At 31.9% G+C, this 72,089-nt stretch overlaps 2 protein-coding genes and 2 long non-coding RNA genes across 4 annotated transcripts; 2 read left to right on the forward strand and 2 right to left on the reverse strand.

Moving 5' to 3' along the window:
- Positions 1–7,850: 7,850 nt before the first annotated feature.
- LOC111718176 (uncharacterized) lies at positions 7,851–8,217 on the reverse strand. Its single transcript, XR_002769000.1, has 2 exons — positions 8,065–8,217; positions 7,851–7,934 (listed from the first exon to the last, which is right to left on the reverse strand). It is a non-coding gene; the product is annotated as an uncharacterized LOC111718176 (long non-coding RNA).
- Positions 8,218–10,560: 2,343 nt separating this feature from the next.
- Positions 10,561–15,943, reverse strand: LOC111718164 (glycine dehydrogenase (decarboxylating), mitochondrial). Its single transcript, XM_023493681.1, has 10 exons — positions 15,863–15,943; positions 15,172–15,286; positions 14,382–14,476; positions 14,254–14,315; positions 13,798–13,923; positions 13,525–13,667; positions 13,179–13,376; positions 12,982–13,124; positions 12,713–12,924; positions 10,561–12,652 (listed from the first exon to the last, which is right to left on the reverse strand). The coding sequence occupies exons 1-10, from the start codon at positions 15,939–15,941 to the stop codon at positions 10,745–10,747; spliced, it is 3,081 nt and encodes a 1,026-aa protein (XP_023349449.1). The 5' UTR covers positions 15,942–15,943; the 3' UTR covers positions 10,561–10,744.
- Positions 15,944–46,169: 30,226 nt separating this feature from the next.
- LOC111718173 (uncharacterized) lies at positions 46,170–46,714 on the forward strand. The gene is made up of 3 exons (XR_002768999.1): positions 46,170–46,189; positions 46,243–46,426; positions 46,504–46,714. It is a non-coding gene; the product is annotated as an uncharacterized LOC111718173 (long non-coding RNA).
- A 1,018-nt stretch (positions 46,715–47,732) lies between these two features.
- Positions 47,733–68,408, forward strand: LOC111718170 (enteropeptidase). Its single transcript, XM_023493692.1, has 22 exons — positions 47,733–47,822; positions 48,890–48,945; positions 50,749–50,811; positions 51,368–51,430; positions 51,713–51,772; positions 52,845–52,955; positions 54,032–54,094; positions 54,915–54,974; positions 55,314–55,379; positions 57,736–57,867; positions 58,428–58,496; positions 59,059–59,093; positions 59,878–59,949; positions 60,498–60,588; positions 60,966–61,071; positions 62,148–62,248; positions 63,860–63,976; positions 64,894–64,999; positions 66,198–66,246; positions 66,790–66,828; positions 67,211–67,242; positions 68,176–68,408. The coding sequence occupies exons 1-22, from the start codon at positions 47,769–47,771 to the stop codon at positions 68,239–68,241; spliced, it is 1,611 nt and encodes a 536-aa protein (XP_023349460.1). The 5' UTR covers positions 47,733–47,768; the 3' UTR covers positions 68,242–68,408.
- The last annotated feature ends 3,681 nt before the right edge of the window (positions 68,409–72,089 follow it).

The raw sequence follows: 72,089 nt of genomic DNA on the forward strand, positions 1-72,089 counted from the left end.
CAAAGCTAGATAAAAACGTAAAAACAAATATCAAACCAAACTTATTCATATGGAGTCAAAGGGAATAAAAAATAAAAAGACGAACCGCGTTTTATGATGTTTTTACGTATTGTTGTGATACATTTCATTCTTCATTAAACTTTTTATTTATTTACTTAATCCACCATTTTTTATAATCCTTACAAAAATGTATTTCAAGTTGTACGTTGTTCCCGTGTTAATATCAATGTAAATATAAAATTTTAAGAGTTTCTTGAAATTATATTTAAGCTTTTTCTGCCATTTTGTGACAGACTTTAACATTTTAATTCTTATCTAAAAGAGCGACTGCCGATATTCCGACATCGGTATGAAAATCGTCATGATAAATTCTATAAATTTTCTTCGATAATTTGCAATATTTCGAAGAGTTAAAAATTAACTATTTTAGCGATTTTTTTCCCCCTCAAAAACACCCACTGCCCCTTCTTTCTGACTCCATTGCCCCCCTTTGCCTTAATCTATTTAATTATAGGTAGTAGAAGTAGCTTATATTCTCACTAGTGTATAATTGAATACCTCAAATATGAAAATTTCCATTCACAGTTTTGCATTGTTTTACAAGTTTATGAAGTGTACACTCGACTAAATAAAATACTTTCGTAATCTTGGAAGGTTTTTCTTTTGGGATAATTGAAAATTTAACACAAGGTTGATAAATATCCAGAGAGATATAGTTAGTCAGTTAAACGACTTGTCTATCTATCTATCTTTGCTTGCTCCTAATACAATAATTTGACCTTTTATAAAAATTACTCTACATTTATACTGGTGTTTCACTGGAAAATTGTATTATCTAAAACAGGGAAATGTTGAATATTAAAATAGTATCACAGGTTTTTCTAGTCTTTCATTCTAAAATGCGATTAAAAATAATATCGTAATGTGTCTATTCTTCTTTTTATCTTCCTCTATTCTTAAATATTATATATATATACATCCATGGTATCCATCTATATATCTATCTATCTAAAAAAATCCACATATCTTTACACATATTTGTGGCAAGCAGGCCATTACTCAGTCAGGCAGTTTCCAAGCAGTATTCAAGCAGTATCCAAGCATAATAACTATAATTAAATTCCCCCATGTTTTCACTCCACCAAGATTATGAATGATACTTAACTTTTTATAGATCTCAGTATTGTTTAGGAGAGAAATATAACCTTCATTTTTCCATGGAAAGGTATGAATGATTTACCTGAAATGTCATTTATGCTTCGATCACGTAAACCTTTTAATCTTTGTGACAGAAACAAAGAATCTCAAGAACTGACGAGGGTCAACCCAGACCGAAATATATTTTCAATAAATGTAGAACTATCATCTACTTTATTTACTCTACAGAGGTTTGGTCCATCACCATCACCGAATTTAAAATAAAACAACAACGTACATCCAGTCTGAATCCACATATTTTCTGTCATATCATATAATTCAAAATCCGACAAAAAAGACTGAAGAAACTTTGATCTTTAAAATACAAAGACCTACTAAAAAGTATAATTAGCAAAGACAAAATATCTTCAAATGGGTTCTAAAGATAAGGCTTGCTGACTTTCAACCAGGGCCTCTGATTTACCGTGGGAGAAAACAATAAAATAAACGGAATAAATATTTTCTTAAATATTTATTCAAATATTAAAAATATAAGGGATATCCGAATAGCAATGAGGAAGATATTTTTTGTCGCATTTCTATCCAATAACTTTTATAGAAAAACCAGAACTGAAAATAATCAATTTTAAGAAGGGTCGTTTGAAATTAAATCAACAGTCTTAATAAGCCAAAAAGGTATGATGGGTTGGGGGGTTCTTCTATCTTCCTACCTTTCAGCTGTTCATGGAGGTACAGGCTTTTCACTTTACACTGTACACTGCAAAGTACAGCAAACCCATTGATAATAATTTGATTTTTAAAATATTTGTTTAATATATTTAAGAATTGGATTTTTTTAAATTTTCGAAATATGTGTCTCTGTGTGATGTACATTGTACATTATACATACAATGTACAATTATTTTATATTTTATACCACCTACTTCAATTGTAACCCAGGAATTCTGGTTATTATAGAATACACTACAATATAGAATTATAAACATTAAAAAAGCTTTCAGTTTGGTTAATATTTGTAAAAACTATTTTGTTGGCTTTACTTCCGGAGTAATAGCTTTCATTTCCTTCCTATTCCTGCCCTCTAGCCTGTCCTAGCCTGCTCAAAACAATTTATTAAAAAGTCCGACTTTTTCTTAATTAATCATAAAGCACTCTAGTAATGTAATACTTTTACACAACATACAACAAAACACAAGGGGGGGGCAGGGTGTTGAAAGCGAAGGAAGGGACTAAAAGAAAGAGGGGGGGGGGTTGAAAAGGGACTTACGGTTTTTTTCAGATGAATTGCACATTTTTAACTTGAGAAAATCATATGATATTGTTCTACTCTTAATTTGCTTTGATTGCTTTTTTTACCAATTTTATTATTGAAATAAAAAATGAATCTAGTTTATGGAAATATCGCAAAAGCACTCCATATGTCCCAAAAGCACTCCATATGTCCCAAAAGCACTCCATATGTCCATTATCCAAATTATAATGGTCCAAATATTTATTGGCATTATTGCAGCCTTGATTTTTTTAGTATGCGTTGGTTTTTTTCCTACTTTTATAGGGCTACCCACAAAAAAAATGAGATTTTAAACTGCACTGTACGGAATTTGTTTAGTATTTTTTCTTAAATTCAGGGTTCCCTTGCAGTTTAAAACTAGCTCTTTTCTGTACATTTAGTAAACCATTAAGATACTAAATTGAAGGTGAAAACCAAAAATCAAGCTTCAAATCCTCATATTTTGATAGTTTTGGTAAAATCCTTTAATACTCGGCGAAGTGGGAATATGCTGGGTAGTAATTCAATGTGAGGATGGTTTTGGTAAAATCCTTTAATACTCGGATATAGTTCTCTAATTGGCACAATTTACAGGAGTAAGTATTATATACCTCTAACTGCCCTCTAACTATGTATATTATAATATATAACACTTGCACTGTTAACAGTTGAAAAATACAAAATGAAGTTTTTGTAAAAAATATTTGTTTTTACCACTGAATGCAATTTAATTTCGTATTATTTCTTTCTACCCTTACTTATTTTTCGTTTTTGTTCATTTTCACTTTAAAAAATAAAATTAGGTTATTTGATATTGGGCAATTTTTCTTCTCTTTCTCTTTTTATACTAATTTTCATGTAGATTCTATTTTTCTTCTCCTTTCTACATCTCATTAAATTCTTTTTTTTTAGCTTTTTTTTCTCTAAAATTCCTTTCTCCCCTGTCTTTAGCTGTAACCATTGTATGCCTCAGGATACGTTTTCCCAGACAGTTTGGTGCCATTGCACAGTTGAGATGGAAATATACCCTCATTTCAGATAGTAGTCACGCACTCATAGATAGACATACTGGCAGACATAGATAGATAGTTGGATAGTAGATAGATAGATAGATAGATAGATAGATAGATAGATAGATAGATAGATAGATAGATTGATAGATAGATAGATAGATAGATAAATAGATACATAGATACATAGATACATAGATACATAGATACATAGATAGATAGTTGGATAGATAGATAGATAGATAGATAGATAGATAGATAGATAGATAGATAGATAGATAGATAGATAGAGAGATAGATAGATAGATAGATAGATAGATAGATAGATAGATAGAGAGATAGATACATAGATAGATACATAGATACATAGATACATAGATATATAGATACATAGATAGATATAAAGATAGATAGATCAGAGAAGTATATGGGGGGCATGATGTATCCCCCCCCCACCCTGGAATGTAAACAAATGTAAAGGTTAAAATATCTGTATATGCCCCTGATAAGGCTATATCACAGGTAGTAAATATGTTGCCCTGATTGAATACCTGAATCCTGTAATTAGAATTTCCTTGTAGACTTATAGGCAGACATATACACCATAGAATACATAGATCTTGACTACTATGAAAAGTTGAATCAATTTTTAAGTCTGGAAGACTTTGAAGTGTCGCAGCGCCTTTGACATTGATTTTACATTTCGGTGATGGTAATGGACCAAACCTCTGTAGAGTAAAAAAGTAGATATTAGTTCCACATTTATTGAAAATATATTTCGGTCTGGGTTGACCCTAGTCAGTTCTTGAGATTGTTTCTGTCACGAAGATTAAAAACTCGCTTTATATTTTTTGTCGTCCTAGACATGTACTTTGAAACAAAAAGAACTTTTTTAACTGAAGTTTTTAATTATTTGGCAAAATTTTCATAGATTTCTAATTGAGAGCTTGCAATCTTTGAATTATTAAGGGGGGGGGGCAGCTAATTTAACACAGCAAAACAGGACAGCCAGAAAACAAGAACATTGGAAAAATGATTATATGCATTAAATACATGTATCAATAAATTTGTTTTATAAAAAATCGGGAAATTTTTTTTAAATTGTTAAAAAATTGTCAAAAACTAAATTGTATTTTAAAAAGAAAGTTGAAAACAATAAAAGTTGCACTATGAAGAATGCACGGTTGATGTTCTGCACAGTGCAGTGTGCACGTATTTTACATTAATATAAGCACGAACGTATTTACGTTTCCAAGCAAATAAAACACGATTGTCACGTAAACACAGAACAGTTATAACAGATTTAATTACTACATACCTTCCTTAGAACTAAAGTGTGTAGAGAAAAATCTCATTCAAGGAAAGCTACGAAAGAAGTTGATTTCTTGTAAAATATTATTTTCTTCTTCTTCTATTTTCAACTAGCTTGGGAACCCAGCCTTGTCTGGAAAGAAACAGAGATTACTGCTTTATAGTTTTTAAAGGGAGGTTTGATAATAATAGTGATATGGTATATTCAATTCGTAATCACCGTTAATAAGAATATATAAAAACCAGGCTTTAAAAGCGCTCGAAGCCCATCGCTTCTATGTTTTTCAACCTTATTATAAAACCAAGGTTGTTTACTCTCGATGCTCTCCATTGTACGGAAAGTGCTATCTCCTAAGAAAGAAAGATAAAAAACCTAATATGACGTCACTCTAGCCTCTAACACCGACCTTATTATACAACCTTGGTTGAAAACATAGAAGATGGACTTGGAGCTCTTTCAACTTTTAATTGCGGCTCTATCTGTGAACATCTTCTCTTAGAACAATATAAAACAAAAACAAAAAATTCGCGGATTTAGAGATATTTTTTCGGGCATTTTTAAATTGTACAAAAGTCCAATTTTGGACACAAATGGACAGAGACAAGCAAAGTATGTATATAGAAGAGAAATTGACCATGACTGAGAAAAATGATGGCATCCATCAGCAAAAGGATGACAGCAATGATTACGAAAAAGAATCCCAGATCTTTTAGAAAAATTATAAAACCAAATTTACAACATACTTCATATTATCAAAAATTCAAAAGTGCTTCTCTCCTGATGAAAAAAAGGCTGTTATCAAATCGTATCTATTCTTTTCGGAATAAGGTTCTTTCTTTAACACCCTTTATCAGTAATCCAGGGAGTCTAGTTGGTCCAGGCGCGTAGTGGAGGTTTAGCCAAGGGGGGTGCATTTTTTTGTGCACTATCCTAACGGTTGATGTACCCTAAAAAAACCGTTATTTAGAAAAAAAATAAAGTTTAAAATCTATATTAATCTACTTGAATATTGTAAATAAGATTAAGGTTACAAGATAAGAACTTGAGAAATAATCATAAAATGGACAAATTGTGACGTTGTCGATTAATAAAAAAGTAAAATTTTTCAGTATATATGTGTAAGTTTACTGTTTAATAAATTAGAGTCTGCCTCTGGCTCTAGGGGGGGGGCGACTAGGGGGTGCATGTCTAGGGGGCACAAGGGTACTAGCCCCCCCCCAACTACCCGCCTGCTTTGGTCACTTAGCTTTTCCCTCTGTATGTTGTCAGATTCAAGCGTTTTTATTATTGGACATTGTGCATAGTTTGTTTTATTGATTATATTACTATTTGTTTGGAAAATTGCAAAACCAGAAGGTATGGAGGGGAAGGAAGGGAAGGGGGCCGGAAGGAGATTGGAGGGGGTGGATGAAAGGAAAATGGGAGGGGGGAAGAGTCTAACCAATAGGAACAATGAAAATTTCTCTTTATTTCCTGCTACTGTCAAATCATTTGATTGAAGGACTGTATTATACTCATTAGTGGTTTCAGGCTTATATATCCAGCTCTTCTTATATGCTTGGATATATACAGGGTGGTTTCAGGCTCATATATCCAGCTCTTCTTATATATTTGGATATATACAGGGTGGTTTCAGGCTCATATATCCAGCTCTTCTTATATACTTGGATATATACAGGGTGGTTTCAGGCTCATATATCCAGCTCTTCTTATATACTTGGATATATACAGGGTGGTTTCAGGCTCATATATCCAGCTCTTCTTATATACNTACAGTTTGGACTACCTACTGTACAGTTTGGACTACCTACTGTACAGTTTGGACTACCTACTGTACAGTCGACCCAGCACGTTTTATGCAACCAGTGTAGCCTGGTAAAATCACAATGCCGGTTGAATGGGTTAATACCACAATATAGTAAATATAAATCTATTCTCTTTGGCTAATACAGTGATTTGGGTTTAACAAGTCATCATAATCTAATTAACGATCTAATTCTAGTTAAGTTTAACGAATTCTGAACTTCGGCATCAGTGGGTTACTTCCCTCTCTTTACCCTTTCAAATCTTTTTAATTAGATTTAGTTTATAGATAGAGGGATGAAGTACTAGATACATAGATCGGAAGATACAAGGATAGATAGATAGATAGACAGATAGAAAGTTAGATAGATGGATTGAAAGTCGGAAAAGGAAATTTAAAAGTTTATTAATCTTTCAAAGGTTCTGAAATAGAGTTATCTGATACTTTTACTCTTCTATCTTCCTACCTTTCAGCTATTCATGGAGGTACAGGCTTATACTCTTCTATCTTCCTACCTTTCAGCTGTTCATGGAGGTACAGGCTCATACTCTTCTATCTTCCTACCTTTCAGCTGTTCATGGAGGTACAGGCTTATACTCTTCTATCTTCAATTGATAGCTAAGATCATGCCCATTGGTTTGGCATTGATCGATTAAGAGCTTGTTTCCTTGTTGACATTATTAGCTGAGCTTGCGTCCGTGTTGACATTGATAGCTTACGTGTTGTACCTGGATTGATACAGATCTGGAAGCAGTTTTACGAGTATGGTATTTACTACAGGTTGACTTTTAGATGGAAAAATTAGGCAAAGCTGGGTTTCCAAACTAGTATATTGCACACTGTGGATTCATGTTTTGAGGTCATTAGTTAAGATGCTTAATGTAAATTTCAAGAAATGAAAGGTAGACAGTTTTTAGGAACAAAAAAAATGTTAGAGGCCAAATACGTTTGTTTATACCTTTTTGAAGATCAGTGGAGGTTCTCACAATTCCGAGGATAGGGAGGTCTATAGAGGATAACGGAGGTTAGAAGAAATAAGCCTGCAGGAAGGGAGGAGGGGGAGGATTTGTTTAATTTTGTTAATTACTAAATATTGGAAACCCTGTAAGCTTAGATAATAAATATCCCTGATCCCTCTTCTATCTTCCAACCTTTCANTTTTTTCATGATAAAAATATTTTATTGCAATAGTGGAAAAAAAATTTCAAAAATTTCTCATTGTTTAAAATATTTATACCTTTTTCTTTTGTTTACTCTATAGCAAAGTCCCAATGCTTCAGCAGCTGCTGTTCCTTCATCAAGTAGAGAAGCATTTGCAACATCCAAACCTGTGAGGTCTGTTATGATTGTCTGGTAGTTCAACAAAGATTCAAGACGTCCCTGTAAACAAAGCACAAATATACACTTTGTATAAGGAAAAATGTTTGGTGGATATAAACAAAATTCTTAACTTCTTTATATAATTTCTTAAAAATGTTAAGGATAAAACTGATTCTATTAAAAGTCTGACCTGTGCAATCTCTGGCTGATATGGTGTATACTGGGTCGTCCACCCTGGATTTTCGAACATATTCCTCAGGATGGTGTGGGGGATAGCAGTGTTGTAATATCCCATACCAATATAAGATCTCCAGATCTAAACAGATAATTTTCCTTTTTCCTGAAAAATGATGATCTTAAAGAGAAATATATTCACTGCACAACAGTACCCTTAGAAGCATCTAAGGGAGGTATGGAGGGAGTGCTTATGAATGTACTATGAAAGGGGTTAAAGGTTAAAATTCTATTTATTTTAGTAGAATAACCAGCCTACTTAATACTTAAACAAACCTCGCCTCTTTAGACCATCATTTTTTTACTTTAAATTTCCCACGCACTCCTATGTGGATTTCACCCTTCTCTTCAACTGTTTCAAAGTTACGACATGGATCAAAATTGAAACTTAAAATTGTTGCTAGAAAATCATCAAAAATATATAAGTTTTCTTTACACTTATTCTAAGTTATTTAGATTTTTTGCTGTGAATTCTTTTTACATTGCAATTTATTTGATGCTATCTATTTAAGTTTTCATTCTCTCTCCTCTTTTAAATACAAATATTAAAATTTAAATCTTTACATTTTGTTTTAAAAACATTTAGAAAGTTAAGTATAGGATTATTCAAATATCCAATAAATCAATTTATCTATAATCTGCTCTAGTTCCTCTCAAGGGATTGGGCATAGAATTTAATAAGGGTCATCATTAATAATGGCCGATATAACTAAATCTAGGGGGGGGGATATCTGAAAGGATTAAGTGGTTCTGTTGTGAATCACTTATGAGGCCCAAATTTAACGAATTTAAGCCGCGGCTCAAATATGAGATGTGGTTCAAACGTGGTTGGTTCCACCCGAAATTGTATCAAATGTTTCGAGACTTAGGCCGGCGCTTAATTGGAACTGGAATGTTGGCGGATCAGCGACGTGGTTTAAATTATTTAAATTCGGCCTCTGGTCTCTTAAAATCACTCTAAAAAGTCCTTAAAAATTAATATTGACGAGTAAACTTGAAATAAATCAATTCATAAATCAATAGAATAAAATAAATACTTAATAATGCTAATCTAGTATGATATCATGATTATCCAATTCAGATTTAAACATTCATTCCAGAAAATGTTTAATTGAAAGAAAACAAATCAAGGATTTTCTACAGTGGAATAGATGGATAGGATGAAAAGATAGATAGGATGAATAGATAGATAGGATGAATTATTGGATAAAATGAATAAATGGATAGCATGAAGAGATGGATAGGATGAATATATGAATAGGATGAATAGATTAATAGGATGAATAGATGAATAGGATGAATAGGATGAATCAGTAGATAGGATGAATAGATAGATAGGATGAATTATTGGATAAAATGAATAAATGGATAGCATGAAGAGATGGATAGCATGAATAGATGAATAGGATGAATAGATTAATAGGATGAATAGATGAATAGGATGAATAGGATGAATCAGTAGATAGGATGAATAAATGGATAGCATGAATAGATGAATAGGATGAATAGATGAATAGGATAAATAGATGAATAGGATGAATAGATGAATAGGATGAATAGATGAATAGGATGAATAGATGAATAGGATGAATAGATGAATAGGATGAATAGATGAATAGGATGAATAGGATGAATATATGAATAGGATGAGTATATGAATAGGTCAAATAGATAGATATATTAACTAAACATGTTACTATTTTCTTTTTATCAAAATTTTATAACCAAGAATGAATACTCCCCAAAAATACTAATTTTCTACCACCCTTTAATAATCTTCAGCCTGTCATCGCTGACCTTTATCATTTCTAAATTCTGCCAAAATAAACAGCCTGAGATAAAGTATGGTAGGTTTACATCAGCCTATTAAAAATATATAGGAATTGTCCAATAAGAGTTTGTAGTTAGTGTTTAGTTACATTTTTTACAATTAGTTCGGTTAAATTATTTGCCTCCACTTAACTAAATTTAACTAGGGGCTTTCAAAGTAAAGAAAATGAAAAGAATATATATCTAGATTGTAGACTGTAGGTGTATGTGTATATTGTGTAGTATAGTGGAAAAGAATATACATCTAAATTGTAGACTGTAGGTGTATGTGTATACTGTATATTGTGTAGTATAGTGGAAAATAATATATATCTAGATTGTAGACTGTAGGTGTATGTGTATATTGTGTAGTATAGTGGAAAAGAATATATATCTAGATTGTAGACTATAGGTGTATGTGTATATTATGTAGTATAGTGGAAAAGAATATATATCTAGATTACCTGTAAGCTTTGTTTGATCTCAATACCTTATAACTTTTCCAGAGGGAAACTTTGGAATCCAGTTCTCATGTAGGGAGCAAAATTAGAAATATTTCATAAACTTCTTCAGAAAATTGAATTATTCTCTTTAGATAATTTCAAATGACAACATATTTTTTAAATAGAAAAAAATAAACAAAAAGATTTACAAAATATATTTCATAATCCAAACAATTTACATCTTTTTGTCCTTTTTTTGAAATTTCTCAAAAAGTGATTTATATTAATGATTATTGTTTTCATAACAAACCTTTCACCTTGAATAGATAAAACTGTTTTAAATGTTTTTACATGCAATAGAATCCACAATGACATACAATGAAGTTACCACATTTCAGCAGAATCCTTCTCATCCTGAGGAGTTCCATCGTTTACAATGTAAGGAGACTCATAGGACTCCATAGGTGGGCAGGTGCACACTAAGTTCTTATCTCCATAGCTGTCATCAATTCGTCCAACGCTGGGCCATAGTTTACGGTCAGATGTAACGAAAGGTGCTGGGAAAGCTGCTATTTCTCTAGTGTAAGGCCTATCCCAGTCTGAGGAAAATATTTGCTTGAGAGTATGTGGAGATTTCTTCACAGGGTTGTTGAGGCGGTCAATCTTCCCCTCTTCTATATCAGCAATTTCTCTCCTGATGTAGATCAGGGCATCACAGAATCTATCAAGCTCCTTCTTATCCTCAGATTCTGTAGGCTCAATCATAAGGGTACCGGTCACTGGCCAAGACATGGTTGGTGCATGGTAACCGTAGTCCATCAAACGTTTGGCAATGTCAATGGCCTCGATTCCTGCAGTCTTCTTGAAATCTCTAACATCTATGATAAATTCATGAGCAACAAGTCCATTCTGACCCTTGTGCAAGGTTTTGTAGTGCTTGTTAAGACGATTGGACATGTAGTTAGCATTGAGAATTGCTACTTGAGTAGCTCTCTTTAACCCTCTTCCACCCATCATCTTGATGTATGCCCAGGAAATTGGAAGGATTGCTGCAGAACCATAAGGAGCAGCACTAACAACACCAAATGGTTTCGCCAATTTACCCATGTAAGTAGCAGATCCTGTAGCTATAACAGGATGAGAAGGTAAGAAGGGAGCAAGATGAGCTTTAACTCCAATAGGTCCCATTCCTGGCCCACCTCCTCCATGAGGAATGCAGAAAGTTTTGTGCAGGTTAAGATGACTTACATCTGATCCATAATCTCCAGGACGGCAAAGACCAACTTGAGCATTCATATTAGCACCATCAAGGTATACCTGTCCCCCAGCTTCATGGACAAGATCACAAATCTCAGCAACTGTTGCTTCAAACACACCATTGGTTGAAGGGTAAGTTATCATGAGACATGCAAGATTGTCTTTATGAGCAGCAATTTTACTCTTGACATCATCCATATCAATTGTACCATCTGTTTTTGTCTTGATTGGCACAACATTCATGCCAGCCATCTGAGCAGATGCTGGGTTAGTTCCATGAGCAGACAGGGGGATGAGGCAGACATTCCTGTTAATTTGATCTTTTGACTCAAGATATGACATAATTGCTCTAAGCCCAGCATATTCACCTTGAGCTCCACTGTTAGGTTGGAAGGAAATATGATCATAACCAGTTATCTCACACAGGTCTCTCTCAAGCTCTTCAAACAGTTGCCTATACCCAAAAGCTTGGTCAGGAGGGGCAAATGGATGAATATTTGTAAACCCTGGGAAACTGCAAGGCATCATTTCAGTAGTTGAGTTCAGTTTCATGGTACAGGATCCCAAGGGTATCATGGAGTGGACAAGAGACACATCTTTGTTCTCCAGTCTCTTCATATACCTAACTATGTCTGTCTCTGATTGATGAGAGTTGAAGACTGGGTGAGTCAGAAACTGTGAAGTTCTCTGGAAGACTTCTGAAGAAAGGATTGATCCCTCGGGATACATTGGAGATACTACACCTTCAGCTACCTGATAAATGGTCTTAGGACACTGGAACACCCATAGAAGGTCTGTTATATCCTTTTGATTCACAGTTTCATCCAGTGATACTCCAACAGATCCATCAGCAAAGTATCGCAAGTTGATCTTCTGTTCTGCTGCCCTTGTCTTAATTTCTGATATGTCTAGTCTGGTGTTTACTTTAATGGTATCAAAGAACAATTCATTTTCAATGATATTTCCAGACTCTCTCAGACCTTTAGCAAGAAGCAGAGCTGCATTATGTACTCTTCGTGCAATGACTTCAAGTCCCTAAAATTATGAACAGTTTGACTTGTTGAATAAACTTAAATGCTTCCTAAATAATCTTACCTCTGGTCCATGGTATACAGCATACATTGCTGATATGTTTGCCAAAAGAGCTTGTGCTGTGCAAATATTGGAAGTCGCCTTATCTCTTCGAATATGCTGTTCTCTTGTCTGCAGTGCCAATCTGAAGCACTCATTTCCATCTGCATCTCTGGTCACTCCAATCATTCTGCCAGGCATATGCCTAACATACTGGTTCTTGGTAGCAAAGAATCCTTAAAAATAGAACATTGATTCTCATTAAGGTAAACTGGCATAATTAAAAAAATTACCAGCATGGGGTCCTCCATATCCCATGGGGACTCCAAACCTCTGACTAGTTCCTAGAGCAACATCAACCCCAAATTCTCCAGGAGGTTTCAGAATAGTCAAAGCTAGAAGGTCAGTAGCACAAATAGTAAGGGTTCCATTTTTCCTAAAAAATATTTTTACAGATTTGTCCAAATATTAGCTGAAATATTTATCTTACTTGGCTTCAGCAACAATATCTGAGAAGTTGTGGATTGATCCCTCAGTGTCAGGATATTGGAAGATGATGCCTCCGATATCTTTTCCAGAGAAGTCTACAGTGTTGATGTCTACAACCTCTATCTTGATACCAAAAGGTCCTGCTCGGGTCTCAACACAACTAATGGTCTGGGGATGAAGCTTGTTGGACAACAGAAATCTAAACAGATTGCCATTCTTTTTCGCAACAATCAGAATTATAGAATCAGAGATAATTTTTATGTTTTCTTTTTTTCATGATAAAAATATTTTATTGCAATAGTGGAAAAAAAATTTCAAAAATTTCTCATTGTTTAAAATATTTATACCTTTTTCTTTTGTTTACTCTATAGCAAAGTCCCAATGCTTCAGCAGCTGCTGTTCCTTCATCAAGTAGAGAAGCATTTGCAACATCCAAACCTGTGAGGTCTGTTATGATTGTCTGGTAGTTCAACAAAGATTCAAGACGTCCCTGTAAACAAAGCACAAATATACACTTTGTATAAGGAAAAATGTTTGGTGGATATAAACAAAATTCTTAACTTCTTTATATAATTTCTTAAAAATGTTAAGGATAAAACTGATTCTATTAAAAGTCTGACCTGTGCAATCTCTGGCTGATATGGTGTATACTGGGTCGTCCACCCTGGATTTTCGAACATATTCCTCAGGATGGTGTGGGGGATAGCAGTGTTGTAATATCCCATACCAATATAAGATCTCCAGATCTAAACAGATAATTTTCCTTTTTCCTGAAAAATGATGATCTTAAAGAGAAATATATTCACTGCACAACAGTACCCTTAGAAGCATCTAAGCAGATGTCACTGTATTACTATCTGGAATAGTGTTAAATTATTTCAATTTCCTTCTTTGACCCCTGCTGCATAAGTCCACATATCACTTTTATAGAGGAACTACAATTGGAAATAGTATTTTTCAGATGTTTTACTTAAACTAAGATTTAAAGGGTACAACTAGAATCAGGCATGCACCTCTTCAACTCTCTGAGGGTCATGCTAAATTACGTCACCATCTGTTTAAAAATTGAATTTTACCTGATTTCTTGCAGCAATCTGCTGCACTCTTTTGATCACCTCATACTCAGACAAGGGAGTATCTTAAAAGTTTTTGAGAAATTTTTAACCTAAAATATTTTTTTTCATTTTTGGTTTTTTTATATTACCTAAAAGTAAGTCTCTATTGAGTTTGATATTGTCAGGAACAGCTGCGTTGGTTAGTTCATCAAGGGAGGCATATCCAAGCTGCTTTAGCATTTTCCTAAACAAACCTGGAGATTAATTCAGGATTTTTTCTAATTTTTTAAACTGAACATACATTTTGTCTGGTAAGGGCGAATTTTTATATATTTTGTTTTTTTTTGTCTCTCAATTTTTAAGAACAGTTTTTTATAGATTTTAAAGTAAGGTTGGGTCACAAAAGAAAATAGTTCAAATATCTCGTTCTGCTGCATCTGTATATATATAAGTTTATGAAAACCCCCATCTGCAACAGATCTTTATTTCTTCTATGTCTACACTGGTATTAAAAAAAAACAAGGAAAAGCAGATTAAAGTTTTAAATATTTTTTATAGCATGGTCACATTATCATGAAAAATGCAGAAAGAAATTCGTGCAATTCAAAAGCCTATTTGAAAAGAGTGTACAGAAAAGTTGGATCATAATTTTACACACTTCTAAAGAATCCCAAAATAATCCCAAAATTTCTGATACTTGACCATAACTTTGATGTTTCAAATTTTGCTATTTGTGACCAAAGTTTGAAATTTTAAAGGTTTGCACCATCAGGTTTCAAATATCACTGTAAACTCTGGTTTATCTGAAGTACCAGACTGTGTTTAAGGAAGCTAGTTCTACAGTATGCATACAAACTATAAGACGGCCAAAACAGGACAGTACACCAAATAAATCATCTCCTATTACAAAAATATACAAACAAACATATTAAAACTTGCCTGGCATCATGTTTCCTGGGTCCGATATGCCTAGCAGGGAAGTCAGCTACTGGAGGTATAATTTCATCCAGTTTGGTCGGGGGAATTGTTCCTAGCATTCTAACTCCCTCCCGGACTAGTGAGAGAGGAAAAAAGGTTAAACAAATGTTTATTTTGGAGTCAATTTCTTTAAAAGTTATGCAAGTTGTATATCTTCCTGGTATTTTAAACTAGTCCCCCACTTCTACCTGCTTCTTTGAATCTACCTCCTCCCCCATTTGAAACTAGCCCCCCCCCCCTTCTACCTACCGTTTGAAACTAACCCCCCTTCTACCTGCCATTTGAAACTACCCCCCTTCTACCTGCCATTTGAAACTATCCAACCCACTATTACCTGGCATTTAAATTATCCAACCCACTTCATTTGCCATTTGTAACTATCCAACCCACTTCTATCTGCCATTTGAAACTATCCAACCCACTTCTACCTGCCATTTGGAACTATCCAACCCACTTCTATCTGCCATTTTAAACTATCCAACCCACTTCTACCTGCCATTTGTAACTATCCAACCAACTTCTATCTGCCATTTGAAACTATCCAAGCCACTTCTAACTGCCATTTGGAACTATCCAACCCACTTCTATCTGCCATTTGAAACTATCCAACCCACTTCTACCTGGCATTTAAAGCTATTCAACCCACTTGTACCTGCCATTTTCTCCAGCTGTAGCTCTAAGCATAATTGCTCTAAGACTTGTCTCGTCTTGATCCTACCCAAACGATACATTTTGTCTGATATTAAGCAAATATTTTTTACAAAACAGGAAACTTTTAACGTTTCTTTATATTATTTCAAGTAATTCATAGTAATAATTTCTTAATTCTTAATTATTCACACCACTAATAAATGGTTTTAAGGGGAAGTAAATGCAACCGTAGAAACCCTTCAGCCATCTCTTTTTATCTTCCCCTCTTTATCTTTATATAATGAATAGCTCCTGTAGGATTCGGAAACCGGAAAAACAGGTTCGTCTAGCCTCCAAAAGATGACAAAATTATTTTAAAAATTAATTTTATGATTTGACAAAAAAATACAATTATTCAAACACTTTTACATGGAACATTGTTTGGTTTTTGGTTTTATAAGTTTCTAAGTTTGATAAGTATGATTGTTTATGTATGAGATGGTTGTATGATGTTTATCTCTAAACCAGTCTGGTCCAGAATCCTAGTTCCCTAGATACAACCTGGAGACAAGTTCGGGAGATTTCAACTCCTTGATGGAAAGATGCAACCTCGCGCAGACAAATAAAGCCATATAGATAGACAGTAAACACAATGGCGTAGTTAGATTTTTCTCTCAGGTACAAAAAGAAATATCGCCGTAATTACAAGCGAGCCTCAATTAAAAAAAAAGTAACTGCCAATTTACAATTTACGACTTACAATAATGTAAATTTTTCTGTCTTAAAGGGAGTGTTCGCGTAAAATGAAAGAGGGTATAAAAGACTGATCCCAAATTTTATTCGATGTCGATCGATACTAATCTTATTACTATCTGTTGCTTTTATATGGAGAAAATGGTTAAAAACGACTCATGTACATTTAAAACTGGAAAGCTGAGAATTGTCGTCTTATGCGCCATCTATCTTTTTCTTTGGTAGAACAGAACCCATACAATGATATGTACAGGGTTAACCACAAAGGATGAGACTGTAAAGACGACTTGAAACGTTCAAAATATTACAGTTTCAAGGTTAATTTATGTCTTTTGTCCTGAATATTGTTATGCATTGACTTATTCTATGATTTGGCAAAGAGAGAAACGAATTCGCAGTTTCAGGGAATATGTAAGGAAACATACATTATACATTTCGTACAGTCGTCTCCGAAGTCTCATCCTTTGTTGGTATCCCTGTAATCTAAATATTATAATCTTTTTTTGTGAGATGTATTTTGGAGGACGTTATAAATTAAGCATAAATAGTGTTTGGCAATCTTTTATGATATGAGTTTTATTAATGTGCAAAGGAAAGGAAACTTTCGGTTAAAAAACGTAAATAATGAAAATTAATTACTTGGGCCTCGCATTAAAACAGTGAACATCCCCATTAGCTTAAAATTTGTGCAAAATCGTTTTTGCAATATGCTCCTTGCGCTTCTGCAATATTATTATGATATGTAGGTAAAACGGGTTCCCACGACTCTAAACCAGGGGTAAATTTGCATCGGAAAAACTTTCAAAAATAACAATTTTACGTTTTTTTAAATTTTTCTTGACTTTTTTGATATATTTAAGTTTTGAGATGAGATATCAATCCCTGAAGGCTTTGTAGGGTTGAGCCCAGATCTCCTGGTTTAATTGGGTACTATAAACCCTTACACTTACTAACCACTACCTAGATATCTATCTATCATGATCTAGATCTATCTAAGTATCTGACCTTGTATAAAATTATTTATATATATGTTATGAATGGTTTTCTATCTATCTATCTTGGTTTTGTTTGAACCCAAATTTCAATTTAGTTTTGGGTTTAATATCGTGCTCGTTGTTTTAATTTTGATCCCACGATAATATCTTATCTGTAGAAAAGAGAGTATTAGGATCAAGGGATTGGTAGCTAAATTAGGATCAAGGGATTGGTAGCTAAATTAGGATCAAGGGATTGGTAGCTAAATTAGGAGCAAGAGATTGGTAGATAAATTAGGATCAAGGGATTGGTAGCTAAATTAGGATCAAGGAATTAGTAGCTAAATTAGGATCAAGGGATTGGTAGCTAAATTAAGATCAAGGGATTGGTAGCTAAATTAGGATCAAGGGATTGGTAGCTTAATTAGGATCAAGGAATTGGTAGCTAAATTAGGATCAAAGGATTGGTAGCTAAATTAGGATCAAGAGATTGGTAGCTAAATTAGGATCAAGGGATTGGTAGCTAAATTAGGATCAAGGGATTGGTAACTAAATTACGATCAAGGGATTGGTAGCTAAATTAGGATCAAGAGATTGGTAGATAAATTAGGATCAAGGGATTTGTAGCTAAATTAGGATCAAGGGATTGGTAGCTAAATTAGGATCTAGGGATTGCTAGCTAAATTAGGATCAAGGGATTGGTAACTAAATTAGGATCAAGGGATTGGTAAGTAAATTAGGATCAAGGGATTGGTAACTAAATTAGGATCAAGGGATTGGGAGCTAAATTAGGATCAAAGGATTGGTAGCTAAATTAGGATCAAGAGATTGGTAGCTAAATTAGGATCAAGGGATTGATAGCTAAATTAGGATCAAGGGATTGGTAGCTAAATTAGGATCAAGGGATTGGTAAGTAAATTAGGATCAAGGGATTGGTAACTAAATTAGGATCAAGGGATTGGGAGCTAAATTAGGATCAAGGGATTGGGAGCTAAATTAGGATCAAGAGATTGGTAGCTAAATTAGGATCAAGGGATTGGTAGATAAATTAGGATCAAGGGATTGGTAGATAAATTTATTTCTATTTAAATTGTGAACATGTTATTCTTGTTTACATTTAAAACAAAGAAGAAAAAAATTTTGCGGATTTTCAAAAAAAGATTCGCTGATTTTCAAGAATTTAAATTTTTTTACAAAATTAAAATCCTTTAAAACACATTTTTTATTATTCATAAACCTTCCCTGTGGTCAAGTGATGTCCCACAAAAAATTTGGACCCGATCGGTTCAGCCGTTTTGACGTTTATTGGATACAAACAGACAGACAAACAAACAGACAGACCATGTAGGAAGGAATGAAGGGATGAATGAATGAATAAATGAATAAATGTATTAGGAAGGATGTTCTACCCAAGGATGAATATAGAAAGGATGAAGGGATGAATAAATGAATGAATAAATGTATGATGATGTATATTCTAACCATGTAGGAATATAGAAATATACTATTCTGTCTGGAAATATTGCTAATAAAAGAATTCAAACTATTCAAATAAAAGTTCAAAAATCCTTCCAAGATAGATAGATAGAAAGATAGATAGATAGATAAATAGATAGATAGATAGATAAATAGATAGAAAGATAGATAAATATAGAAATATGGATAGATATAATCTGATAGATATAGATAGATAGAAAGATAGATAGATAGATAAATAGATAGATAGATAGATAAATAGATAGAAAGATAGATAGATATAGAAATATGAATAGATAAAATCTGATAGATATAGATAGATAGATCAATAGTCATAATAAAAAAGTTTTGAAAAACTGCCAGATATTGTTCGTTATAAAGGCAGAAAGTGTTATGAATTATGAGCATGTATGTTTACTCTCAGTAAATACATAACACAGGCTATCAGAAAATATAATCATCGATAGAAAAAAAAAGATTCACAATTATTGAAATAAAAGTTTTCCTAAACAGAACTCTTGAAAAATTAGAAACAAACTCTTTAACCAAACTTGCAAAACAAACTATTTAGCTAATTTCCTGAAACAAACTCTTTAACCAAACTAGCAAAACAAACTATCGTGCGAATTTCCTGAAACAAACTCTTTAAGCAAACTAGCAAAACAAACTATTGTGAGAATGTCCTGAAACAAACTCTTTAACCAAACTAGCAAAACAAACTATTGTGAGAATGTCCTGAAACAAACTACTAAATTGAATTCAAACTCCTGGAACAAGTAACAAAAACACTTTATGAAACAAACTCTTAAAAAAAATCCTCAAAACACTTGTGAAACAAACTATTGAAACAAATTCCTAAAGAAATCTTTTGAATAAAGGTTACGAAACAAACGGCTGAAAAAAAACATCGTGAAAAACTACCCAAACAAAGAAAACTCAAGAAACAAACTACCGAAGCAAACTCAAGAAACAAACCACCAAAGCATACTCCTGAATCAAACTACCAAAACAAACTCCTGAATCAAACTGCCAAAACAAACTCCTGAATCAAACTACCAAAACAAACTCCTGAAACAAACTAAATCCCTACCAAGCCCTACCACTCCAATCCCTACCAAGCCCTACCACTCCAATCCCTACCAATCCCTACCCACTCACCCCTAAAGGCTGAGCATAATATTGAATTTTGATTCTGATATTCTAAATTTTATTTAAACTTTTATAAAGTTTATACTCAATAGTTTAAACAATTAAAAATAAACAGGAGTAGATAATATTTATTTCTTCATATGTACATAAAAAAATGTAAATTCAAAATGTTGGTCTTTACAAAAATAAAAGTTGAATTCACATTTTTTAGAACATGTATTTCGGTCAGAATATCATATAATTATTAAATAGATTATCAAATACAGAGAAATGGAACAATCATACACGACGTCACAAGTGTCAAATATAATCAACAAGGAAAACCAAATATTTTTCACATAATAATATAATTTTCTCACATAAGTTGAAATGTTTTCCGAGATGAAATAAAAAAGTTTAAAATCAGTAGATAAAGAATACATAAAATGGCCTTATTTCGCTGTAAGATAAGCTTTTTTCTATAATTGTCACTATTATTAATAATTTTGTCGGACACTTGTCAGAATACAGCTTTACAAATTCCACGTAGCCATCTAGAATCTTTTCGATAATTATATCTACACTTAGTTTATAATTTGCATTTAACTCATTATCATATTTTTTAAAAATAAATAGATAGATAGATAGATAGATAGATAGATAGATAGATAGATAGATAGATAGATAGATGGATAGATAGATGGATAGATAGATAGATAGATAGATAGATAGATAGATAGATAGATAGATAGATAGATAGATAGATAGATAGATATATAGGTAGATATATAGATAGATAGGTAGATAGATGGTTTAGCATGTAAAAGGACCCCGGTTGTAGATCAATAAGCCCCCCTCTGCGCTTTGTCAAATCTATTTTGTAATAATCTCAGATTTTCCAAACTCCGATCTTACTCCAGGGTGAAGCCTAAGTAGGGGATAGATAGATACACAGGAGTGATTAACTATAGGCCCAGTAGGTGGTAAATATATAGGCGGGAAGTTAAGCCCATAGGTTAGAGAGGAAGGGGGGGGGAGGGGAATTTTTTGTCTCTCGATAAATCAAGATCAATCTTTGATGAATCGAGGATTAAAAACTTTCCATTATTTAAGGAAAATATGAGGATTAGAGAATTTTAGGGGAAAATCAGAAAAATCATGTGAAAATAATAATAGATCAGGTTCAGGTTCAGGTTTAGGTTCAGGTTTAGGTTCAGGTTTAGGTTCAGGTTCGATTTCAGGTTTAGGTTCAGGTTCAGGTTTAGATTTAGGTTCAGGCTTACATTTAGGTTCAGGTTTAAATTTAGATTCAGGTTCGAATTCAGGTTTAGGTTCAGGTTCAAGTTGAGGTTAAAGTTCAGGTTCAAGTTTAGATTTAGGTTCAGGTTTAGGTTTAGGTTCAGATTCAGGTTTTGGTTCAGGTTTAGGTTTAATTTCAGGTTCAGGTTCAGGTTTAGATTAAGGTTCCGGTTCAGGTTTAGGTTCAGGTTCAGGTTAAGGTTCAGGTTCAGATTCAGGTTTAGGTTCAGTTTCAGGTTTAGGTTCAAGCATAGGTTCATTTCCGGTTGAGGTTGAGGTTGAGGTTGAGGTTGAGGTTGAGGTTGAGGTTGAGGTTGAGGTTCGTGTTCAGGTTCAGGTTCAGGTTCAGGTTTAGGTTCAGGTTCGAATTCATATTTAGGTAGGTTCAAGTTCAAGTTCAGGTTCAGGTTTAGGGTAAGGTTTATCTTCAGGTTCAGGTTTAATTTCAGATTAAGATTCAGGTTCAGGTTAAGGTTCAAGTTAAGGTTTAGGTTAAGGAATAGGTTCAGGTTCAGGTTCGAGTTCAGGTTCAAGTTCAGGTTCAGGTTGAGGTTTAGGGTAAGGTTTATCTTCAGGTTCAGGTTCAATTTCAGGTTAAGGTTCAGGTTAAGGTTCAGGTCATCAGGTTTAGGACATCAAGTTCAGGTTCAGGTTCAGGTTCGGGTTTAGGTTCAGGTTCAGGTTCAGGTTCAGGTTCAGGTTTAGGTTCAGGTTCAAGTTCAGGTCATCAAGTTTAGGTCATCAGGTTCAGGTCATCAGATTCAGGTCATCAGGTTTAGGTTCAGGTTCAGGTTCAGGTTCAGGTTCAGGTTCAGGTTCAGGTTCAGGTTTACATTCATGTTCAGGTTCAGGTTCACATTCATGTTCAGGGTTAGATTTAATTTCAGGTTCAGGTTCAGGTTCACAATCATGTTCAGGTTCAGGGTTAGATTTAGTTTCAGGTTCAAGTTCAGGTTCAGGTTAAGGTTCAGGGTGAGGTTCAGGTTCGGGGTTAGGTTCTCTAATTAAAGCATCAAATTATGTCATTATCCAACCCCTATCATTCTACTCCAATTTAACCCCTCCCCACTCTCTCTGACCACCTACCTCCTCTCCCCCCTGCCCCGCCCCCTGTCCTATGAGACCGGAAAGTAAGCCAGTAATTAAAGAAGAATAATAAAGAAGAATTTGATGAAGGAAGGAAGGAAGGATATGAAAGGATGTTGAATGAGTGGGCGGGCGGGCCCGCCTCCATCTCTGTATTAACTATCGGTACTTCTTAAACCACTCTTCTGTCCCATGATACACTGCACAGTGCACAGTGCACAGTGCACAGTGCACATAGCTATAGAAAATATTAAGATATCCAATTTAATCCAACTGCCTCAAATCCCATAAAAACCCAATCTATCTATTTGTTTGATCTATCTTATAGAAGCTACAACCTATAAACACGTATATATATATAGATATTAACAATAAAAATAAAACATTTATGAATTATCAAACAAATCTGCTAAACCCAGGAATACGAGAATGAAGAATCTGCTTGGGGGGTAAAAAAAATCAGTTCTGTAAAGCAGAGGATTAATATTAAACCGTCGGGGGAAGGAAACACGAAATTTTGTCAAATTTTTGTGAAATTAACAAAATAATAACAATTTAGATATCCTGTTTCTTTCTGCTCAGCAGTTCTATCTATCTATCTATCTATCTATCTATCTATCTATCTATCTATCTATCTATCTATCTATCTATCTATCTATCTATCTATCTGTCTATCTATCTATCTATCTATCTATCTATCTATCTATCTATCTATCTATCTATCTATCTATCTATCTATCTATCTATCTATCTATCTATCTATCTATCTATCTATCTATCTATCTATCTATCTATCTATCTATCTATCTATCTATCTATCTATCTATCTATCTATCTATCTATCTATCTATCTATCTATCTATCTATCTATCTATCTATCTATCTATCTATCTATCTATCTATCTATCTATCTATCTATCTATCTATCTATCTATCTATCTATCTATCTATCTATCTATCTATCTATCTATCTATCTATCTATCTATCTATCTATCTATCTATCTATCTATCTATCTATCTATCTATCTATCTATCTATCTATCTATCTATCTATCTATCTATCTATCTATCTATCTATCTATCTATCTATCTATCTATCTATCTATCTATCTATCTATCTATCTATCTATCTATCTATCTATCTATCTATCTATCNCATACTCCTGAATCAAACTACCAAAACAAACTCCTGAATCAAACTGCCAAAACAAACTCCTGAATCAAACTACCAAAACAAACTCCTGAAACAAACTACCAAAACAAACTCCTGAAACAAACTACCAAAACATACTCTTGAATCAAACTACCAAAACAAACTCCTGAATCAAACTACCAAAACAAACTCCTGAATCAAACTACTAAAACAAACTCCTGAATCAAACTACCAAAACAAACTCAAGAAACAAACTACCAATGCATACTCTTGAATCAAACTACCAAAACAAACTCCTGAATCAAACTACCAAAACAAACTCCTGAATCAAACTACCAAAACAAACTCCTGAATTAAACTACCAAAACAAACTCCTGAATCAAACTACCAAAACAAACTCCTGAAACAAACTACCAAAACAAACTCAAGAAACAAACTACTAAAGCATACTCCTGAATCAAACTACCAAAACAAACTCCTGAATCAAACTACCAAAACAAACTCCTGAATCAAACTACCAAAGCAAATTCCTGAATCAAACTACCAAAACAAACTCCTGAATCAAACTACCAAAGCAAACTCCTGCAAAAAAAAACTACCAAATAAACTACTGAAACAAACCACTAAAGCAAAATTCTAAAGAAATAACTAGGAAGTCATTGTAATTAAGTATATAATTATCTATTTATGAAATATAACAAAACATACAAAATTAAGTATTTTGGGAGAAAATATTTTAAAACCTTCAAAAATAGAGTTTGTGCTGGGTTTATTTCCTACCAATTCTAAATTAGGAAAGGAAAAGGAGAGGAAAGGAAAGGAAATGGAAAGGAAAGGAAAAGAAAGGAAAAGGAAAGTTACGTTTACATTAGATTTGGCTGGTGGTTTGTTAGTATTTTTCGACGATGAACTAAAAACTTTTAGAAATAAAATTTATAGACTTATTTGTAATGTTGAAAAAATAAACTAGGCTTTAAAGAAAAGTAGCAAAGCAAACTAATTAAATAAAACTTCTGAAGCAAATTTTTCAAACAAATTTCTGAAATAAAATCTTGAAACAAACTCCTGGAACAAACTCCTGAAACAAACTCCTGAAACAAACTCCTGGAATAAAATCTTGAAACAAACTCCTGGAACAAACTCCTGAAACAAACTCCTGAAACAAACTCCTGAAAGAAACTCCTGAAACAAACTCCTGAAACAAACTCCTGGAACAAACTCCTGAAACAAACACTTGATACAAACTCCTGAAACAAACTCTTGAATCAAACTCTTACAATAAACACCTGAAACAAACACTTAATACGAATTAATAAAATAAACCATTAAAAAGAATTTCTGAACAACTTCCGAAAAAAGTTAGGTAACAGCATATTTTTCTTCTTGTTATGGTTTGTTTGGAAACGTGAACAACTTTTGACAAAATGAAAATAAACTTTAGTTCAATGTAAATATGTGTTCTCCCGCTTAGCAGTTCTTGTGTCCGTTTTATCGTCAATGCATTCCATTTTCAGGACACCTCATAAATACATTCCATTTTTAGGACACCTCATAAATACATATGCAGCAGAAGTCAATTATATTTATGTTTGTTCTCTTATTATGTTTGTTTAGTGTGTTTGTTATAGATAGAGTAGTATATAGTAGTAGAATCAGAGATAGATTAGTACAGTAGTAGGATCAGGGATAGAAATATTGTTAGTATTTCTCTTGATTAATTAATTAATTAAGATGTAATTAAACAAGATTAATGACAATACAAGAGAACGGAATGCTGGACCATGTTTGTCTATGTAATGTCCAGATAGATAGATAGACAATTAGATATAAAGATATATAGATATAAGATGAAAAGTTTCTAGGTTGGACAAAACTATCCAACGAACGAAAATATTGATAGTTTCTATTTAATAAAATTCAAAATATTGATAGTTTCTATTTCGTAAAATTCAAAATATTTAGTTAGTGAGGGGAAAACGAAGGATGCAAGAGAGCAGAGCAGTTCCTGGATAGAATAGATTCCTGGCAAAGACAGGATGCTGCAGAGCAGTCCTGGATAGAATAGATTCCTGGAATAGAGAGAGTACTGCAGAGTAGAGCAGTTCCTGGATAGAATAGATTCCTGGAATAGAGAGAGTACTGCAGAGCAGAGCAGTTCCTGGATAGAATAGATTCCTGGAATAGAGAGAGTACTGCAGAGCAGAGCAGAGCAGTTCCTAGATAGAATAGATTCCCGAAATAGAGAGAGTGCTGCAGAACAGATCAGTTACTAGATAGACTGGGTTCCTGTGAAAGACGGGATACTGAAAAGCAGAGGAATTCCTGGATAGTATAGATTCCTGGAAAACACAGGATTCTGCAGAACAGAGCAATTCCTGGACAATACAGGATGCTGCAGAGCAGAGCAGATCCTGGATAGAATAGATTCCTGGAATAGACGGGATGCTGCAGAGTAGAGCAGTTCCTAGATGGGTTACCGTGGGATATATTTATATTACTAGGCTTTTAGGGCGCTTCCCGCCCATCTTCTATTTGAATTGTGAACATGTTCTTTTTGTTAACATTTTAAAACAAAGAAGAAAAAAGAATTTTAATTTTTTTACAAAATTAAAAACCTTTAAAACACATTTTTTTTAATTTTTATCATTTATAAACCTTCCCTGTGGTTACGTGATGTCCCACAAAAAATTTGGGCCCGATCGGTTCAGCCGTTTTGACGTTTATTGGATACAAACAAACAAACAGACACCAAGACAAGCCAAATTTATATATAGATTATTGACAGGAATAGATAGGTATATAGATAGATAGATGCACAAAAAAAACACAAATAAAAAGATGAATAGATATCAGTTAGATTCTCCATATACCTAGAAATGTTGAAACTATTTGGCACAATTTAGCATGATTTGAAAAAACCCAAACCTTGGCTTTAAATGACAATTTCAGAGAAAAATTATAGGAAAAAAGTTTGTTTAATCACCTCGGTATTATGTATGTATGTTCAACTGTATTTAATTCCAAATATTTGCAAATACTCATCTTAAATGCGCTCGTGCGGTCCTCACATAGTTTAATATTTTATAATGCATCCATATAAAAAAAATATTATATTTCATAAATATAAAATTTCAATTTAAACATCGCGCAGTGGCGCATTTAAGATGTGTCAAATCTGGTTATATACGGAACACGAGTGACATTAACATGAAAAATGTTTAGCTTTGCTCTATTCAATAATACAATAAAGTTACGTTATTTTAGCAAAAAACTAGATTTTTGACACCATGCATTGTTGGAAGGTGGGGGAGGAGGGGGCGGATAGATAGATAGATAGATGAAATATTATACTGAATAGATAGAATATTTGTATTTATAATATCAAAGGTTTCTGCATACAAGTCTCTAAAGGTTTGAAAATGCTCCAAAAATTAGATGTCTATTTACTTTAAATATTTACGATCAAGTTTTTACCCACTGAGTTTCAGTATAAGTGAATATTTTAGTCTGTTCATCTATGTATCTGTTCGTTTATATGTCTAATTTATTCTTGTCTATGTGTCTGTTTATCTATGCATATATCTATTCGCCTACGTGTCTAATTTGTTCTTGTCTATACGTTTGTTTATCTATGTACGTATCTGTTTGCCTATGTGTCTAATTTATTCTTGTCTGTGTGTCTGTTTATCTATGTACGTATCTGTTTGCCTAAGTGTCTAATTTATTCTTGTCTATGTGCCTGTTTATCTATGCATATATCTATTCGCCTACGTGTCTAATTTTTTCTTGTCAATGCGTCTGTGTATCTATGTACGTATCTGTTTGCCTATGTGTCTAATTTATTCTTGTCTGTGTGTCTGTTTATCTATGTACGTATCTGTTTGCCTAGGTGTCGATTTTATTCTTGTCTATGTGTCTGTTTAATTATCTATGTATATATCTCTTTGCCTATGTTTCTATTTTATTCTTGTCTATTTGTCTGTTAGTCTCTGTTTCTGTTTGCATTCTTGTCTATGTGTCTGTTCATCAGTGTGCCAGTTTGTCTGTTTTTAAAAGCTTCATTATACAATAAAAGACAATGGTTCCAATGATGCTGAAAATACCGATACCCCCTCCTCCTCCCCCCGGGCAGAGACACCCCCTGGATTAAAGAATAGACCCCTGGTGGGGGGTTTACCAGTTGATTTGTTAAACGCGTGCCCACTCTTCTTAATAACCAGCCTTTCCAACTGTCTTTGCTCAATATCTATATATCTATCTATCTATCTATCTATCTATCTATCTATCTATCTATCTGTATACCAATACCGATTTCTATCTAGCTGTAGTAGAACTGTAAAATACAATTTAATTTCTTTTGGAATCCAACTGAGTCCAAGCGAAAGCCAATATTTTCCCGCGAAACAGGGGTTTTCATTTTATGCAAAAAAATGTTTAGGCAGAAATTTCACATTAGAATATTAGACATCTAAACTTTGTCTGTATTAAAGTTAAGAACTTTTTAAAATCATGGTTTTTAGGTTATTTTACGTGTTTTCAAATGTTCATTTTTCACGTGCTTTAGGAGTAATTTCTTCAACGGCTGGGAGGTCAATTTCCTCGCGGTTAAAGGTCAAGTGGGTCGGAGTAAAAGTGCCCATTTTCAAGCCCTATGTGACTAAACCTAATCGAACGCTTCAACTTTTTCAATAATTTAACATAAAACAGTTAAACACAGTGTAGTATTGCATATATTACAACAGTAGGAAAAGGGCAGAAGGACAAAATAAAGACTAAGCTGAAAGCCATATTGTCAACCGAATAAAAGGTAATTTAAAAATGAGGCAAACATTCAAATACAGACAGGACAGACAGACGGAAGACTGACTGAAAGACGGACTAGCTGAAAGACATTCCGATTTATTGAAAGTCAGATTGTCTAAAAGACAGACTGACTGATTGATTAAATGACAGACTGAATTAAAGACAGACAGACTGAAAGAGTGACATACTGAAAGACAGACTGACTAAAAGACAGACTGACTGAAAGACAGACTGACTGAAAGACAGACTGACTGAAAGACAGACTGACAGAAAGACATAATGACTGAAAGACATAATGACTGAAAGACAGACTGACTGAAAGACAGACTGACTGAAAGACAGACTGGCTGAAAGACAGACTGACAGAAAGACATAATGACTGAAAGACATAATAACTGAAAGACAGACTGACTGAAAGACAGACTGACTGAAAGACAGACTGACTGAAAGACAGTCTGAATGAAAGACAGACTAGCTGAAAGACAGACTGACTGAAAGGCATACTGATTGATTAAATGAAAGACTGATTAAAAGATAGACTATCTGAAGGACAGAATGATTAAAAAAAGACTGACTGATAGACAGACGGACCTGTACATACCTGTACCCTAAAGTTAAAGTTTTGAGTTCAAGTTTAAGCTAATGTTTTCATATTCACAAATACGAAATTATTTGTTATCATGATATTGCTCACTCCTAATACAATCATAGTTCATGTTTATGTTCATTTTTTATTCATAATGGTTATTTTGTTTCATATTCTTAAACTTGTTCATTTTTGTTTCCGTATTTATCATCTTTATTCTTTTTGTTTCAATATTTTTAATCTTGTTTATTTTGTTTTAATATTCATAATCTTGTTACTTTTGTTTCAATACTCATAATCTTGATTATTATTATTGCAATATTCATAATCTTGTTTCTTTTTGTTTCAAAATTCATAATATTGTATCTTTTTGTTTCAATAATCATAATCTTGTTTTTTTTTGTTTCAATATTCAAAATCTTGTTTTTGTTTCAATATTTTTATTCTTGTTTTTTTTTGTTGGTTTCATTATTCATTCAATAATTATAATCTTGATTCTTTTGTTTCTATATTCATAATCTTGTTTATTTTGTTTCAAAATTTATATTCATATTTATCTTGATATTATTATTACAATATTCATAATCTTGTTTTATTTTGTTTTAATATTAATATTCACATTTATTTTCATGTGTAAAATGTTTTTAATATTTTGTTCCTGCATTATACAAACCCAAATTGTAGTCTAACTCCAAACCTTGTAACTCGATCCTGAAACAAACATAGAAAACAAACAGACAGTACATCGATAAACAAACAAACGAACACAAACATTGGCAGCACCTGCCTCCGACACTTTTATATGAATATAATTTGATCAAAGCATGAGTAAATATAATATATTTACAGGGGGGACAGAATACATGAGTTAATATAATATAATATACAGGGGGACATAATACATGAGTAAATATAATATATATACAGGGGGACAAAATACATGAGTTAATATAATATAATATACAGGGGGACAGAATACATAAGTAAATATAATATATATACAGAGGGGGCAGAATGCATGAGTTAATATAATATAATATACAGGGGGACAGAATACATAAGTAAATATAATATATATACAGAGGGGGCAGAAAACATGAGTTAATATAATATATATACAGGGGGGGCAGAATACATGAGTTAATATAACAGATTTACATGGGGGACAAAATACATGAGTAAATATGATATCTTTACAGGGGGGACAAAATACATGAGCATGCAATAATATAATATACAGGAGGACAGAATTTACGCATACATAGATATAAATTCATTATAGAAAGAAGGATAGGTTTTTGATAGACAGATAGATATATATATATAGATAGATATGGATAGATAGATTATATAATATATATGGTATCGACTGTGGAGAAAGAGAAAGGGTAAAAGTAAATAGGATTAATAAATGGGTCAGTAATCAGTAGCTCTGCGGTTCACATGGAATTCCTCAGTTATGTAGAGCAATTATATAGATAGATAGATAGATATGTAGATAGATAGATAGAAAGATAGATAGATAGATAGATAGATAGATAGATAGATAGATAGATAGATAGATAGATAGATAGATATGCTACTTAATTAAAGCTAGATGAGTAATTAATCTGATAAGAGACCTCCATTACTCTGTATTAAATGTATTAAATGTATTAAATGTATTAATGTGGGTTCCTGGGAGTTCCTTATCTAAACTTTTTAAAATGTTTGCGTGCTATTCTTTTCGGACACTTTGTGTCAATATGAAATTAAATAGAAATAATAGGATTAATGTTCAGACTACATTATTTTTGTACTGTCAACAGCAAAATATTTGCACTGCTCAGGACTTAATTTACTGCAGAGAAAAAAAATATTGAAACATTGTAAATGCCATTTTATAACAATTTTTTGTTGTCTGTTAGTTTTTTAGTTTTAGTTTTTTTCAAAATTCATCGTATTCAAAGTAAAAATANCCCACCCCCTACCTAGCTATACCCTTCCCGTAACCCTATTATATGTATATATTATAATAAAGCTGAGATATGAAATGTTAAGATGAGTTTAGATAAAGACCACCCATGTTCTTCCCTCACCTCCTTCATCCAACCACAAACATTGCAAAAAATGCATGATTACATTTTGCTCCAGGATAAATACAAATCTTTGTTGATTTTCAAATTGTTTTTTAGTAACCTTAACCAAGGATATCAACACGTAACCATTTGATTTTTCAATTTGATGAAAAGTTTTAATGAAAGTAAAATTCTAGGAATTCTGGGGAAAATATCACTTTTGTTTTGTTTTGACTGTCTTGACAATCTATCTATCTATTTATTTATCTATCTATCTATCTTTCTATTTATCTATCTGTCTATCTATCTATCTATCTATCTATCTATCTATCTATCTATCTATCTATCTGTCTATCTATCTATCTATCTATCTATCTATCTATCTATCTATCTATCTATCTATCTATCTATCTATCTATCTATCCTATCTATTTATTTATCTATTTAAGCTGCTGTCTGAAGTGATGAATGAGTAAATGGTTGACTGAAAAAATCTGCAAAAAAGAGGTTTTTAATCCTAAAAATTTATATTTTTCTATGACATTGTGCCGGAGTGCATTGTGCTGGGTAGGTTAAAGCACATGCTCTTTAGCCTGATAGATCATATTTCTCTACCTTGTAATCTTTTTTATCTTTTACTTCTTTATTTGTTCGGCGGTCTGTTTGTCTGGTTCTCCAGTCTGTTAGGTGACCCTCGGTGTGTCAGTTAGCCGTCTGTCTGTTATTTTACCGACTGTCTGTTAGTTGATCGTTGTCTGTTCGTTGACAGTCTGTTAATCTTGTGACCGCATATAATAGATATGTAAATCATGAATGTTTGTCTGTCAGTAGATCATCTGTTAGCCTACCTCCTGTGTGTCTCCTGTCTGTCTGAGCCGTGTGTGTCTGTCTGTCTCTTGGATGACCCTCTATATTTTGAGCTAGGTTGACCGCATACAGGTTTCAGATTCTTTCTCCTTTTTTGATATTCAGACATGCATAAAGCTTTCCTGTCTTTCTAAAATAAATAATGAACTTATTATATATATTCGGACTAAATATAAGCTGATAGATATATATTCGGACTAAATATAAGCTGATAGATATATATTCGGACTAAATACAAGCTGACAGACCAGTAATTAAGTAATTAAAGACAAGTTGATGAAGTTCATAGGATGTCATACGTTACCTAATTACAATCTTTGATAGATAGATAAAATAGGCAGGTAGATAGATAGGATAGGTAGATAGAGAGATAGATAGGTAGGTAGATAGGGGGATAGAGAGATATTTATTTTTTGCTTATATCTGTTATATCTGTTATATATGTCATAGTTTTTGGCGAAATATATTGAGAAAAAAATGATATAATTCTAGTACTAGAGAGTAGAGTTGGGATTTGTTTAAAAACGATCTATTTAGAAAAAGATAGGCAGATAGATAGATAAATAGATAGATTATAGATAGATAGATAGATAGATACATAGATACATACATAGATAGATAGATAGATAGATAGATAGATAGATAGATAGATCCTATGCAAAGTATGTATAATTGGTTAGGAATGAGTAGGCCAGAGGCAACATATCTAAGTAATTAGAGGGTTAGTGTGGGGGCGGGTATTCTTCAGGGAACAATTGTATAATATATATCTCTAGATAGTTATTTACAATATAGATATAGAGATAGAGAGAAATCAAAGTTTATCTCTTTAACATTTGTTTTTATGATTGCGCAAATCCAGATATTTTTGTAGGATTATATTCAGGTTAGCATGTTATTGTTTAAAAATCAAAACCAAAGAGAATAGAATATATATTAGAGTGGAATTTACTAGAAAAAAGTGTAAAACGGCCATTTTGTTGTATTGTTTCTATACTGCAGGTGTACTTCACATATTTTTGCTATATAACCTTTTGGGCCCTGGAACATCATTTTATAGAAAATCTAAAATTAATATTAAAAGAAAACCAAATAACCCTCTGACATATGCTAAATAGTCATTGTCAAAAACTACGACATTTAAAAGTATTTAAAAGAACAGACATGTTACAATATAGTTGGACCCCCTTTCCAAACATACACTTTGGGAAACCCTAACCCTCTCTAAACTTCATAATTTTATAATTTTAAAACAAAGTAAGTTAAAATACAAAAAGTTGACAGTATCGATTATTATCAATAGTTTTAATTCTGTTTGATCATCGAAAGAACTCAAGAGATGCTTCGTGTGTGCATTTTTCTTCAAAACGGTTTAACATTTTAGCAAGGTTGTATAATAAGTCGGGTCGATGCGCTCCAATGTACAGAAAATGTCGTCCCCTAAGATAGATAGATAAAAAACCTAATATGACGTCACTCTCGCCTCTATAATCAGTGACGTCATATTATGTTCTTATCTATAATCTATCTATCTATCTATCCACCTATCTATCTATCTATCTATCTATCTATCTATCTATCTATCTATCTATCTATCTATCTATCTATCTATCTATCTATCTATCTATCTATCCATCTATCTATCTATCTATCTATCTATTAATCTCAGGAGACGACATTTTCCGTACATATTGGATCGAGCGCATCGAGAGTAACCAACCTTATTATACAACGTTGCACTTGCATTTTATCGTCTAGTGCTGCATTTTCACTGTGGCGTAAAATAGTTAGCTAACTCTCAGAAATACTAGACGTTAACCCCGAGTCCATTATGCTCAGTCTCTAGGGTCATGTGAGGTTCCAAGCACAATTTGGGCCCGATCGGTTAAGCCGTTTTGACGTTTATCGGTTACAAATATACCCAGAAAAGCAAAGAATAAATAAATAGAGAGATATTTAGAGTTTTAAAATTAACTACAGTGAGAACCAGAAAACTGTAGAATAGGAAGTCGACATTACAGCAATCCTTAAGTGTATTTGTTGTGACAAAGCAAAAAGTTTTATCTGTACCTTAATAAAACAATTAATTGAGTTAAATGAGTCTGATACGCTACAAAGTTCACTGGACAATGTAAAGTCATACCTGGAGCAAATATAAAAATTGACTTATTAATCAGTGGATATGTAATATTATGTAAAATTATGTAATATTATGTAAAATTATGTAATATTATATAAAATTATGTAATATTATGTAATATTGTGTAATATTGTGTAATATTATGTAATATTATATAAAATTATGTAATATTATGTAATATTATGTAATATTATCTTATAGTATGTAATATTATGTAATATTATGTTATATTATGTAATATTATGTAATATTATGTAATATTATGTAAAATTATGTAATATTATGTAATATTATGTAATATTATGTTATATTATGTTATATTATGTAATATTATGTAATATTATGTTATATTATGTAATATTATGTAATATTATGTTATATTATGTAATATTATGTAATATTATGTTATATTATGTAATATTATGTTATATTATGTTGTATTATGTAATATTATGTTGTATTATGTAATATTATGTAATAATATGTAATATTATGTAATATTATGTAATATTATGTAATATTATGTAAAATTATGTAATATTATGTAATAATATGTAATATTATGTAATATTATGTAATATTATGTAATATTATGTAATATTATGTAATATTATGTAATATTATGTAATATTATGTAATATTATGCAATATTATGTAATATTATGTAATATTATGTAAAATTATGTAATATTATGTTATATTATGTTATATTATGTAATATTATGTAATATTATGTAATATTATGTTATATTATGTAATATTATATAATATTATGTAATATTATGTAATATTATGTAATATTATGTAATATTATGTTATATTATATAATATTATGTACGACTTAAGTATTTACAATAAAAAAGCTGTGTCGGCTTCTTTTCATGTTGAAAATATCAAGTTTATCTATTTCTGTAATCTTTCTTTATTCTTATCCTTTTTTAATTTAGTTCTGTTGATTAGAAGCTGTTTAATTTACCAATTATTACAGGATTCCAGTGTTCTATAGTTCAGACTTTTCATCCACCATAGGCGCCTAGATAGATAGATAGATTGATAGATAGATAGATGGATAGATAGATAGATAGATAAATAGATAGATAGATAGATAGATAGATAGATAAATAGATAGATATATAGATAGATAAATAGATAAAAAGATAGATGGACGGATAAAAAGATAGATAGATAGATAGATAGATAGATAGATAGATAGATAGATAGATAGATAGATAGATAGATAGATAGATAGATAGATAGATAGATAGATAGATAGATAGATAGATAGATAGATAGATAGATAGATAGATAGATAGATAGATAGATAGATAGATAGATAGATAGATAGATAGATAGATAGATAGATAGATAGATAGATAGATAGATAGATAGATAGATAGATAGATAGATAGATAGATAGATAGATAGATAGATAGATAGATAGATAGATAGATAGATAGATAGATAGATAGATAGATAGATAGATAGATAGATAGATAGATAGATAGATAGATAGATAGATAGATAGATAGATAGATAGATAGATAGATAGATAGATAGATAGATAGATAGATAGATAGATAGATAGATAGATAGATAGATAGATAGATAGATAGATAGATAGATAGATAGATAGATAGATAGATAGATAGATAGATAGATAGATAGATAGATAGATAGATAGATAGATAGATAGATAGATAGATAGATAGATAGATAGATAGATAGATAGATAGATAGATAGATAGATAGATAGATAGATAGATAGATAGATAGATAGATAGATAGATAGATAGATAGATAGATAGATAGATAGATAGATAGATAGATAGATAGATAGATAGATAGATAGATAGATAGATAGATAGATAGATAGATAGATAGATAGATAGATAGATAGATAGATAGATAGATAGATAGATAGATAGATAGATAGATAGATAGATAGATAGATAGATAGATAGATAGATAGATAGATAGATAGATAGATAGATAGATAGATAGATAGATAGATAGATAGATAGATAGATAGATAGATAGATAGATAGATAGATAGATAGATAGATAGATAGATAGATAGATAGATAGATAGATAGATAGATAGATAGATAGATAGATAGATAGATAGATAGATAGATAGATAGATAGATAGATAGATAGATAGATAGATAGATAGATAGATAGATAGATAGATAGATAGATAGATAGATAGATAGATAGATAGATAGATAGATAGATAGATAGATAGATAGATAGATAGATAGATAGATAGATAGATANCCCCCCCATTCCACCTTCAATTGGAATTTTCACACTTTTTGCAGAAATAACCGCTGGTTTGTATTATTCTGTATTGCATCCATTGATTTTAGGAAACCTAACAGATATTTGAGCTTTTCATGGTTTTTTTCATTGAATACAAGAGATAACAGGGGAATTGAAACAAACAACTTCTGGTAAAATGAGAAAAGGTTAGAAAACTAATCTATGTTTGTATTTTCAAAACGGCTGAACCGATTGGGCCCAAAGTTTCTTTTGTCGAAGCACTAAAATATTCCTAGAAGGTGCTGATACAATTGGTGTACTGTCCCAGTTTGCCTTATAAGGTCTGTATTTGTACTGTATTCAAGAAAGTTATTTTTGCCACCCTTCAATCCTTCTCCTGTTCCGATCCCNCATTTTAAACTACTGTTTTTGTAGATTAACTGAATTTACTGAACCATTTAATTTACTATTTCATGACAACTCAGGGCTGTTAAATTAAATATTATATTTGTTAAAATTTATTAATAATTTAGTTCTTTATGCGTAGTGGAGGGGTAGGAGGATTGGAAGGGAAGTGGGTCAAAGGGAAAGGGGGAGAGGAGAAGGAAGAAATTGAGGGTGGGAAGGAAGGAAGATAGGAAGGAAGGAAGGAAGGAAGGAAGGAGTAAGAAAAGGAAGGAAGGAAGGAAGGGCTGAGCGCCAGATATCACCTTAATAGAATATCATGAAACATTAAATAGTAAATATTTAAGAAATGGATAGCAGAAAGTTAGAATTCAGAACAGAATGATACGAATCTCGGAAAGATATTCTGATAAATCGAACCAAAGTAAACTTTTAGCAATGAAGGACAAAGTAAACTTTTAGCAATGAAGGACAAAGTAAACTTTTAGCAATGAAGGACAAAGTAAACTTTTAGCAATAAAGGACAAAGTAAACTTTTAGCAATGAAGCACAAAGTAAAATTTTAGCAATGAAGGACAAAGTAAACTTTTAGCAATAAATTAAGTAAACCGATGAATTCCTGAGACTGGAGAACAGTGTTAAAGGGTTTAAAATTTGAAGAATTAATCCTTTAACGTGCATTAGATAGTTTAGAGCAGATTAACTCAAATCTGGATAATCGAATTTATTATAAATACTGACTATCTACAAACATACATTTATAGATTCTAAAATAGTTTTTGGAAAATATTATATTATAAAATTATGTTTTTTTAAAAATCCAAGGGGCCAGGGGTGAGGGAATGTAGAGGAAAGGAAGGAAAATGAAGGAAATAAAGGAAAATGAATGAAAGGAAGGAAAATCATAGGGGAATGAAATGAATGAAAGGAAGGAAAATTTATAGGGGAATGAAATGAATGAAAGGAAGGAAAATGATAAGGAATGAAGTCAATGAAAGGAAGGAAAATTTATAGGGGAATGAAATGAATGAAAGGAAGGAAAATGATAGGGGAAGGAAACGAAGGAAAGAAAGGAAAATGATAGGGGAATGAAATGAATAAAAGGAAGGAAAATGATAGGGGAAGGAAATGAAGGAAAGAAAGAAAAATGAAGGAAAAAAATTAAAGGAAGGAAAATGATAGGGGAAAGGAAATGAAGGAAAGAAAGAAAAATGAAGGGAAAAAAATGAAAAGAAAGAAAATAAGGGGTGAGAGTTCAGGGAAAGGTTGAGAAGAAGTTATGAAGAAAACTTGTGACGGATGAAAGCGGAGATTAAAATATTAGAGAGAGAGAAACAGAGAAGCTAGATAGATAGATTGATAGATAGATAGATGGATAGATAGATAGATNTCTATCTATCTATCTATCTATCTATCTATCTATCTATCTATCTATCTATCTATCTATCTATCTATCTATCTATCTATCTATCTATCTATCTATCTATCTATCTATCTATCTATCTATCTATCTATCTATCTATCTATCTATCTATCTATCTATCTATCTATCTATCTATCTATCTATCTATCTATCTATCTATCTATCTATCTATCTATCTATCTATCTATCTATCTATCTATCTATCTATCTATCTATCTATCTATCTATCTATCTATCTATCTATCTATCTATCTATCTATCTATCTATCTATCTATCTATCTATCTATCTATCTATCTATCTATCTATCTATCTATCTATCTATCTATCTATCTATCTATCTATCTATCTATCTATCTATCTATCTATCTATCTATCTATCTATCTATCTATCTATCTATCTATCTATCTATCTATCTATCTATCTATCTATCTATCTATCTATCTATCTATCTATCTATCTATCTATCTATCTATCTATCTATCTATCTATCTATCTATCTATCTATCTATCTATCTATCTATCTATCTATCTATCTATCTATCTATCTATCTATCTATCTATCTATCTATCTATCTATCTATCTATCTATCTATCTATCTATCTATCTATCTATCTATCTATCTATCTATCTATCTATCTATCTATCTATCTATCTATCTATCTATCTATCTATCTATCTATCTATCTATCTATCTATCTATCTATCTATCTATCTATCTATCTATCTATCTATCTATCTATCTATCTATCTATCTATCTATCTATCTATCTATCTATCTATCTATCTATCTATCTATCTATCTATCTATCTATCTATCTATCTATCTATCTATCTATCTATCTATCTATCTATCTATCTATCTATCTATCTATCTATCTATCTATCTATCTATCTATCTATCTATCTATCTATCTATCTATCTATCTATCTATCTATCTATCTATCTATCTATCTATCTATCTATCTATCTATCTATCTATCTATCTATCTATCTATCTATCTATCTATCTATCTATCTATCTATCTATCTATCTATCTATCTATCTATCTATCTATCTATCTATCTATCTATCTATCTATCTATCTATCTATCTATCTATCTATCTATCTATCTATCTATCTATCTATCTATCTATCTATCTATCTATCTATCTATCTATATATCTATCTATCTATCTATCTATCTATCTATCTATCTATCTATCTATCTAATATATTGGAGGTGAATATATATCTAGATAGATAGATAGATTAATATCTATACATTGATTAATGTTAGCTTGAAATCACTATGATTTACATATCTTTAACTTTAGTCTAGATAGATAGATAGCTAAGATATCGTAACTTTCAAAGTATTCTTCAAGCTGTCCGGCCTCTCAATGCCTTTAAATTCCAGTGATGGGGCAGAGAAGGTTGAAGGGGGTTTTATAATATTTATTTTATAAAATTATTAGTTCTTAATTTAAGTTGTATAATGACACTTACACTCATCCCTACGTATCATTGAGTTTTGATGGAAGTCTTCACTCCTTAATTATAGTTTTGAAAACTCTCTTGATGTGTATTCAATTTTGTATTATACATACATACATAGAATATACAATATGTACATTATTCATTGTACGTTCTATTATGTAAAGAAGGTTTTGTTCGTATGTTTTATTACATCATGCTATGTTTTGGTATCCTCACACACTATAGTATCCTGACTATATATGGTGTACTCTACAGTATCGTGACTAGCTATGGTGTGTACTCGATAGTATCCTGACTATATATAGTGTACTCTATAGTATCCTGACTATCTATGGTGTACTCTATAGTATCCTGACTATATATATAGTGTACTCTATAGTATCCTGACTATCTATGGTGTACTCTATAGTATCCTATATATAGTGTACTCTATAGTATCCTGACTATCTATGGTGTACTCTATAGTATCCTGACTATATATGGTGTACTCTTTAGTATCCCAACTATCTATTGCGTACACTAGCTAGTATCCTGTTTACCTATGGTGTGTACTCTATAGTAAACTGACTATATACGGTGTACTCTATAGTATCCTTTCTATATATGGTATACTTTGTAGTATCCTGACTAGCTATGGCGTACTCTATAGTATCCTGGCTAGCTATGGTGTACTCTATAGTATCCTGACTATTTATGGTGTACTCTATAGTACCCTAAATATATATAGTGTTCTCTATAGTATGCTGGCTATATACGTTGAACTCTATAGTATTCTGACTATCTATTGTGTACTCTAAAGCATCCTGACTAGCCAAAGTGTACTCTATATTATAGTATGTATCCTGACTATCTTTGGTGTACTCTATAATATCCTGTCCAACTATGGTGTACTCTATAGATCTGACTAGCTAAAGTGTACTCTGTATCATAATAGTATGTATCCTGACTATCTTTGGTGTACTCTATACTATCCTGTCCAACTATAATGTACTCTATAGATCTAACTAGCTAAAGTGTAATCTATAGTACCCTGTCCAACTAAAATGTACTCTATAGATCTGTCTAGCTAAAGTGTACTCTATACTATCCTGTCCAACTATAATGTACTCTATAGATCTGACTAGCTAAAGTGTACTCTATAGTACCCTGTCCAACTATAATGTACTCTATAGATCTGACTAGCTAAAGTGTACTTTATTAAAGTATATTTGCTAGCTATGTGCTGTGTATAAAGGTATTAAATGTATGTAATATATCTTGCCTGGGTTAATTTAGTATTTATAGAGAGACGTTTACAGCTTTTATTGGCAATTAGACAAAAATCTTATTTCCGTTTATTCTTAAACGTTCAAGGGATATAGAAACATGGATATAGGAATTTACGAAGGAATGAATAAATGAATTGATGAATATATAAATGAAGTGATGAATAAATAAATGATGTAATGAATGTGTAAATGAAGTAATGAATGGATAAATGAAGTGATGAATGCATAAATGAAGTAATGAATGCATAAATGAAGTAATGAATGCATAAATGAAGTGATGAATGAACGAATTAATGATATATAAATGATGTGATGAATGCATAAATGAAGTGATGAATGAACGAATTAATGAATATATAAATGATGTGATGAATGAATGAATTGATGAATATAAGGATGAATTGGTGAATGAATGAATTGATGAACATAAGGATGAAGAGATGAATTAATGAATTGATGAATATATAAATGAAGTGATGAATTAATAAATTGATGAATATAAGAATGATGCGATGAATTAATGAATTGATGAATATATATTGCGGATGGAATGATTAGAAAGCTGAAATCCACCAAAACCAATTCGAAGAAAAATTTAAGAAAATACAATAAATTTGTTTTATCTCAATTTAAGTATCTTCGTCTATCGGTCGATATCTATCTATCTATCTATCTATCTATCTATCTATCTAACCTCCTCCTTCTATGTTCAAGTGTAGAACCTCGAAAATAATCACCTTCGTCAGGTTTTTATAGAAAAATTCAGCGCTGCGGCTAGAACAGGCAAAGGGACCGAGCGATGCGGCCATTTAGATTTGTAAAGTAAAAAAACTACTCTGTGATTGGTGAGGAAAGAAGTCTATCTTATAACTTAATCGTAATTTTAAAGGAGAATTACAAAAATCAAAAAAATTTTGCTAACAAATTTGTACGCTAAATAAAGTAAAACTATTTGCCATTTTTTCAATCAAGAAAATAAGTTCGCCAGTTTTAAGCGGGAACAATAATTTTAAATTAAATATTCCGTTTCAGTTTTTAAAATCCGCCATTCTTTAAAATAATAGAATTCGCCATTTCGTATATTGAAGAAGCCGCCGAATCTGTTTTATCTGTTCATCAATCCATCAATCACTAATCTTAAAAAGTTCTAAAGAAAGAAATTTGTTGAAACGGTTTGATAAACTTAAGATAACCCCGTGCTCTAATTACTAATGGTTCGGATTGGTTCAACTAAAAGCAAATGGTTCCAAATTGATGGGGGTAGAGGACGGGGGAGGGGGGCAGGGCTAGGGCGGAGGAGGGGAAGGTTGTAGGACCAGGGGGGAGGGAAGGTTTACCCTTTAAAAGTGGAGGTATCCTTTTAGACATTATCCTTGGTTGATTTTATCTAAACTTTGGAGTTTACATTCTTTATAATCATTACATAGATTAGAATTAAAAACTTTTAACCGTTCGTCCGTCTTGTCTGTCTTGTGTGTCTTGTCTGTCTTGTCTGGTCTTGTCTGTCTTGTCTGGTCTTGTCTGTCTTGTCTGTCTTGTCTGTCTTGTCTGACTTGTATTTCTTGTCTGGTCTTGTCTGTCTTGTCTGGTCTTGTCTGGTCTTGTCTGGTCTTGTCTAGTCTTGTCTGGTCTTGTCTGGTCTTGTCTGTCTTGTTGTCTTGTCTGTCTTGTCTGTCTTCTTGTCTGTCTTGTCTGTCTTGTCTGTCTTGTCTGTCTTGTCTGTCTTGTCTGTCTTGTCTGTCTTGTCTGGTCTTGTCTGGTCTTGTCTGTTGTCTGTCTTGTCTGTCTTGTCTGTCTTGTCTGTCTTGTCTGTCTTGTCTGTCTTGTCTGTCTTGTCTGTCTTGTCTGTCTTGTCTGTGTGAGTATCCCCTCGGACTGATCTAATGTTGTTTGACAACCCTTTGTTTTAATCAACACAGCAGTTGTTAAACATTAAACAATATTTCTTCCATTTAGATCAATAATTCACTTTTTCAATTTCATGTACAGTTTTAGTATTTACTTCGTAAACTGTAAACCTTACTTACATTGAACACTGTAAAACTTACATTATATACAACAGACACTGTAAACTGTACAGTGTATATTGTACACTTTAAAAGATATTTACATCATTTGGTATATTCAAATGTTTTAATTATTTAATATTTAGCTTGGGAACCCAGCTTTACCGGGAAACAAAATTTTCGCTATTAAGGTCAACTAATTCGACTAAGAACTTTTAATTCAAGAAAAAAAAACATTCCCGTGCTTTTACTGAGTTCCCCAATCAAAATTTGAGGAAAATTGGTCCAGGGGTTAAAGAGTTATGACCGAACATACAAACAATAAGAATTGAATCTCGTTGTTTAAAAAGTTAAAATGAAAATAATAAGTCAACTAAATAGAATTGTGATGCAAAGTCTCAGCTATTTTTTATGATCTTTGTGATTTAAATATCAGATATTTGATATTAGTGGTCCCTTCGTTGTAATTACATCATCATTTTCATTTTCATATTCATTTTCATTTTCATTTTTCATTTTCATATTCATTTTCATTTTCATTTTCATATTTATTTTCATTTTCATTCTCATATTCATTTTCAATTTCTTTTTCATTTTCATTTTCATTTTCATATTCAATTTCTTTTTCATTTTCATTTTCATATTCATTTTCATTTTCATTTTCATATTCATTTTCATTTTCATTTTCATTTTCAATTTTATTTTCATTTTCAATTTTATTTTCATTTTTATTTTCATGTTTATTTCCATTTTCATTTTCATATTCATTTTCATTTTCAATTTCTTTTTCATTTTCATTTTCATATTCATTTTGATTTTCATATTCATTTTCATTTTCATTTTCATTTTCTTTTTCATTTTCAATTTTGTTTTTATTTTCATATTCATTTTCATTTTCATATTCAATTTTATTTTCATTTTCATTTTTTGTAAGTCCTTCAATGTGAACAGAAAAATCCACGAAATTTAAGAAAATGTTGAAAACTGACATATTTAAAAACAATATTTTAAAGGTAGAAAAAGGACCCTTTAGCAAGATAGAATTGAGCTAAGCTTCGTGGACTGTTGATGAGTTATGTATGATAAAGGTATGTACACTATGCAGAGTGTATCTATAGGAACCATATCCCACGATGTTTAATTTTACCCTTCGGCCGCAGTTAAATCTTAGATCTTTAATTTGAATAATTTACATTATCCATCTTTCTGCAGATATATATCTACCTAGCTTTCTATCGATCTATCTGCAATGTATCTATCTGATTATATGCGTATTCCTGAATTCACATTCCATAATAATACTAAAAGAACGGATAAGTATAAAGATATGATCTGAGAAGGGCCGAAGGCTGGAAATATGTCAGAATCAATACTAAAAGAATACTACACTACAGTTACAGGGTGGGAAAAGAATAAAATTTTAATAGAGGGAAGGAAAACAGGGTAGGAAAAAAGAAAAGTGGAGGAGAAAAGAGAATTTCAAGAAATATTATGGGACAGTGAATTAAAAGTAATATTAATAAAAATGAATTCGGAACGAAGAATGAAAAGAGAGAAAAAAGCATATCACTGAAACCTCCGGTTCATTTAAAGCACCGGCCTGACTTTTAAGCAGCTAAAGCAATTTGTACGCAGTATACATCCACCCTGAAGACTGTAAAGCAAGACAGTATAGGGAGATTATATAATGTGATATGCCACCATGCATATAGGACAGGAATAGGTCCAACGAGGTTATAGTGTATAGAGTGATGATGTACTCTAATCCTTTACTAATTTTATAGGCCATAAACTATACCGTGAGCGTACTACATATTTGTTTATTATAAGTTGATCCTGGCCTAACCTTTAGTATATCAATATAAGCGTACAATTGTAAGTGTACAGTACAGCTAACTGAGCACACAGGTAGAGAACTATCCTCCCCCCTAAGTACAGCTAACTGAGCACACAGGTAGAGAACTATCCTCCCCCCTGAGTAGGTAAAAAATTGAGGAATCTTTAGAATGAGATATGAAGAAAATAGAGATGTTAAAGGGACTGTAAGTGGAATTATAAGTGACCCTCTTTGCAAAGATGGCAATGCCCGATTCACAACATGTACCCTAAAAACTTTGTTTGATTAAGCATGGATTATGGGTATATCTCAATATTAATAATTTTGAAAACAAAGAAACTGCTAGAAATGAAAAGGTTTTAGGGAAAGTTCAAATGAAATTTTGTGATGAATGGAAATGATAATTTAAAAGAAAGTTTAGGAAAATCAGTTTGAAATTTATTTTTTTGAAACTGAACTTAATATTTCTAAACGGAACTTAATATTTCTAAACTGAACTTTATATTTCTTAGCTAAACTTTATATTTACAAACTGAACTGTATATTTCTAGACTGAACTTTATATTTCTAAACTAAACTTTACATTTCTAAACTGAACTTTATATTTACAAACTGAACTTTATATTTCAAAACTAAACTTTATATTTACAAACTGAACTGTATATTTCTAAACTGAACATTATATTTCTAAACTGAACTTTATATTTCTAAACTGAACTATGTATTTTTCTAAACTGAACTTCATAATTCTAAGCTAAACTTTATATTTCTAAACTGAACTTCATATTTCTAAACTAAACTTTATATTTCTTAGCTAAACTTTATATTTTTAAACTGAACTTTATATTTCCAAACTGAACTTCATATTTCCAAACTGAACTGTATATTTCTAAACTGAACTTAATAATTCTCAACTGAACTTTATATTTACAAACTGAACTTTATATTTACAAACTGAACTTCATATTTACAAACTGAACTGTATATTCATTAACTGAACTTTATATTTCTAAACTGAACTTTATATTTCTAAACTGAACTTTATATTTCTAAACTAAACTTTACATTTCTAAACTGAACTTTATATTTACAAACTGAACTTTATATTTCAGGAACCAGAGGAACCCGTGGAACCAGGGGAACTAGAGGAACCCATGGAACCAGGGGAACTAGGAGAACCAGGGGAACCAGGAACTAGAGGAACCAGGGGAATCAGGGGAATCAGGGGAATCAGGGGAACCAGGGAAACCAGATGAACCAGTGGAACCAGGGGAACCTGGGGAACCAGGAGACCCAGGGGACTCAGAGGACCAGGGGAACCATGGGAACACAGGAGTTCATAGTAATCCTTTTTCAAGAAACTAAACTAAATGATTTATTTAGTCCAATTTTTAGGCTCGAGATTAAGTGTCGCTGTGTCGGATATTCTCGGGTTTGACATGAATAAGCATCCTGACTTTAAGTCCTTTCAAGTTGCTTTACAGACTAAACTAAAACTTTCCAAGCAAGCTTTTGGTAATGGATTGAACGCTCAGCAATCAGATGTCCTTGAAGTAGAAGAGATTTCTTACTTTTATAAGTAAATATTTATCAAATGTTAAAATACGTATCTTTTGCACATCCATGAGATGCATATATTCATAAAGTATTTACTAGGAGCCCTTGTTGAAGCCTTTACTGGTTCTCTGGCAATACATCCTGAAAACTACGGAAAATCCCTGACAAAGGATCTACCTCTAATCTAGTTAAACTGCCATGCCACGATGGGATCCTTGTGCGCATCTAACCAACATAAACCATCTAGTTTTGTGTATAGAAATTTATGTATTTTGATAGAATGATTATATGAATAAACTTTTAATCTTTATAACATTTTCGAAATCAATTTTGATCCTTTACATTTCACACGGATTTAACAGTTTGGTCCTGATCCAAGCAAACTATGACTTTAGATTAAAATTTGTCAGTTTAACAAATTGTTGAATTTTAGACCAAAACTGTATTGAATTGTAATAAGACAAATAGTCCAATTGTTAGTCCAGGGTGATATTTTAGCTAACATCCAGACATTTGAAGAAAAAAAACCATGCAATTAAAGAAAGTGAAATAATTTTAAATTGTACGTTAGATACAAATCTTCAAAAAACTGGAATTAGTTTCGAATTTGTTACCAGATAAATTTAACATCTCATATTTGAACACAAAATCATTTTTAAAGCAGCTAGGAGGACACAATGTCTGTCTGTTTGTATCCAATAAACGTCAAAACGGCTGAACCTATCAGGGGCCCGAATTGTGTGCTCACTGTGATTTAAAAGTCTCAAGCTTTCAAACAAAAATCGACGAAAATTATGCCAATTACTTCTTTAAAACCAAAACTAACAACAAGTGGTTTATAGTGCAAAAATGTACATGAAAATGACTACAGAAAAGTAAAGGAGAATTAGATATTAAAATCAAAGCCCAAGGCGCTGCAACACTTTAAAGTCGACCCTGTCTTAAAAATTGATGAGCCAATTAATAAGCAGGCTTAATCTAAGTGTGTATGTGACCTCACACAATCACAATCCACAAATCCACTAACTTTTAAAATGCTATTCCTATATTGTAATAATATTTATCCGATCAAGATAAATAGATACATCCAACCAGATAGATAGATCTAACTTTGACTCCCGATCTTATATCTGTATATGTATCTATATATAAATAATATATCTACCTATCTATCTATCTATCTATCTATCTATCTATCTATCTATCTATCTATCTATCTATCTATCTCCGATGCTTTAGTGTGAATAACCATTCTTCTAGACCAGTTTGTTGAACAGTTTGTTGAACATTCACAAAGAAATTCAAGTTTATCCAGTTTTTTGAAGACGTTTCAACCAAGAAATTAATCTTCAGTGCGTTATTCTATGCCCATAGAAGTTGGTCAGACTCTTTATACTTGTTGGTATTCAGGGCGCATAGTACCCTTTTTTCTGCGGACAGTCTTTTTATAAAAGATTTTTAACGATCATTTTTCAAGCTGGTCAGTACGCCCCACCTCTCCTGGCCGAATCGGTTCATCAGTTTTAGGTTTATCGGTTTAAGGTTCATCAGTTTAAGGTTCATCAGTTTAAGGTTCATCAGTTTAAGGTTCATCAGTTCCAGGTTTATCGGTTTAAAGTTCATCAGTTTAAGGTTCATCAGTTTAAGGTTCATCAGTTTTAGGTTCATCAGTTTTAGGTTCATCAGTTCAAGGTTTATCAGTTTTAGATTCACCAGTTTAAGGTTCATCAGTTTTAAGGTTCATCAGTTTAAGGTTCATCAGTTTAAGGTTCATCAGTTTAAGGTTCATCAGTTTTAGGTTCATCAGTTTTAGGTTCATCAGTTCAAGGTTCATCAGTTTTAGATTCATCAGTTTAAGGTTCATCATTTTAAGGTTCATCAGTTTAAGGTTCATCAGTTTAAGGTTCATCAGTTCAAGGTTCATCATTTTAAGGTTCATCATTTCAAGGTTTATCAGTTTTAGATTCATCAGTTTAAGGTTCATCAGTTTAAGGTTCATAGAATCCCAAAACACATTTAAACAACGCAATTATACTGTACTACAAGTATACTGTGCGCTATACGATCTTTTGAACATTTGATGATTTATTTTATCGTAAAATCTTGATTTTTGGGAGAACAACTTTATATAAAGTATAAAATAGATGGTTATTTTCCTAGAGAAGAAGGGAACGAAGTGGGATTCTTATAAATAATTTAGCTACAGTGATAACCAGAAAACTCTGAAATAGAAAGACGACTTTTAAGCTCAAGTTAGGACTTAAAATAGTCCAATAAGCATGTGACACAGGAATTGTGCAGTGTAAACAGACCCGTTTCACTTAATTAGTGATACCATAAGTTTCAAGTAAAACTATTTGCTTTGTAACACCATCAAATACATTAAGTATTGCTATAATGTCGTCTTCCTATTTCAGAGTTTTCTGGTTATCACTATAAAAATCTATCTAGAAAAAGATAGGATTATTATTTGTTCTGATTCCAGATGTTTACGTTTTTGTTCGTGTTTCTCCCAGTTCTAGTTTATGGGATTGATGGAGAGTAAGTATCATTAAATTCAAAATTTTCAAAATTTTATATGAACAATATTTTGGGAAACATTAAAAACATGAAAAAATAAAAAGTAAGGTATTAAATGGAATAAAAAATTTACCTACATTTTTGTTTCAGTGCGCGGGAAACCAAATTTAAAGAAAATATAGTTGAAATTTAACTTTTATTTCATGGAGATAAAATATTTTATTAAAATCATAGTTGTCTCTAACTCTAATTTTTTAATCGCTATATCTTCGCAGCTGAGAAGTGTAAACCTGTGATATTTGACTACTTTATCTACAATGAGAACCAGAAAACTCTAGAATAGGAAGACGACTTGACTCACTTTATGGCTTCAAATGGTTAAATGAGCATGAGATTTGATTTGAACAGTTCATATAATAAATATCGTGTAACACGATATCTGTAAACCTGAATTACGTTGTAAATTATTAATTATCTATGTTGTAAATAGCTACGTAAAACCTGTATCATGATGTTTCATAACTGTGCTGTAAACAGCTTCGTAACATGGCTAACCTAACCTAGATATGTATGTAAATACGTCAGAACCTGTATTGTGATTAGCTTAACTACTCTTATGTATATCTGCGCTGATCTTGTAAATACATACATAAAACAAACTACTCTGTATATATATATATATATATCGACGGAAAACTTGTTATTACGTAGATTAACGTTAACTTGTAACATAGATTTTTATATACACATTAGTTGTAATATACTCTGCTTTGATTACGGTGAGAGAAGTAATTTTTTCTTATTGAAACATACGAGCTGATAAGATCGTGCCCATTGATTTGTCATTGATAGTTTTACGAGTTGTTCATGGACAGATACGATTCTGATAGCAGTTTTAAGAGTACGACATTTACTACATTCAAATTGTAAATAAATAAATAATTAAGTAATTTAAAGGTAATTATTTTAATGTCATCTTTCTTTCCACAGTTTTCTGATTCTCACAGTAGAAAACATTAGGGTTATAAAATATCCTAGGAATACGACATGGTTGAAAATATTATATTCAATAAGAATTAGAACAGCACAACTTTGTAATGTTCTTATAAAAGGAACAATTTAAATGAAAGGAAAATGTTAAATGAAAGAAACATGATAAATGAAAGGAACATGATAAATGAAAGGAACATATTAAATTAAAGGAACATAAAAAATGAAAGGAACATGTTAAATGAAAGGAACATAATAAATGAAAGGAACATAATAAATGAAAGGATAATAATAAATGAAAGAAACATGATAAATGTAAGTAATATGTTAAATGAATGGAACATGTTCAATGAAAGAAACAATTTAAATGAAAGGAACATGATAAATGAAAGGAACATGTAAAATGAAAGGAACATAATAAATGAAAGGATAATAATAAATGAAAAAAACATGATAAATGTAAGTAATATGTTAAATGAAAGGAACATGATAAATGTAAGTAATATGTTAAATGAAAGGAACATGATAAATGTAAGTAATATGTAAAATGAAAGGAACATGTAAAATGAAAGGAACATGTAAAATGAAAGGAACATAATAAATGAAAGGAACATGTTAAATGAAAGGAACATGTAAAATGAAAGGAACATATTAAATGAAAGGAACATGTTAAGTGAAAGGAACATGTAAAATGAAAGGAACATGTTAAAATTTGTGATTGTGGCATAGAATCAATTCCTTTGTTTATACCCATTTTGATAATAAATAAGTTAAATGAAATTTATTTGCACCAATTTTGATTGTAAAATAATTACATATATGTTTCTTCTTCAGCCATTGCTATGATTATGCTGATGATGGATATTTCTGTGTAGATGTCTTCTTGTGTAAAAACAGGTTGGTACAAAGACCCATAAAAATGCGGAATGGAAATACAACCGTTAGACTTAAGTTATGTGTCTAAATAATCCATGAACATGCAAGACGGCAATTATGCAGTGTACACTCACCCATTTAAAGCTTCTGAAAAAAAACTATCTGCTCTGTACAACATAAAGAACATATACGATTGATTTAATGTCGTCTTTCCCACATTTTTATGAATCTCACTGTATTAAAAAATCATGGATTTGTTACAAAAGTATAACATCTTTCTCATTGACAATCGTTAATTTCTAATATATTGACATTGAAAAGGGTATTAAAAGGTTATTTTAGCTCTCTAGATTTTATCAAATGAAATAAACCTTTGCCATAAACTTTGATTTCTAATCCCTAATCTTTGCAACTTTAAATTTGGAGACTTTAGATATTTCAAACTATGAATTCTGTTAGATCAAATAATCTAATTATGAAATATCAAAGGTTTACACCATTAGGTTGCTAATATAAAGAGCTTAGAAAATTTGAGCTGTGGAAAAGACTCATATTCCTTCAAAATATTTGTTTTCAGTTCTATTGTAACTGATGGTAGAACTGTCATTTCTGTACGACAAGATAGTGAAACCCGTTCAAGGTGAAACATTTTACATCTTTTAATTAGAATTTTTATTTTATGTAAAACTATTAGTTTACGTAGAATTATTAGTTTATGTAGAAATATTAGTTTATGTAGAACCATTAGTTTATGTAGAACTATTAGTTTATGTAGAACCATTAATTTATGTAGAACTATTAATTTATGTAGAACTATTACTTTAAGTAGAACTATTAGTTTAACTAAAACCATTTGTTTAAGTAGCATGGAGAAAATATAGAGCATTTTTTTCTTTTACTTTTAAAACTTTTTAATGTTAAGAGATGAGCTGGCTAGAATTAGTTCCTGTAACACAATATCTCAAATCTGCTGCCAGCGTAAGTAAGTGTAATTACAGTCCCATATGTTTATAAATGGACGACGTAAAGATCGTCTTCGATATTTGACATCTATGGTTAATGAAAAGTGTGTATCATAAAAGGCGTCTCATAAGCTTTACAAAAGGGAAAAAAATCTGATTGAAATGTTTCATGCAGCGTTTCCCACTCAATATGTTAAGCACGACAATTTGAAGACGATCAAGTATTGTATTTATAGGCTAAGTGCTCGTAAAATAAAAAGTAGTAATCTCCGTTTGTTTGTCTGTTTTTTATGTCCGACATGCCTAAAATTTCGATTGTGGAACTCGGAAGAATAACGGGAATGTGGTTTATAGCTTGGTTTCAAAAGATTAAGTTTTAGTTGGTTGACATATATGGGGTAAATTGAATTTCCAGGAAAAGCCGACCTGTTTTAAGAAGGCTTAATCTTAAACACAAAAAAAAATAACAAATAAATGCTGTAATTCGTCTCAAGAAGACGACATAAACATCATCTTGTTTAGTAGGGACCAAAAATATTCTAGTACAATAGATGGGAACGTAGAATTTGTACACTTTAAGGACAGCTGTATTCTTACTTTACAAATTTTAACTCAGTTTGTGTCCGACAAAATTATTAATAAATAGTGATAATTTTAAATTATAATTATCATTTATAATAGTAATAATTTTAGATTTAAATGCTTATCTTACAGTAAAATAAGTGCAATTTTATGTGTTCTTTATTTTCTGTTTTTACACTTTTTTATCTAAACTTGGAAAATATGTCAACTGATGTGAGACAATTTCGTTTTCCTTGTTATATTTGACACTTGTGACGTCGTGAATTATTGGTTCACTTCTCTGTTTCCACCTATTGTACTTGATAATATATTTGGTTGATATCATCATATCATTTTGAAAACAAAACTAGAAATTTAACGAGTGGGGAGAGGTTTGTGTGCACATGGAGATGTAACTTATTTTTTAAAATATTTCGAGCAACAAATCTTCATATACAAACCTTCAGAGACAGAAATATTCTGTAAAATTACTTTTATTATTTTTTTATTTATTTATTATTGTACATGCAGGGATATGAAAGAAAAGACTGAGCCCGTTTCAGATTCCGATCTGTTGACTGATCTTCACGGAGACGGGATTTTGGAGGAAGTTTTTAGTCCACCTTTAAAACCAGAAAACAGGTATTATGATTAGTGAGCAGAAAACAGGTGTTATGATTAGTGAGCAGAAAACAGGTGTTATGATTAGTGAGCAGAAAACAGATAATGTGATTAGCGAGCTGAAAACAGGTATAGTGATTAGTGAAGAGAAAACAGGTAGTGTGATTAGTGACCAGAAAATATGTTCAGTGATTAGTTAGCAGAAAATAGGTATTATATGATTAGTGAGCAGAAAACAGGTATTATGATTAGTGAGCAGAAAACAGGTACATTGATTAGTGAGTAGAAAACAGGTATTGTGATTTCCTAGCAGGAAACAGGTATTGTGATTAGTGAGTAGAAAACAGATAATGTGATTATTGAGCAGAAAACTGCAGGTAAAATTATTAGTGAGCAGAAAACAGGTATTTTGATTAGTGAGCAGAGAACAGGTATTTTGATTAATGAGCAGAAAACAGGTATTTTTTTAGTGAGCAGAAAACAGGTATTGTGATTAGTGAGCAGAAAACAGGTATTTTGATTAGTGAGCAGAAGACAGGTATTTTGATTAGTGAGCAGAAAACAGGTATTATGATTAGAGAGCAGAGAACAGGTATTTTGATTAGTGAGCAGAAAACCTTGGTTTATCTGACCATTTCTTAATTTAATTGAAAAGATCTCCTGCATCTGAGCAAAAAATATATCTTTATTTCTTTTACCGACAATTGATTCTTTTCTTCACGGGTTGTTCATGATAGAAATACGACAGATATATTCATCATTATTTCTCAGACAAAGATTATAAGGAACCGTTGTGCATAGGCCATGCAACTCTGTAAATAATAGTCTTTCATTAAAGGGAGTAATCACGAAAAATGAAAAGGTGTATTGATTGAATCTGGATTCGATCTCAACCAGTTTTACTTCTTATCAACGATTACAGCGTCTGTAATGCGGAAATGGTTTAAAACGCGTTATTGCTAACAGCGGAAAGTTCATGTAATTAACGGAGTTTGGATTAGTGCGATAAATTTGCAGATTAAATTCAGATTCAGTCTACACCTCATTTTATTTTTCGCGAACACTCCCCTAAATAATCATTTGTTTAACACTCACAGATATTGCGTAGAGTTTGAAGACGATGGGTTTCATTGTGTTCCCTACTACTTATGCAAAAACAAGTAAGAATATTTACATAGATTTATTGTCTTCTGAGGATAAAACTTTTGGTTGAAATTGCGCTTAGCCACGTTGACTCAATGTTATAATGCAAGGAAAGTTATTTAAGTGGTGTACGCATCTTTTGTACTGTCTCTGGGCAGTAATGTAAACACAAGATGGATGTCGAAGCCTGACATGGGATCCATCTTTCACATAAAAAATCAATGAAATATTCTGGTCATAGGAAACTATTATGTGAATTATCTAAAATATCAAAATTTAATGCTTTTAACCTCCTCGGGTACTAAACGAACAGTGATGCATCTATTCTTGTTTACAAATTCCGCCCAGAGATAACTCGTTTCAATATGCACGCAGAGTATACGCAACTGCAATTAACTTTCCTTGCATTATAACCTTGTGTTGACTAAACTATATGTCTACATCGTAAAATTTTAGATTGTAGGATTTAAGTTTATTTACCGGATTTCCACTAAAAATGCGACAAGAGCTGAAGGGGGGGGGGGTAAAGTACATTTTTACTTTATTTAATAAATGGACATGGGCATGAACATGAACATGAACAAGAGCTGAAGGGGGGGGGGGTTAAGTACGTATTTACTTTATTTAATAAAAGTACATGAACATGAACATGACCAAGACCTGAAGGAAGGGGGGGGGGGGTTGCGTACGTATTTACTTTATGTATTAAAAGGGCATGAAAATTAACATAAACGTGAACAAGAGCTGAAGGGGGTAGGGTTAAATACGTACTTATTTTATGTAATAAAATGGCATGAACCAAACAGCAAACTTCCAATAATATTATATTTTATTCAGCACCATTGTGACAAGTGGTGAAGGATTAATTACAATTCGAGATGGACTACAGTCTTCAAGGTGACGAGGAATATCTTTCCAAATATTAAAACAAAATATTGAAATTGATAAATGCATAAAAATTATAAATGTGTCACATAAAACTAAAATTAAGTCTGTGTTTGATATGATATAACGTATATGTATCTCCGGTCCATGCAAGCATCCATTTTATGTTGAACCATTCATTCAATTAATTGGATTTTTTAATTTTTAAATCGTTGAAAATCCTATTTGACATCTCTTCAGAAAAGTTTAGATTTTTAATCCTAAAGATTTGTAGATTCGTGAAACAAATATCTTTCAAAGAAACATTTAATAATTTTCATTTAATAAAAACACAAATAGTTATGTTTTCAGACACGAGGAGGCAATTCGAAGCAGCTGTGGAACAATTTTGGGTGTTTGCTGCAAACTTAAAGAAAGGTTGGAAACTGTACATTAAAAAAAGAGTAGAAAAATTTTCGTAAATAAGAGGATGGTGACAGTGTAATGATTCCAGGGTTTGGAGTATTGATCCCAGGGCTTGGAGTAATGATCCCAGGGTTTGGAGTAATGATCCCAGGGCTTGGAGTATTGATTCCAGGGCTTGGCGTAATGATCCCCGGGATTGGAGTTATGATCCCAAGGTTTGTAGTTATGATCCCTTGGGGACTGGAGAAATGATCGTAGGGTTTAAAGTAATGATCCCAGGGTTTGGAATAATGATCCCAGGGTTTGGAGTAAGGATTCCAAGGTTTGGAGTAATGATCCCAGGGTTTGGAGTAATGATCCCAAGGTTTGGAATAATGATCCCAGGGTTTGAAATAATGATTCCAGGGTTTGGAGTAATGATCCCAAGGTTTGGAGTAATGATCCCAGGGTTTGGAGTAATGATCCCAAGGTTTGGAATAATGATCCCAGGGTTTGAAATAATGATTCCAGGGTTTGGAGTAATGATCCCAGGATTTGGCGTAATGATCCCAGGGTTTTAAGTAATGATCCCAAGGTTTGGAGTAACGATTCCAGGGTTTGGAGTAATGATCTTAAGGTGTGGAGTTATGATCTCAAGGTTTGGAGTAACGATTCCAGGGTTTGTAGTAATGATCTCAAGGTTTGGAGTAATGATCCCAGGGTTTGGAGTAATGATCCCAAGGTGTGGAGTTATGATCTCAAGGTTTGGAGTAACGATTCCAGGGTTTGTAGTAATGATCTCAAGGTTTGGAGTAACGATTCCAAGGTTTGGAGTAATGATCCCAGGGCTTGGAGTAATGATCCCAAGGTTTGGAGTAACGATTCCAGGGTTTGGAGCGATGATCCCAGGGCTTAGAGGTATGATCCCAGGGCTTGGAGTAATGATCCCAGGGTTTGGAGTAATGATCCCAAGGTTTGGGGTAATGCTCCCAAAGTTTGAAATTATGATCCCAAGGTTTGGAGTAATGATCCCAAAGTTTGGAGTTATGATCTCAAGGTTTGGAGTAACGATTCCAGGGTTTATAGTAAAGATCTCAAGGTTTTGAGTTATGATCCCATTGTTTGGAGAGTTGATCCCGGGGCTTGGTGTATTGACACCAGGGCTTGAAGTAATGATCCCAGGGTTTGGAGTAATGATCCCAAAGTTTGGAGTTATGATCCCAGGGTTTGGAGTTATGATCCCAAGGTTTGGAGTTATTATTCTAGGGTTTGGAGTAATGATCCCAGGGTTTGGAGTGATGATCCCAGGGTTTGGAGTAATGATCCAATGGATTGGAGTAATGATCTAAAGGTTTGGAGTAATGATCCCTTGGGGGCTGGAGAAATGATCCCAGGGTTTGGAGAACCAAAATATCTGAACAAGTGGCCAGGTGTATTTTAGTTTCGTGGAACATTTGGACATGTGTATTTTGGATCCGTTGAAAACTTTGCTATGTGCATTTTAGTTCCGTATTCACACAGGTTTTGGTTCCGTTAAAAACTTTTCCAGTCCAGGTGTTTTAGTTCCATTGAACACTTGTCCATGTGTGTTTCGGTTCCAATGAAAACTGTATAAGGTTTGTTTTAATTCCATTAAAACCTTTTTCCATGTGTGTTTTAGTTCTAAAATGCACGTAGCAAAGTTTTCAACGGATCCAAAATACACATGTCCAAATGTTCCACGAAACTAAAATACACCTGGCCAAATGTTCCTCGAAACTAAAATACACTTTGATAAGTGTTTAACAGAACTAAAATTCACCTGACAAAGGTTTCAATGGAACTAAAACACACTTTAAAAGGTTTTAAATGGAACAAAAGCACACCTGGACAAGTGTTCAACGGAATTAAAACACACCTGGACTGGAAAAGTTTTAATGGACCAAAACCTGAACTAAAATACATCTAGCAACATTTTTCGGAGCCAAAATACACCTGAACAAATGATCCTTGGAAATAAAACACCTTGAAATGTGTTCAAAGAAACTTAAACACACTTTGAAAACTGTTTAACGAATCTAAAATACCCTTTTCTAAGTGTTCAACGGAACTAAAACACACATGGAAAAATGTTCAACGATAGTAAAAAAAACATGGTCAAGTGTTCCACGGAACTAAAATACATCTGGTCAAGTTTTCAAAGGAACTAAAATACTCCAGGACAACTACTGATACAGAACTAAAATACACATTTAAAGAAACTAAAATATATTTTCTCCTTACACACGGGCCTAAAAAAAGGAATTTCTCCAAGGGAGGGTTCAGCCATTTTGTACATTCCAGGAGGGAGGCTTAGCCCCCATAGAACCCCTTTTGTATACACCTCAGAAGTCTCTAATATTCTATCTAGATCTGCTGCTCCCAGTGCTCCCCCTTCCTCCCCTGTGCGATTTACAGAACCTCTCATAGCTGCTGGTTCTGCTCCTACTCTCACTACTGTAGAGAACCCCGGTCAGAAAATATTTCCAAAATGTGGAATCAGGTCAGTTCACTGAGTCCTTTATTTAATTCAGCAATTTTACTACGCAATTTTACACCGAGCTAAATGTTAAGAATCGAAGTCTTCCATGTTTTGAGACTGTACCTTAAACTAAATGTTAGCCTTAATAAGTCTCGGAAACGAATTTGGCACTTTTGGGTTAATATTTCAGGAATATTGATGGACTGAAGAGACCTGAATTTGGCACTAATATGGTTTAATATTTCAGGAATATTGATGGGCTCAAGAGACCTGAATTTGGCACTAATATGGTTTAATATTTCAGAAATATTGATGGGCTGCAGAGACCTGAATTTGGCACTAATGGGTTAATATTTCAGGAATATTGATGGGCTGAAGAGACCTGAATTTGGCACTAATGGGTTAATATTTCAGGAATATTGATGGGCTGAAGAGACCTTAATTTGACACTAATATGGGTTAATATTTCAGGAATATTGATGGGCTGAAGAGACCTGAATTTGGCACTAATGGGTTAATATTTCAGGAATATTGATGGGCTGAAGAGACCTTAATTTGGCACTAATGGGTTAATATTTCAGGAATATTGATGGGCTGAAGAGACCTGAATTTGATGATGTTGATCAGAGCAGGGTTGAAAACATATCTAAGTAAAACTATTATTTTTGAAAACATAAAATTATCGACAATTTTCCCGTAACATTCTAAAATAGATTTATATTTACATCAAATAGTTTCAACTCATTCAGGGCAATGTAGACCTCTATTTAAAGAGGGCCATGTCCGATTTACAACAGGACCCTTGAAACCTTATCTGATTAATCATATGGAAGATATCGTCCTTTTTTAGCTTGGAAAGTGTTTGATTCTGCTAATTTTTCCATGGTTTTCCTGCAGCAGAAATACCCAAGTCACTTTTGTAGGAAAGAAACTTAAATTTTCTGTTTGTAAATCTTTTCAACCTGCACTGTTAAGTAATCTTATGATTTCTGCGAGATTTTTTAGATTTTTTCGCTCCAAACTATGATTTTCTAATTCCTTTATCATTGCAACCCGCTTTCATATTGATATTTCAAACTTTTAAATCTTTTAGATAATTTAGTCAAGTTTGAAGTATCAAAGGTTTACACCATTCGGGTGCAAATATATAGGGATTAGATCATTTGAGTTAGAGGCAACAACTCAATTTCTTAATCTATATTTCATGTTTAGGTTTGGAGAATGGCCTCACGTCTGTATGCTATTAGGTAAAATTTATACGTTAGTAGTCCCTTTAATAGAAATTTATACGTTAGTAGTCCCTTTAATAGAAATTTGTACGTTAGTAGTCCCTTTAATAGAAATTTATACCTTATAGTAGTCTCTTTAATAGAAATTTATACGTTAGTAGTCCCTTTGATAGAAATTTATACGTTAGTAGTCCCTTTAATAGAAATTTAAACGTTATAGTAGTCTCTTTAATAGAAATTTATACGTTAGTAGTCCCTTTAATAGAAATTTGTACGTTAGTAGTCCCTTTAATAGAAATTTATACCTTATAGTAGTCTCTTTAATAGAAATTTATACGTTAGTAGTCCCTTTAATAGAAATTTGTACGTTAGTAGTCCCTTTATTAGAAATTTATACGTTATAGTAGTCTCTTTAATAGAAATTTATACGTTAATAGTCCCATTAATGAAATTTATACGTTAGTATTAATAGAAATTTTTTCGATTTTCAAAGATGAATCAGAGGCTAAAGCAAATTTCTGAAAACTGATTTTCTAAATGATTTATAGTCTTAAATTAGTGTAATTTAGCAATTAAAGTCGGTAAAATATATGTTTTCTAATTCGCAATATAATTTTACAAGTTTTATCTAACGATTAGTTTTATAACAACATAAGCAATTAGCATAGTACTTTTCATGAGCTGTACGTTTTACAGTTTGATAAAAAATATTGCAAAAAAGAAAACTTTTTTTAAAGATTTAATTTCGCCATAAAATTAAATTTATAAATTTTTCTCATTATGATTAACTTTTTTATTGTAGAGAAAAAAGGAACAGCAATTGTTGCCTTCAGAGGAGGGGCCTCACTCGTTGATACCGATGTTGTTCTTACAGGTAGTACCTTCCAGTTACATAGGTAGTTTTCCAGTTATATAGGTAGTTTTCCAGTTATATAGGTAGTTTTCCAGTTATACAGGTAGTTTTCCAGTTATATAGGTAGTTTTCCAGTTATATAGGTAGTTTTGCAGTTATATAGGTAGTTTTTCAGTTAGATAGGTAGTTTTCCAGTTATATAGGTAGTTTTCCAGTTGTATAGGTAGTTTTTCAGTTAGATAGGTAGTTTTCCCGTTATATAGGTATTTCTTCAGTTATATAGGTAGTTTTTCAGTTAGATAGGTAGTTTTCCAGTTATATAGGTAGTTTTCCAGTTATATAGGTAGTTTTCCAGTTATATAGGTAGTTTTACAGTTATATAGGTAGTTTTTCAGTTAGATAGGTAGTTTTCCAGTTATATAGGTAGTTTTCCAGTTATATAGGTAGTTTTACAGTTATATAGGTAGTTTTCCAGTTATATAGGTAGTTTTACATATATATAGGTATCCATGGCCATATTGCCTTATCTCTGAGATTTTTCGTAAATTTTTTTTTCATTTATCTTTCAGGAGCAATAAAAGTAGCTGAAGATGTGGCTACCCCTGATATTTTCCTAGTAAGATGTGGGGAGTGGGATGCCAAAAACCCAGATAACACGAGGTAATTGAATTCTATGTGACCAATAGGGTGTACGGGGGGGGGGGGTGGAGCAATCTTGTGTATCCCCTAAACATACCCCCCCCCCTCTACGCCTAATTTATCAAAATTACATTTATAAAACTTCTTTTTTATCAATTGACAATTTGTCCATGTTTTGATTATTTCTCAAATTTTTTTTCTTAGACTTTAATTGTTTTGCAATTTTTTCGCGGGGTTTCATTTAAAATCCATATCATATCATATAATGGTTTGATTGGTAGTTACGAATGGATGACGGATAGTTTGAAATATCAAAGGTTTGCACCATCAGGTTGCAAACAAATAGGGATTAACATTTGAGTTTGTGGCAAAGACTCAATTCCTTTGTTTTTGTTTAGTTTATACCGATATCAGGAGAGAAGTGTAAAGAAGATTGTGCTTCATCCAGGATTCAAGGAGGAATCTCTCCATAACAACTTCGCAGTTTTATTCCTGGATAGAGAGGTAAATAGGGTTTCAAGTCGTAATTACGTTACGCGTAATTAAACGTGTAACAAGCAAAATTACGTGTTATGTATGTTTCTGAAAGAAAGTCTAGTTTCGTGTAATTAAGGCGTAATTACCCGTAACACTTTATTTCACTTACGCATGACGCTAAATTACATGTTAATTACGTTTCTTAAAGAAAGTCTAGTTTCGCGTAATTAAGGCGTAATTACGCGAAATTACCTAATACGAAACCACTTTGTAATTAGTAAAGTACATATTAATTATCAGAAAATGTAGTTGCTGAAATTGTTTATGAACCTGCGCGACATTACTTTCTTATTAAGTTAGTTTTTTATTTGAATTTAAAAATTAATACTTCAAAATTTCACAAAATTAGGTCGTAAATACACTAAATCTATCTAACTAAACATGGTTTAATATTTAGTTAGAGATATCTGATCATATCCGTCCTATCTATCTATCTAATCTTGTTTTATTATTTAGTTTGAGATATCTGATCATATCCGTCCTATCTATCTATCTAAACATGGTTTAATATTTAGTTTGAGATATCTGATCATATCCGTCCTATCTATCTATCTAAACCTGGTTTAATATTTAGTTTGAGATATCTGGTCATATCCGTCCTATCTATCTATCTAAACATGGTTTAATATTTAGTTTGAGATATCTGATCATATCCGTCCTATCTATCTATCTAAACATGGTTTAATATTTAGTTTGAGATATCTGGTCATATCCGTCCTATCTATCTATCTAAACATGGTTTAATATTTAGTTTGAGATATCTGATCATATCCGTCCTATCTATCTATCTAATCTTGTTTAATATTTAGTTAGAGATATCTGATCATATCCGTCCTATCTATCTATCTAATCTTGTTTAATATTTAGTTAGAGATATCTGATCATATCCGTCCTATCTATCTATCTAATCTTGTTTAACATTTAGTTAGAGATATCTGATCATATCCGTCCTATCTATCTATCTAAACATGGTTTAATATTTAGTTTGAGATATCTGATCATATCCGTCCTGTCTATCTATCTAATCTTGTTTTATTATTTAGTTTGAGATATCTGATCATATCCGTCCTATATGTTTACCCAAGCCTGGAGTAGTATTCCCTGAGGGAACGGATTGCTATGCTCATGGTTGGGGGAAGGACAGGTAAGTCTCCAATTGTGTTCTAGAATAACATATTGAAAAATTTTTAGAATTCTTTTTTTTTCTTCTTTCTTAAGTGCAGAGAATTGTACTTAAATTTTTTTTTTGATAAACAGAAAGAGACATGTCGTCTTCTTAGAATATTTTGCGGAATTCATTCGAGCTAACCACTAACCAGTTTTATATGTATGATTGTTGAAACAATAATCAATCATATAACCTAGTCTAGTGTTTGTACTTTACCTTTTACTGCTTTCAATATTACCGGAGAGTTTTGGATTATCGTTCCTGTCTTTCAAATAAACTATAATTGGCTAAAACTCCATATCTTTTAATTTTTAAGATACAAAGAAAATAATCATATTATTTCGGAAGCTTAAAAGTCATATCTGAAATTTGAATGTTCAATATCAAACTATTATTCATGTATTTCTAAATAAATAAATGTGACATCCTTAGCTCTGAGCTAGCTATTGATTCTGATTGAGCTACTTAACCCTTCCTATTGCTTTCCCCCTACCTATTTGACGAAACATCTAAAATTGTTTGATTTAAAAATTATGTCACACAATAACATCCGGGTTTTACATTAAAGACGGCCAATGTTGGCTTGGCAAATCCCGTCATTAAAGTGTTTGTTTAAAAGATATATCTACGTAAGATTATGTACTTTAATGATAAATATATATATTAATCTATCAAAAGTATAAATAACGATACCGATTTTTGAATTATAGACCAAGGGAGTGTTCGCGAAAAATGAAAGGGGGTATATATATAGGCTTAATGCAATAAAAAAAAGCGCTTTTGATTGCTACTAATCTTACTTCTATCTGTTGCGTCTATAAGGAGAAAATTGTTTAAGACGTCTCATACCGAATAACTTAGCGCCAATACAAATTCAGAAAATTTAATTTCGAACAAATTATTCAGATATTACAACCTATAGTCATCGATTATCTTTCGCCATATTTGTATATAGTTTATATTTTATAATATTTTTTAATTAATTTGTTTTGAATTTGATATATATCTTGTTGCTTGCGCAACTATCTAAGAATGCCGCGCACCACTCACATTTTTCGAAATCCGTTAAAACGTTTTCTAAAAAAATAAAATATTATAAAATGTAAACTATATACAAATGTGGCGAAAGATAATCGATGACTATATGTTGTAATATCTGAATGATTTGTTTGAAATTAAATTGTTTTTTACGGTTTAAGTCGTATGTTGCAATTTTCAGAATTTGTATGGGCGTTATTCGGTATGAGACGTCTGTAACAATTTTCTCCTTATAGACGCAACAGCTAGAAGAAAAATGAGTGGCGATCAAAAGCGCTTTTTTATCGCATCAAGCCTATACCCCCTTTCATTTTTCGCGAGCACTCCCTTTAAGCGATTGAATTTGAATTTAAACCGACGGATCTCGTCCTGGTTAGTCCAGGTTAAATCTTATATTAAATGATTTAGTAAAGAAAGAAACAATTTTACAGTTTCAAAGAATTATGAATGTAAGGAAACAGACAGTATAAATGCCGTACAGCCATCTCTGAATTCTAATCCTTATGTAGATAACGCTGTTATAAGTTTGATAAATATAATTTCCCTTAGGTTTGACGGAAACTACCAAGCTACTCTGAAGAGTGTGAGATTACCTCTTGTATCCAATATGCAGTGTGAAAACCTGCTGAGGAAAACTAGACTAACAGAGTACTTCATTCTTCATGAGTAAGTTATTTTGATCTCCCATAAATAGGTTTAGTTTTCCCATTAATCTTGAGATCAAAACATTTGTGTTGTAAAGTTTTTTTTATCAAGAAGTTATTATAATGTGCAGTTCTACGGAATAAATAAATTCTTTGATCTTGGATATCACGTAGGTATAGACTGTCTTGAAAAATTGCATCGTTTGTCAAGATCAGTTCGACTTTGAAGTGTCCTCAGTAACTCATAGATACCTTCTAAGAACCTAAACATGCACTTTTTAAAACTTTAAAGAAATTGTTTTTAGCTTTTAAAGAAGTGATTGCCAACATGCAACATTTGAATAACAGTGATATCCAAAAGAAAGGAAACAAAGAGTTCAGGTTTATCTCATAATTCCCTCAGATGTTCACAACGGACCTCCCTATAGCAAAATTACTAGGATGGTGACTTGTATACATCACGATATGTTTATGTACCTTGCACTGTACACTTGTATACATCACGATATGTTTATGTACCTTGCACTGTACACTTGTCTACATCACGATATGTTTATGTACCTTGCACTGTACACTTGTATATAGATTAATCGTATTTCTTGGGGGTTTCCTTTCTCTATGTGGATATCCCTGAAACTGCATGGATAATTCAAATAAGGAGGCAATCCCTTAGGTTTAAGCACAATTAATGTAGATTGTAGTGTTGTAGATTTGCGCTATTTTACTCACAAATTTTAATCTCTCTGCTTTTCTACAGTGATAACCAGAAAACAATGGAATAGGAAGACGACACATAATAAATCACTTATTTAGTGAAAACGGTCTGTTTACACTGCACAATGGCTGTGTCTCACGCTCATAGTACTTTTTAAAGTTATAACTTGATTCCAAAAGTCGTCTTTCAGTTTCAGAGTTTTGTGGTTATCACTCTATCCCTAGATCGTTTGTGTGCGCTGGAGCTAAGCTTGATGTGGATACATGTAAGGGGGATGGAGGAGGTCCTTTAGCTTGTAAAGAACCTGGAACTGACAATATATACGTTCAGGTTAGAGTCATTAATATGATACATTCTGTTTTTTTATTGTATATCTTGTATTATACATAAGTTGACTTTAAAAGTCACTATAATAAAATAAAAGAGATCTAAATGGATATTTCTAACTTTTATTTAATAAAACGAAAGTTTTGAAATATTTGCATTTAAAGCGGAGTTAAAATTGGTTGATTTAGAAATTAACAAAGGAATTAATGATGGATATTAGATGGCGCTTCATGGAAGTGTTGTAGAGCTTCAAGTTGGTGGAGCAGATCTGGGAACTGGGACGACAGGGCTTATCAATGGAACTAAGGCAATGCAACTCGAGATAGCGGAAACTTCGGTCAGAGCCGTGCACAAGTTTCCTAAGTAAGCTTCTCAAGAAGTTAATAGGGAGATCAGAGGTATAAGCAGGCCTGCTGTTAGTTCAGGATCTGCATCATCAGCCTGAAGGAGTCATGGGGGGTGATGTAGAGCTTCATGTTGGTGGGGCAGATCAACAGGTGCGTTGCGCTGAGTATCTGCATCATCATCATGAAGGAGCCAGGGTTGAGATGGAGTTGTGAATGTCTTGAGTGTTTATAGCTGACTGAATACCGGGAGCTGGGATGAACGGGGATTTGACATGTGTGGTGTGCTTGCTTCATTGCGGAAATGGATCCTGTGTACACACACATCTAGAGAATTAACAGAGGCATTTGAGTCGGTACAATCGTCTTCCTTATATTTCGAATTTATTTTAACAACATAAGTTGTAGATCCTTACTGTTTCATGTCCATGTTGTTAACGTTGTATCCTTTATTGTATATTCTTTATTTAATATGTAATAATAATAATAATAATATATTTTGGACAAGCTTTTTACGTAATTCAATAAATGATAATATTTATAGCACTGTATTGTTAGGTAACATTTCAAAGTTTGAGAGGTTTTATGTATTGTTCCATCTAAATTTTTTTGATTTGGAATACATACACGTCTGCTTATGTTTTATTTTCTTTATTGAATTAGAAAGGTTTTTAAGAATTTTTAACTTTTTAAAATGGCTATAATTATTTCAAAAATAAGTGACAGTTATAAATTATAACACATCTTTTTAAGCATTTATAACGAAAAATGAACAAATTTTTACTTTTCGTTCTAACTTTAAAAACGAAAAATTGGATAATTTAGAAAGGATTATAGAATAACAGTGTATTTATTAGGTCGGAATCGTTTCATGGGGTGTTGACTGTGGACAAAAAGATACGCCAGGTATACAAGCTTACTGTGGAATTGATAATAGATTCGAATGTCGTCTTCATAATTACGAAAAAGGTTGGATAGACTGCATTAGCAAGAATAAAAATGATTATTTAATAATAGTAGAATATCAACCTTTGCTTTATGATTTTGATAAACAGTGATAACCAGAAAACTCTGGAATAGTAAGACGATTTTGAGAATCAGGTTTTATTTTAAAAAGTTCAATGACCATGAAACACAGCAATTGTGCAATGTAAACAGACCCATTTCACAATATAAGTGATTTAATAAGTGTCTGGTAAAACTATTTGCTTTGTAAAACCATCAAATACACTTAAGTATTGCTGTAATGTCGTCTTCCTATTCCATTGTTTTTTTGTTATCACTTTATATATACTATAATGACGAACTTTAAATGACTGCAAAAAATATAAAAGGTAATTTTTCTTTTTTTTCTTAATTTCTTTTATTGAATTTAATATTAATAATTTGATGAAAATTATTAGTGAGTTGTTATTTTATTTCAATAATAACATGTTTTATTTTTTCCAGGAGTTTATTCCAACCTTCCCCTTGCAGTTTGCTGGATAGGTAAAAATATTGAATGTATCATTTGCTCTTAGACAAATTCTAATTTGTCTGAGAGTAAATAACATTCCTTTGTAAAGAATAACAAATTATTTTTATCATTTATTATTATTTTTAAAAGGAGCAGGATTAAATGAAAATTGTTGCATACCAAAAAAACAGCTTTTTATAAAAGAATGATTTTTCTCATTTTCTTGAGAATATTTTCTGTTTAGCCTTCTTTTAGAGTATGAATTGGAACGATATTTTTATTTTAATTTGGGCAACAAAACTACCATTCACTTAATTCAGTATATTTTCTTTATAGATTAAAAATGTTTGTTTTATAGTTTAAACATATATCAAAATATGTAAAATCTAATAATTATTCTTTATTATTTTGTAGATAATGTTGTGATGTGCAACAAAGGATATTCGGTAAAAATACTATGTGATATCTGATCATANCTTGAACTTCAAATTAATGTATTTTGGCCTAATTAAACTTCAAATTATTGTATTTTAGCCTACTTGAACTTCAAATTAATGTATTTTGGCCTAATTAAACTTCAAATTATTGTATTTTAGCCTACTTGAACTTCAAATTAATGTATTTTGGCCTAATTAAACTTCAAATTATTGTATTTTAGCCTACTTGAAATTCAAATTAATGTATTTTGGCCTACTTGACCTTCAAATTAATGTATTTTGGCCTACTTGAACTTCAAATTAATATATTTTGGCCTGCTTGAACTAAAAATTAATGTATGTTGAACTTCAAATTAATGTATTTTGGCCTACTTGAACTTCCAATTAATGTATTTTGGCCTACTTGGATTACAAAATAATGCATTGTGGCCTTATACTTGAACTTCAAATTGCTGAAAAATAGACTGTATACAGTTTTCATTTAATTTTCATTGCAGTGATTCCCATAAAACTATGGAATAGAAAGACGACTGTTAGATGACTTTCTGCATGCAATTTTAGAATAATAATCCAATGAACATGAAGCACAACAATATTGCAATGCATTGCACCCATTTCACTTAAGAATTGTCAATTTTCAAGCCGCTGCTGGTAACACAATTTGCTACAGTGGAAGGCAATTATATCAGTATAATTAAGCCAAGTTTTTTTTGAGTTTTGATTGTTCACAAGCTTTTTTCGAATTACAAGTTTACAAGTTAACAAAAAGAAGCTTTTTAATCGACAGATTCTCTTTGTTTCCATGTTTTGTGTAGCCATGCTGTTTAAACGCTTGATATAAATCAAAATTGAAATCAAAAGTCGTTCTCATTGTATTAATATAATTGCCTACCACTGTATAATAACAGCTCATCAAAAGATTTTTGAAGTTTTAATTTTCAGGATTCTGCATTCGGATTCAGTCCTAACGAATGTCCATCAGTTCCGAGATCATCAAATTTCTGCTGAGATGTTTATAAAAGTCGTCTTCAACCATCGTTAAAAGAAGACGACAAATGCTATCATTTGTGTCCGTTTTTATAAGTAAAATTATACGACTACCTTCTATCTATAACAATAACTTTGAATGAATAAGCGTTATTGTTTTTATCGATAAATATTTTTCTTGTTAAAAATGTCTTGATAATTTAAGACGGTACTGTGTAACGGATATTTTAAATAGAAGATACAGGGTGTTCCACGAAACATGACTTATAGTGAATAGTTTTGAACATGTCTTCTTCCATATACGTTATTATATAATAAAGACTTTTTATAGTCTATTTCGTTAAAAAAATCTTCTAGTATAATTTATTTTCCTTTTGAAATGAATTTTACCGTTTATGCAAATGTAATATAATATTTTTTTATTATTTTCTTTTTTATCAATCAACTTAACAAATTATGGAAGAATACATTTAAGAATACAATACATGTGTTTCCATATTACATATTATTGTTAGGATAGTACTACTTGGGTGGGGTGTCATGGGTTTGGAGTGGATAAAATTTCGCAATTCCAAACGATATAGATATGTGATGTGCAAAATTTGCGTTTTGGGGGTCTTATCTCTCCATTGTTTCAATACTTCTAGATGATTCTTTCGACTGTTAAGCGCTAAATGAACCTTTTTTTCTTTAATTCACTGTATTTCCATCGTCCCAAAACTGGAATGCCTCGTAAGGACTCCTGATTAAAAACTGCAGTTTAGCTTGATTTCTGCCTCTAATAGGAAGTTGAGCCCAAACCTTCTTGTTATACTTCTCTTATGACGCATTTACTCTGCTTAGAAGCAGAATATAATCCCTCAAAGAGGAAGGAAAAGTCTAGTCAGACCATTTCCATTAAGAGTTCCTTAAATAGGAAGTTGTCGGAAAACGGCCCCGGTACCTCAGGAACGCACTTTTCCGTCCTTATATGGGAATGATAAATGTTTAAGATAGATAGTTAAAAGCATAATAAAACACAACAAAACATAAACAACTTGGTGTTTCACATCATAGATAGGAAGAAATATCGTACTGGAGAAAAGGAACAAAGCCAACAGGTCAGCTAAGCAAATGCAATTTAGGATTTTAGGAACAAGGTCAAAAAAAGAAAGAACAGAATATTTAGGTTCATAGAAAAAGGAACAATACAATATCATGAATATTGGGTGAACTGGGAACAAAACAGAAAATACTAGATTAGGAACATCAAAAGAGGTTTGAGGAACAAAAAAACTATAAAATGGAAACTATAACAGGAACATTGACTATTGAACCAAGAGCAAGCTAGGAACAATAAAAAAACTTGGAGTTTCATACATGCACTAAGAACATACGAACAATAAATGAAATCAGAAATACACAATCTAAGGAACAATAAAAAGATTGTTTAGGAATTAGGAACAAAAATAAAGGATTAGGACAGGGATTTAGTGTCTAGGGTCGAAGTAAGTTAAGAACAAAAAGAAACTACTAGTTATACTTTTATGCATGAAAATTAGGAACAATATTACAATTTTGATTAATGGGTTTTGATTAAGGATATTACTAAGGAACATTATTATAAATATAAGTCTAGTTTCTTACAAATTTCTACATTTATTGTTCAAATTTACTCGTTGATTTTGAAATTGAACTTAAGATGTTGCAGTGCGACCAAGCTCCTCCTCAGTGTGTCGCGTATTGAATCCATGTAAGAAATTCACCAGGAAAAAAGCTTCTGGAAAAAAACCTGGAAAGTCTCAACGTTCTGAAGTCCTAGGACAAAATTTCACTGGAAATAAAGTCCTAAGTTTTTATCTCGTTGGACTTTTTTTCCTAAAATAATATGGGGGCTGCCAATAAAGTCTCAGGAAATAGGATCACAGGAAATAAAGCCCTGAAGAAAAAAAACAAGAAAAAAGTCCTTATAGTCTCGTAAAAATGAGGTCAAGTCTAAGACGTTTTCATAAAAACTACTTTTTTTCTTTGCATCTGTATGTTCAATATATCCAGAGGTCAGAGAAGAATGAAGATGAAAAGAGAAGTTCAGAGATGAGTTCAGATGAAAAGATAATTCAGAGAAGGATAAAGATGAAAAGAAGATGAAAGGAGAAGGTCAGAGAAGAATCAAGATGTAAGGAGAAGTTCAGAGAAGAATTAAGATGAAAGCAGAAGTTCAGAGAAGAATAAAGATGACAGGTGAAATTCATGGAAGAATTAGGATGAAAAGAGAAGTTCAGAGAAAAATTATGATGAAAAGAGAAGTTTACTGAAGAATTAAGATGAAAGGAGAAGTTCAGAGAAGAATGAAGATGAAAAGAGAAGTTCACAGAAGAATTAAGGTGAAAAGAGAAGGTCAGAGAAGGATAAAGATGAAAAGAGAAGTTCAGAGAAGAATTAAGGTGAAAAGAGAAGTTCACTGAAGAATTAAGATGAAAGGAGAAGTTCAGAGAAGAATTAAGGTGAAAAGAGAAGATCAGAGAAGAATTAAGGTGAAAAGAGAAGGTCAGAGAAGGATAAAGATGAAAAGAGAAGGTCAGAGAGAAGGATAAAGATGAAAAGAGAAGTTCAGAGAAGAAGAAAGATTGGAATAGAATGAAAGAATAAGGTCAGAGAATAAAAGAAGATGTAGGGAATATTTTCGAGAAGATGGAGAATGACAGAAGACGAAAGGAGAGAGTCAAAGAAGACTTAAATTGAAAAGAAGATGAAAAGAGATTTCTTAAACTGTTCAGGCTTCTGTAGTTATCATAAATTGTTCAAACTTCTAGTTCTCTTAAACAGTTCAGACTTCTACTTAGCTTAAACTGTTCAAACTTCTAGTTTTATTAACTTAAACAGTTGACTTCTAGTTATCTTAAACAGTTTAGACTTCTAGTTATCTTTAACAGTTCAAACTTCTAGTTATTTTAAACAATTCAAATTTTTAGTTATCTTAAACAGTTCAAACTTCTAGTTATCTTAAACAGTTCAAATTTTTAGTTATCTTAACAGTTCAAACTTCTAGTTATTTTAAACAGTTCAAATTTGTAGTTATTTTAAACAGTTCACATTTTTAGTTATCTTAAACAGTTTAGACTTCTATTTTATTTTACATAGTTCAGACTTCTAGTTACTTTAAACAGTTTATACTTACAGTTTTGAGCTTCATTAGTTAGTTTAGTGCAGCTGATAAAAATAAAATTGGAGATTAAAAACTTTTATCTGTATTAAAAAGAATCGAATCGAAATAATTTTGTTTCTCTAACTTGAATTTGAACTTGTTTCTTTCAAATTGAATTAATTTTCAATATCAAAGAAAACTAAATTTGTTCATGTCTTTTACTTAATTTTCGAGTTTTAAGTCACAATTAATGATGCCTTGTTTGCTTTAAGTGACAATTAATGACGCTTAAATAATATTATTAACATAATTTCTTGCAAACCTTCCAACCTTCCTCCGTAACGACAGACATGTGTGTACTTTGCTTAATCAACTACACTGATTGTTGTTATTAGGTGCAGTACGTTAAAACGAGTTAAGAAGAAAAAAATCAGGGGTGAGCCGTAATTTCATTTATTATCAATTGGGGTTTTTAAAGAATGGTAGATTTTTTCACCTTAATTGTACATAATAAGATGGCAGATGGCGACAACTTCTCACCTATATATAAATTTGGCTTGTCCGTCTGGGTGTCTGATGTCTGTTTGTTTGTATCCAATAAACGTGAAAACGGCTGAACCGATCGGGCCCAAATTTTTTGTGGGACCTCACGTGACCCCAGGGAAGGTTTATGAATGATCAAAATTTTTAAAATTTGTGTTTAAAAGTTTTTTATTTTTGAAAAATTTTGAAAATGCGCAAAAAA

This window comes from Eurytemora carolleeae, unplaced genomic scaffold (genome assembly GCF_000591075.1).
Source record: "Eurytemora carolleeae unplaced genomic scaffold, Eaff_2.0 scaffold13, whole genome shotgun sequence".
NCBI classification, from domain to species: Eukaryota; Metazoa; Arthropoda; class Copepoda; order Calanoida; family Temoridae; genus Eurytemora; species Eurytemora carolleeae.

Coding starts and splice junctions, on each gene's coding strand:
- LOC111718164 (XM_023493681.1), bottom strand. CDS start 15,941: ATGTATCGTTTGGGTAGGATCAAGACGAGACAAGTCTTAGAGCAATTA. Junction 13,668..13,797: donor ATCAGCCAGAGATTGCACAG/GTCAGACTTTTA, acceptor CTTTGTTTACAG/GGACGTCTTGAATCTTTGTT. Junction 12,925..12,981: donor ATATGGAGGACCCCATGCTG/GTAATTTTTTTA, acceptor TCTATTTTTAAG/GATTCTTTGCTACCAAGAAC.
- LOC111718170 (XM_023493692.1), top strand. CDS start 47,769: ATGCCCATAGAAGTTGGTCAGACTCTTTATACTTGTTGGTATTCAGGG. Junction 50,812..51,367: donor GTCTTCTTGTGTAAAAACAG/GTTGGTACAAAG, acceptor ATTTGTTTTCAG/TTCTATTGTAACTGATGGTA. Junction 54,095..54,914: donor TACTACTTATGCAAAAACAA/GTAAGAATATTT, acceptor TATTTTATTCAG/CACCATTGTGACAAGTGGTG.